The 72,089-nt window shown below is 36.1% G+C and overlaps 3 protein-coding genes across 5 annotated transcripts; 1 reads left to right on the top strand and 2 right to left on the bottom strand.

Moving 5' to 3' along the window:
- Window positions 1–27,764: 27,764 nt before the first annotated feature.
- Window positions 27,765–30,941, bottom strand: LOC130715014 (NAC domain-containing protein 73-like). Of its 3 annotated transcripts, none has more exons than XM_057565002.1 (4): window positions 30,720–30,941; window positions 30,411–30,597; window positions 30,122–30,311; window positions 27,765–28,703 (listed from the first exon to the last, which is right to left on the bottom strand). In XM_057565002.1, exons 2-4 carry the CDS (start codon window positions 30,567–30,569, stop codon window positions 28,105–28,107), a joined length of 948 nt encoding a protein of 315 aa, XP_057420985.1. In that variant the 5' UTR covers window positions 30,570–30,597; window positions 30,720–30,941; the 3' UTR covers window positions 27,765–28,104. The 3 variants fall into 3 exon arrangements, with proteins under 3 accessions (XP_057420985.1, XP_057420984.1, XP_057420986.1); XM_057565001.1 differs by having other exon boundaries at window positions 30,730–30,941; XM_057565003.1 differs by having other exon boundaries at window positions 30,411–30,581; window positions 30,730–30,941.
- A 14,372-nt stretch (window positions 30,942–45,313) lies between these two features.
- On the top strand, window positions 45,314–46,777 carry LOC130713010 (putative receptor protein kinase CRINKLY4). The gene has a single exon (XM_057562819.1). The coding sequence runs from the start codon at window positions 45,445–45,447 to the stop codon at window positions 46,447–46,449; it is 1,005 nt and encodes a 334-aa protein (XP_057418802.1). The 5' UTR covers window positions 45,314–45,444; the 3' UTR covers window positions 46,450–46,777.
- Window positions 46,778–56,057: 9,280 nt separating this feature from the next.
- On the bottom strand, window positions 56,058–60,207 carry LOC130710584 (receptor-like protein kinase HSL1). Its single transcript, XM_057559904.1, has 2 exons — window positions 57,395–60,207; window positions 56,058–56,848 (listed from the first exon to the last, which is right to left on the bottom strand). The coding sequence occupies exons 1-2, from the start codon at window positions 60,039–60,041 to the stop codon at window positions 56,457–56,459; spliced, it is 3,039 nt and encodes a 1,012-aa protein (XP_057415887.1). The 5' UTR covers window positions 60,042–60,207; the 3' UTR covers window positions 56,058–56,456.
- Between the last annotated feature and the right edge of the window lie 11,882 nt (window positions 60,208–72,089).

Genomic DNA, 72,089 nt, shown 5'->3' with positions numbered 1-72,089 from the left:
ATCCGAAATCCGATCCGAACTTGGTTGGGTTGTTGTAAAATCCATCCGACTAACCCGATTGCCCGATCCAACCCGCATTTTTTCTATTGGATCGGATTGGGTTGGGCGGGTTCATTGGATTTACCCGGCCCATGTTCACCCCTAGAAAAATATATTGACCACTATTGGTTGAAACTCGGAATGAAAATTTATTACAATCCCATATCACAATTATTACAATCAAAAGTAATTCACTCACAACCTCATTCTAAATGGGTAAATAGCCAAGTTGGTCCCTAAATGTGTCAACCGTCTTCAAATTAGTTCATAAACTTCTAAAATGCATCATGCGGTCCCTAAATGTGGCAAAAGACATTCAAGTTAGTCCCTTGCGTTAAATAATGTGACGGACGTTAACGGAATACTGACATGGATTTTTTTGTGTGAAAGCTGAAGCTTATGTGGCATTTGAACTAAAAAATTAATAAAATAAAATAGTTAAACAAATAAGAAAATAACTCAGTAAATAAAAAAACTCTAACCCTAAATTAATCTTCATCATCTCACCATCTTCATCACCACCCCATAACCTCCTCCCATTCTGCTTCCAAATCCAAATGAGTTGCTGCTTCAGCAAAGTCACAACCCAAAACCCACAAAACCGAAAAGAACCAGCAGCAACCCCATGTGAAATCATCACTCCCCAAATCAAATCCAACCCATGAAGAACCCCCACCACCGCTAGAAGAGGAATCAGTGAAGAAGGAGTCGCTCATCCAGATCGCTCCACCACCGTATTCAACGTCAACATCAGATCTAAAACCCCCACAAACCATTGCTTGCAGATCTGGATGAAGTTGTTGGTGGGGAAATGGGTTATGGGTTCAATTTTGCTAGGTTCTGGCCTTATGGGTTCAATTTAAATTGTATGCGTTATGAGTCAGAAATCGGAGGGGAACATGAGTTTTGGATTAAATTTTTATGGTTATGGGTTCAATTCTTTCTGGAATAGGAAGATAAAATTTTTTCTTTCAGTTACTTTTTACAGATTCAACCGATAATTTCTCCATCAAGGGCAGTGCTGGAGCTTAAGGATGTTGAATATCAATGGCATGAGTTTATTAAAAATGGAAACACGGTTTATGTTGGGTTACTATGGATTCCTGTTGTTTGGATTTATCTAATGGATATCCATATTTGATTTGCAATATATTCATCTTTGAAAATGAAATTGTGGATTTTTTGGGAATCAAACCTTTCTCTAACACAAGAGGGAATAAAGGTTTGTTTTTTATCAACAAAGAAGACAAGAAGAGGAAGGAGGAATATGAAGGTTTTGAGTTTTGTAGGTTCGGAAGTTTGAAGGTTTTGAATTTTAAGATGAAGTAACTTGAATGCCTTTTACCACATCTAGGGACCACGAGATGCATTTTAGAAGTTTAGGGACTAACTTGAAGGCAGCTGACACATTTAGAGACCAACTTGGCTATTTATCCCATTCTAAATATATATCATGCACCCTATGAAGCACCAAAGACCACAATCTATTACAGTCAAAAGTAATCCACTCAGAACCTTGGCTTGCTACCCATTTTTTGTATAAGGAAGACAGGCAGTTCTTGTTGTGATATGTTACAGGAATTTTGAAAATTTAATTTTCTTCAACACTCCTATCACTACAAAAACCAGCGGTTCAGAAACATGGATCCAAAAAAAGCTAGAAGATGCTTATAATAGGTAGCATTTCCATCCATTTTACATGTATGTAATTATTGGGGAAACAAAGCATTTGATTAAGCAAGAATGATCTTGGTCTTAATTGGAAGAATATTGTCCAAGCTTAAAACTGTTTTTGGTTCGTGATGAGGTAAAAAAGGTAATCACTTTGTGTACAAAACACAAGATGGTAGTTAGCGTCTTGCCTTGCTATCATTATCATGTAACGTAAGTTGAAAGTATCGGTCTTAAAGCTGAAATCAAGTATATATGTTAAAGGCAAAGGTATATCCTATAGGAAAAGCTTTTATTTAGATGTTCAGAAAAATAATATGAAAAAAATTCATTAATTCTTCATAATTTAAAACCCTGTGAACAGGGGCATATCTAGGAGGGGCTGACAGGGGTCATCGCCCCCCCAATTTGAAATGTTTACAGACAATAAGTCTTTTTTTGTAGTTTTAGTCTCTCCCCCTCCCCTAAAAATATTGTTGTCATTGTAGAATTTTAGTCGAATTCCTCAGTTATCACAAAGTTTCATTATTTAAAACAAAATCAATTCAAAATCTGAAGTAATTAATGATCTTCTCAAAAATTTATTAGTTGTATATATCAAGAGAGAAATTGCTGAAAAAATCTATGTTGATACCATAATTGATAAATTCAGTACTATAAAAGAACGAAGAGTTGTATTTAAATAAATTTTTATTATTTAAAGTTTATATAATATTCAATGAAGATTTTTTTAGTCTTATATCTCGCCCCCAACAAGAAAATCCTGGATACGCCCTGCATGTGTATCTAGTTCTTAAGAATTTCAATTCATGGGTGAAATAAAATGCAAATGGCCAAATGTTTCACCAACACCTAACTTTGTATGGGTTTCTCAACAGCTAAACATGTCACCCAATACAGGGGAATTGATAGGAACAGATTGGAATTATTGAATACTTATACAAGCACCGGTGTTCGAGAGCCGGTTCTCTCCAACAAATTCAATAGCACTTCTGCCAAATGTTACTTTTCGGATTTTTAATTAATGCAGGATTTTATGAGTTTTTATTGTGATTTGCTAGATTTTGATAGTTTTTATCTATCCTTATTTATTGTTTATTTTTAATTTTAATTTCATGAAATATTTTATTTTATTTTTGAGTTACTTTTAGAGTATAAATGAATTTTTATGGTATTTTTATTGAATTTTCATATTTTTATTTAATTCAGGATTTTATGAGTTTTTTTTATTGTGATTTGCTAGATTTTGGTTAAACCAGATTTTAGTATAGTTTGTAGAAATTCATGCGTGTGAAACCATTCTAAACCAGATTTTGGTATAATTTATAGAAATTTACGAAACTTAGGATAGCCTGAATTTATATTCATTTCTCAAATTTTGCCCGTTTTTATTCTTCATGTTTGAGCTGTGTGTATAAGCATACTATTCGCACTGTATGTGAATGATGCACAACTTACGATTTTTTTTTTAATGATGCACATGTCAGTCAAGTTGATGAACAACTTAATGAGTATGTTTAGCCCATTCTTAAGGTTGGTTCATGTTTTCCTCAAACTCATTAGTTTTGCATATACTCATGTTTTAGTATGCCAATTGGGTGACTTATCTTACTTTGCTCTATATATTTCCTTAAGTTCAATTTAAATTGATTGTTAGTATAAGTTTATTGGTGAAGTAACCACAATTATTTTGGGTGGGAGAATTATTTTGGTTTTTTCTCACATATATAGATAATTTGTTGGGGTGCGCACATATGGGGCAATACACCATTTTTTGTTTCTCTTGACTGAAATGTGCCTTTGATTTTTTGTTTCACAAGGGTTCCACCCCAAGATTCACAAATACACTAAATACAATTCTTTCACCACAGTCCTTTCAAATTGGTGAAGGAGGGTATTTTATTCTTCAAGACTTCATTTTGGGTTTCTGTTTCAATCTTCTTCATGAATTGATTTTGTTCTTCAACTAATTGTAAGATGCCATATGCTTCAAGGATTCCTGCTTTTCTCTTCTTAATCAAAAGCAAAAGGATTGATGAAAAGAAAATCTTCTAGGGTGCAGAATATTCACTAATTGGAAAAAAAAATAACACGTGTCATTCTCAGATTAATTCTCATAAAAAAATACATTTTAAAATTTTAGATTTGATTAGGATTTATATTGTATATTTCTTGATTTTATCTTAATTTATTTTTGATTTATTTTTAAAGAAAAAAAATACATTTTTAAATTTTAGATTTGATTAGGATTTAGGTGGTTTATTTCTTGATTTTATCTTAATTTATTTATTATTTATTTTTAGAGTATTAATTAATATATCCCAAACTTTTTTTAAAAAAGAGTGAGTTTGAAAGCTATAGCTTAAGTTAATTTTTAATATATTCCCAAATAATAATAATAATAATAATAATAATGATAACATATGTGTGCGGATATGGGTCGGTTGGGTACTATAGTGCCCATACCCACTATTTTATGCGGGTAATTATTTATACTCAACCTCATACCCATTTAGCGGTTTTTTACTATACCCATAGTGAGTATTTTTTGCGGGTACCCTATGATTTTGAGACCCATTGTCATCCATAGATTTAGATTTTGGCAAAGATGGATAGCTTCCTGTAATGATATTGAATTGTCTAAAGGTGGGGAGCTTCGAGTTGCTACCCACGTGAGTATGGAGACGAGTATATGTAATTTTTAAAAACGCGGGTATGGAGATGGTACTATAGTACCTACCCATTGTCATCCCTACTTAGTTGGAATAAACACAATAATGTTATACTTTATGATATATCTTACACAATCCTGATTTGTGCTACTATCACATTAATTTTTTTTAAGATTAATATGTTGATAATTCCTTATATCTATGATTTGTGTTATCGTCTTCATATTTACGAAGAATGTGAAACGAGTTCCTCTTGGTCTCAATCGGGCTTAGAAGAGAAGTCTTTATCTCCACTTTACTCATCAATTCTGACTTTTCTATTTCATTCGTTGTTTAATATATTTTTAATAATCAAAGTATTAATTAATGTATCAAATACAATAGACATATTTCCCGTGCAACGCGCGGGTAAAAAACACTAGTATCTTTTTCATTAAGTTTTCAATTCAAATAATGAGAAGTAGACTTTATTTCTAAATTTTAAAATAACTATTGTTAAATTTCATTAAGAACTATTGTTAAATTTTAAAATAATACACACACATTATATAATTGGTGAACTTGATTAAATAAATATAAGGAACTTTTTCATCCATCTCCAGATAAAAAAAACACATATCTACATGGAGAGATTATGGGGGTGGGGAACACTTCGTAAGGTTGACTCCGCCACGCGATTGCTTAGGTGCAGTGATTCGAACCAGCGTCTGCTTCAACAGTGATGACTCTGGGTTCGTAGGGGCTTATGGTTTCATGGTCCCGCGCAACCCTACACGATGATGGTGTGACGCCCGGGGCCGACGAGGGCGGGGAGTGATCGCCGGTGCAGTGAGGCACGGACAAGGAGCGGCTCCTGGCAGGCTTCTAGGCGGAGGGGCACATGAATGAACCGATTTCACACCCGAACAAGAGGTATTCCGAAACTGTATAGGGATGGACTATACAGTTGAGGAGGGCATAAAAGATTTGATGAGTACTACTCATAACAACAAGTTGCAACTTCTTTTCGGGAGCCCAACTCATAAGAACTCCATGGTTAAGTGTGCTAGCCTTGGAGTAATATTGGATGGGTGACCTCTTGGGAAGTTTTCTCGGGAAGTGCGCAAGTGAGGACAAAGCGCGCTGAAAAGACTCGTGTTGTTACCGTGAGGCCAGTCGTCAGATCGGGATGTTACAGTGAGGGCACTTCGCTTCGGCTATTTATATTACTGAATATATTCTATGTGATTGTTATGAGCTATTCGCTTAGGCTATTTATACTATTGAATATATGCTATATGATTGTTGTGAGAGCACTTTGATGCTAGCTATTTGATATAATGGCTTGTTGTGATGATGTCTATACTTCTATTGTGAATTTGATTATCTGTTGACGACATATTGTTTTTGTAACCGAAGGGTTTTTCCGAGTGTCGGTTAGAGGAGATTCTAACGATGTTTTTGATCTACTGAGGTTTTTGATTGATATGTTTTCTCAAAAAGGGCCGACGAGGGCGGGGAGTGATCGCCGGTGCAGTGAGGCACATACAAGGAGCGGCTCCTAGCAGGCTTCTAGGCAGAGGGACACATGAATGAACCGCACCCGAACAAGAGGTATTCCGAGACTGTATAGGGATGTACAATACAGTTGAGGAGGGCATAAAAGATTTTGTAATTCAGGTTCCCTCTGATACGATTGTCCTACACGATGCTGGGACAAGAGGTTCGACAATCGCTTAACAATAAACAAAACTTAACAACAAAACAATAACACTCAGAAGTTGTTAACCCAGTTCAGTGAAAACTTTCACCTACGTCTGGAGGGTTTGCACCCAAAGAAAGGAAATCCACTATCTCAAGATTCAGGAATTACAGACACTCATGAACACCTCAGTTCATAGTTCACTTCCTAATCTACCCAGTGTATTTCTACTTAGAATCTCAACCTAAGTATGAGAGCCCCTCTCACTTTCTCTCAATCACTGCCACAGTGATTGGTAAACACAATGAACAATCAGAGTTTTAATGTAATCAAACAACACAGAACCCTTCTTTGCTTTATAGAATCAGTGAGCAAAGAGGATTCACAAATAACAAGAACGAAGCACAATAACAAATCCTAAAACACTCGATCTCTCTCTATCAGCTTCGATCGTCTTCACGTTTTAGGTCTTCATCCTTTTATAGACTTCAGCAGCGGTAGCATGGGCTTTAGGGTTGGCACGGGCTGAAGAACCAGATTCCAATAACAGCAATTTGAAAACGCAATCTTGATAGATTCGGTTTCTTACTGCACAAGTAAAGATAGAAATCAATCTTTTAACAAAGATTGTTTCAACAAATAACAACCCAACAACTAAAACCCTTCTGAGATAGTTACTTGCTCCTCAAGTAACTCAAAACATATCTTCAACAAATCTTCAGAAGGCCCATAACAGAAACACAAGCTGAGGACTGATGTCCTAGCCTCACGAGGTCAGATGCCACGGCATCTGCTTCGACAATTAGTTGTTTTGACAAAATGCAAGGCAACATGTTCCAACAATCTCCCCCTTTGTCAAATTTTGTCTAAAACAACTCACAATCAGAGAGGATAAGAACTAGAGAAATAACTCTCCCCCTTAGTCAGAGCTCCCCCTCAAACAAACGCATCTACACAACCAACTATCATACTTCCGAAGGCATAGTTGGAACAAATCACTTAGTAGCATAAACACATAATCAGAAGCACAATCAGCCTTAGCACATGAGGACACCAAAATAGATTAGCTTGAACATCATCGTATCAGAAATACTACCATCTGAAGCTGGCAGCACATACCCAGAAGTACAGCTAACAGAAATACTGCTCATCAGAAGCACCGTCAGAAATACTGCTCATCAGAAGTAACATTTCAGAAAACAAACATAGCCATCGTCTTGAACTTGTCTTTAGACCAGAGCTAACACTATCAGAACACACATAGCACAGTAGAAACAGAAGCAACTTAACCTAACTTCTGAGAACATGAACATCTGAACCAAAACAAACTTCTGGAGGGTTGTAATCTGCGAACATCTGAACAGAACCAACTTCCACTAACTTCTGAACATAAACAACTTCTGAACCACAAACTTCTGAACATAAACAACTTCTGAACCACAAACTTCTGAAAATAAACAACTTCTGAACCACAAACTTCTGAAAATAAACAACTTCTGAACCACAAACTTCTGAAAACTCAAACATCTGAAAACACTGTTCACACACTTCTGAAACTTCAAAAACAGCTGAAAACATCTGTCACTTAAACATCTGAACATAAAACAAAACACATGCATACTAGCAACTACTCCCCCTTTTTAGCACAAATTTGCAAAGGGTGCACGAATACAGCAGAAACAAAACAAACTAGTCTTCAGAACTGGAGTCCTTTCCTGCACTACACTCTTCAGATCCTTCCTCCTCTTCATTACTCACATTCGGAGCAGCAGGAACATTCTGAGGAATACGCTTACCAGAAAATTTCTTTTTATCAGAAGATCGAATGTCCTGAACACCGACTTCAACATCTGACTCAGAGTCTTCAACTTCAACTGGAAGTTTCCTCTTCTTCTTCTCAGTGGGAGCCTTTGCTTCCTTTTGCTTTCCCTTACTCTTCAGACTGGCCTGTCTGGATTTCTTTGATGGAGTAGGAGTGACTTCAGGAGAAGTAATCCTTCTTTTCTTCTTCATCCTCGCAGCAACACTATCAGCAAAAGTCTCAGTCAGAGGAACATCATCAGAAGCATCATCAGAGATGTTCTGAACAGAGGCTGGATTAGAATCCTTCAAAGAGGATGAAACAGAGATATTAGGCGTGGTAGCATCGCCTGAATTTTCATGAGAAGTGGAATCCTTTCCAGGAGTTTCTTGAGCAGAACTTTCCTTAGACCCAGTTGCCTCAACATCAGCCACAACATCAGGCACAACATCAGGAGGCGATTTCACTGAAGAATCTTCATAATAGATTTCTTCTTCGTCAGGAACATCCTCAAGGATAGAAACATTTTGGGCTTTGCTATTCTTGACCTGTGATTTGTAGACCTTACACGTTGGGTTTCTTGATCGCATCTTCTTGGGAGCTTTCTTGGACACAGAAGATGGTTGAGAAGAATCACTCATCAAACCCATACACTTGACTCCTTTAGCAGTTCTTTCAATCTTGGCCTTGACAGATTCCTTCTTTCCTGAACTTTGAGACATGATGAATCGAGAGCAAATACAAACAGAGTACAGACTGATGAAATAAAACTGCAAATAAGAGATGATATGGCCGGAAGAAGATAGATGCACAAGTGGTTGAGAGAACACAATTTGCCCGTTGGAGGTAGTTATAGGATAAGTGAACCATGAAGAAACTTTCTCCCTGCTGATGTCACAACGGCAGTTAATGATGAACAAAAATAAACTAGCCGTTAACACACATGGACACGCTAATTGCTATGCATCAAATAGGCAAATCCCTAGACTTCCTCTTAATTTTTCAAAGGTGATAGCATCAAGGGGTTTTGTGAAAATATCAGCCAACTGCTTGTCAGTTGTCACATGCTCCAAGTTGACAATTTTATCCTCCACCAAGTCTCTAATGAAATGATGTCTAATATCGATATGCTTGGTCCTGCTATGCTGTATGGGATTCTTGGAAATATTGATTGCACTGAGATTGTCGCAGTACAATGTCATGACATCCTGTTCAACATCATACTCTTTCAACATTTGCTTCATCCACATGAGTTGAGTACAACTACTTCCGGCTGCAATATACTCTGCTTCAGCTGTAGACAATGAGACACAATTCTGCTTCTTGCTAAACCATGAAATCAAATTATTCCCTAGGAAGAAACATCCACCAGATGTGCTCTTTCTATCATCCGCACTACCGGCCCAATCTGCATCACAGAAACCAACTAAAGAAGAATTTGTATCATGAGTATAGAGAATACCATAGTCACTCGTGCCATTGATGTACTTGATAATTCTCTTGACTTGTAGCAGATGACTAACCTTAGGAGCTGCTTGAAATCTTGCACATACACCAACTGCAAAGGTGATATCTGGTCTGCTAGCAGTGAGATACAACAAGCTTCCAATCATGCTTCTATAGAGACTTTGATCAACATCTTCTCCTTGCTCATCTTTGGACATCTTGATGTGTGTAGCAGCAGGAGTTCTCTTGTGACCAGCCTTTTCAAGACCAAATTTCTTGACTAGGCCTTTAGCATACTTACTCTGAGATATGAACATAGAATCCTCCATTTGTTTGACTTGTAGTCCTAGAAAATAGTTCAATTCACCAACTAGGCTCATCTCAAATTCAGATTTCATTTGTCGGACGAAATGCTCCACCATTGAGTTTGACATTCCTCCAAAGACAATGTCATCCACATAAATCTGTGCTATCATGAGCTTACCTCTGTCATTCTTCACAAACAGAGTTTTATCAATTCCACCCTTGCTGTACCCATTGCTTACAAGAAATTCAGTTAACCTTTCATACCAAGCCCTAGGTGCTTGCTTCAAACCATACAAGGCCTTCCTCAACTTGTACACATGATCTGGATGATGCGGATCTGTAAATCCTTTAGGTTGTTCAACATAGACTTCTTCATTCAAATAACCATTCAGAAAAGCACTCTTCACATCCATCTGATAAAGTCTGAACTTCAAAAGACAAGCAACACCTAACAAGAGTCTTATAGATTCCAGTCTAGCTACTGGAGCAAAGGTCTCATCAAAATCAACTCCTTCTATCTGAGTATATCCTTGAGCAACAAGCCTTGCTTTATTCCTTGTGACTGTTCCAACTTCATCTGATTTGTTCTTGAAGATCCACTTAGTGCCAATGATGTTTACTTCTTCAGGTCTAGGCACTAACTCCCACACTTCATTTCTTCTGAACTGCTCTAGCTCTTCTTGCATAGCATTTATCCAGTATTCATCGGTGAGAGCTTCATTAACATTCTTGGGTTCTATCTTAGAGATGAAACAACTGTGAGCAATTATACTTCTGGATCTGGTAGTCACCCCTTCTTGAAGATTACCAATAATGTTTTCTTGAGGATGATTCTTCTGAACCCTGATTGATGGAGCTTTGTTTGTTGTGATATCTTTGTCTTCCTTTTCATCAGCACTTGTTTCTGACTCATTGTCGAGGGCGGTTGCTGGAGCATTAGCTGGAACATCAGCACCATCATCATCTTCATTCAGAACTGCTTCTTCCTTCTTGCTTGGTTCATCATCCACAGTCACATTCACAGATTCCATCATGGTCCTTGTGCGAGAGTTAAAAACTCTATAAGCTTTGCTGTTCATAGAATACCCCATGAAAATTCCTTCATCACTTCTAGGATCAAGCTTCCTCTTAGGATCACGATCTGCAAGAATATAACATTTACTTCCAAATATGTGAAAGTATTTTACAGACGGCTTTCTACCTTTCCATAGCTCATATTGTGTAGAGGATGTCCCTGCCCTGATGGTGACTCTATTATGTATGTAACAAGTAGTACTCATGGCTTCAGCCCAGAATTGGTGTGGAATCTTCTTAGCATGTAACATTACTCTAGCTGATTCCTGGAGAGTTCTATTTTTCCTTTCAACAATTCCATTCTGCTGTGGAGTGATGGGGGCAGAAAATTCATGGCTAATACCTTCAGTTCCACAGAACTCCAAGAATTTTGAATTCTCAAACTCTCTTCCATGATCACTTCTGATTCTTACAATCACGCAGTCCTTCTCATTCTGAAGTCTCAAACATAAATTCTTGAATATTTCAAAAGTCTCTGATTTTTCTCTCATAAATTCAACCCATGTATACCTTGAAAAATCATCTACACAGACAAACACATACCTTTTTCCTCCCAAGCTTTCAACCTGCATGGGACCCATGAGATCCATGTGAAGCAATTCCAGAACCTTCGTCGTGGTCTGATGCTGGAGCATCTTGTGTGGCACCTTGGTTTGCTTACCAATCTGACATTCTCCACATAGCTTTCCTTCTCCCAAGCTCAAATTGGGCAATCCCCTTATTGCTTCATCAGCAATGATCTTTTGCATGCTCCTGTAGTTGAGATGTCCTAGTCTTTGATGCCATACATTCACCTCATCTTCTTTAGTTAACAAACATCTGGAAACATGAGCTTTTTCTTCTGATGTCCACATGTAACAGTTGTCCTTTGATCTGACTCCTCTCATCACAACTCTCTCATCGTCAGTGGTCACAACACATTCTATCTTATTGAACTTCACATCATACCCTTGATCACACAGTTGACTTATGCTGATTAGGTTGGCAGTTAAGCCATTTACAAGTAACACATTGTTCAAGTTAGGAGATTCTGTGCTAACAAGCTTTCCTACTCCCTTGATCTTTCCTTTAGCTCCATCTCCAAAAGTGACATAGTTGGTGGAGTGACTTCTGATATCTTGCAAGAAGCTCTTGTTTCCTGTCATGTGCTTTGAGCAGCCACTATCAAAATACCAATCTTCCTTTGATGATGCTCTGAAGGACGTGTAAGCTACCTGACATCTGACTTCACCCTTGGGCTTCCATTCCTTCCTCATCTGAACAGGTTTTTTATCGTGCATCTGAGGATAACCATATAACCTGTAACAGTAGGGCTTTATGTGACCATTCTTACCACAGTAGTGACACTTCCAAGGTACAATCTTCTCAAGCTTGAGCTAGGATTTCACATGTTGAGGTACATGTCTGGGCAATGAATCTAACAACTGATAATTTCTAGGCTTCTTGAATTCAGTTTGTTTCGCAGCAGACACAAATTTCTTTGAACCTTTCTGATTTTCTTTGTTTGCAGTTCTATAGTCAAAGCCAATTCCCTTCAAACTCCCTCCTTGCTTGCTAGTTTCCTTCAGAATTTCATCAAGCATATCAGAACCACTGTTCAACATTCTAACAGATTTGTGAGTAGCTTCAAGCTTTCTTGTCAGAGTTGCCACTTCCTCTTGAAGTCCTGCATTAATTAACACTAGATTAGCCTTTTCCATAACATCAGCATTATTAAACTTACTTTGCCATTCCTCCAGATCTTCCTTCAGCTTTGTGCTGAGCTCTTTCAGCCTTTCATTCTGAGAGACAAGTTGTTCTATCTCACTTTGCTTTTCTCTCACAAGTTTACATGCTTCTTCCCACTTGATGTGTAGCAGCTTGTAAGTCTCAGCCAGTTCCTCATCTGTAATGTCCTCATCACTTGTATCAGACTCATAGACAGTTCCAGAGAAAGCATTGACTTTGTTTGCAGATATCTCCTCCTCATCTTCAGTGTCTTCATCTGACCAAGTTACCATCATACCTTCCTTCTGCTTCTTTAGATAAGTGGCGCATTCAGATCTGATGTGACCATATCCTTCACATTCATGACACTGCACTCCTTTATTCTGACCAGATTTTTCGTCTTCTTTGGTCTTCCTCTGTGAATTAGTAAATTTGGGTTTGTTATCGAACTTCATGTCCTGGACATTAGGCCTGGTTCTTTTATCAATCTTTCTCAATGCTCTGTTGAATTTTCTTGCTAGCATGGCCAGAGCCTCAGTCAGATTTTCACCCTCACAATCTTCATCATCACCTTCATCAGTGTTTGACACAAAAGCAATACTCTTATTCTTCTTCTCAGATTTTCCACTCAGTTTCAACTCAAATGTCTGCAAAGAGCCAATAAGTTCATCAACCTTCATGTTCTCAATGTCTTGAGCCTCCTCAATTGCAGTGACTTTCATAGAAAACTTCTGAGGAAGAGATCTCAGGATCTTCCTTACAAGCTTCTCATCTGACATAGGTTCTCCCAAAGCAAATGAAGCATTAGACAAGTCACGGACACGCATGTGGAATTCTGAAATAGTCTCTTCTTCAGTCATCATCAGATTTTCAAATTGAGTAGTAAGCATCTGAAGCCTTGACATCCTCACTCGAGTAGTTCCTTCATGTGCAGTTTTCAGAATTTCCCAAGCATCCTTTGCCACAGTACACGTATTGATCAGCCTAAACATATTCTTGTCAACTCCATTAAAAATAGCATTTAGAGCCTTTGAATTTCCAAGTGTGTAACACCCCGATTTCGGTGGCGTCACTTTAGTAACCAAAGAAATAACTTAAGCGGAAAAACGTGAATTATTTTTTTTCGAAGATGTAAGTAAAGACAGAAAGAGATGAAACTCTAAAACGAAGATAACAGAACTAATATACAATATGATTACAGCCCCCACTGTAAGTTGTAAACCACGTCACGAGTAAACCTCCAGTGACGGAAAGTAAAAGAGAGTAACGCCCGTAGGCAAAAGTACAAACCAAGGTAAAAATACTGTGTCCGTAACACTAAACCTCAAAATCTGAGAACAAGTTGGCCCAGCGGCCTAAAACAAGACCTCTTAGCCCAACCAACTCTCTGTGATCCCCGTAGAGGAACCACACAAAAAGCTATAGGCGGGAAACTACCCTGTCCCCAAAGAAACAATGACGGTCAGAGCTAAGACTCTACTCCTACACTAATCCCATCTCGAGTAAGTCGCTCGGTGGCCAGCGGGGTCGACCACCCCTGAACCGTAGTCCTCCTGATCAAGCTTCTTCAACCTAGTTTCCCCTGAAGGGTGAACCATCGTGAACCGGTCCGCCATACTCAACTGACAATGGCGTAGTCCGCCCAAACACACACAGAAGACGCGAGGGTCAACTCCAAAGAATTATATAAATATTAAAGCCAGATATATATATGGGATAATAATTATTAGCCTCTCAGGCTTAGAGTTTAGGGATAACATCCTAGGGTTGCATATATCACAATGAATATAAAGATAATAATAAGAATTAGCATGCCTCAAGTAGGATAAACAGGTACCAATCACACTCAGCAACTAAGTCAGCATGTATGTTGCATGAAATGCAATGCTGGGTAACAAAATGCATTCCGGAAGAAGGATGGACACCATCGAGTCAGCCCTAACACCGGCCAAAGTGGGACCATTCCGCTCGGGCGCCTCTTACACCACACAAAAGTAGTCAGATCAGCAGTGAACCCGTAGGTCTGCCATTCCGTCTGCTACTAAGGACCACCGTAGTGTCCTAAATATGGAAATCCGGGTCTTATGACCATTTTGGAATCCACCGAGGTCCGGTAATCCGCCGTGTATTAACCTCAAAATGAGTGCATGAATGCAAGTGATTAGCCAAACAACGTCTCCGACCTCACTCGACACGTCGTCACGTGTTCTAGCTAACTTATTGTCTCTAAAAAGCCTACCCTAAGGCAAACGTCGATTCTGCGACAAAATGAATTAATCAAAAGAAGAAGAATGTACTTTGGAACTCATGGTTCCCGGCTAAACTTTAGATAGCCAATCAACAAACTGCTCATCGAGCGAAAAGGTACCGAGTACTTGGAAACTTATAGTTCCCGGCTAAACTTTAGATAGCCAACCATTAAACTGCTCATCGAGCGAAAAAGTATAAGCATACTCGGAAACTTGTAAGTTTCCTCAAGACTTGGACTCGACGACACTTCTCATATTTCCCAAACTAATATTCAGGCTCTAAGCTCTTATCTAAGGGTATCATTATTGTTCAAAGGATTTAGAAATTGATTAATGTCTTATGGGTTTTCCGTGATAAAATAGTTTTCATTTTAATCTTATAATACTTCCTAAGAGTTTTTAGAGATCCCATAATCTCAAATAATTCCCTGAGAAGGTCTCGATCCATTAAAACATAACAAGGTCCGAACTTCGTTCGTCCTTTAAAACTCTCTCAAAATCTCATAAAAATTTGGCATGACCTGCCCGTAATCCTCACTCCTCAGAATCTCATGTATAAGTGGAATAGCATAAATAAAACAGCTCAGTCAAAAGCATAAACAGCATATTCCAACACATCCTAAGTTAACCATGTAGCACATAGCATGTGAATCATTTAGCACACAATATCATGGCATCAAATACTCAACAAGTTCGGCCGAAGCCTCAGAAATCATTTCAGACATTTAGCAATTAGGTGCATAACACATAAATCAAGTCGAATTTCATCGACACCTAAAGCATTATCTAGTAATTCAGAGAGTAGCCCTCACTTGTAACTCCTCCAGCGTTTTCCTCACAACCTCCTTCACGTTCCTCGCCTTGATCTCCAGGAAACTCCTCAAAAGAACCTTAAGCCAAAATCACAGAAATCAACACATTGAGTCAGAAACTCAGCAAGCAATAAGTCCTAGGGTTACACGGTACATTACAAACTCTGTGGTACGACAATCTAACGCGTTAAGACAAGTTTTCGAAAAAGTCGGATTTCCTCCCCCCTTGGTATAGCTCTCGGCCACTTTCCTTAATTGGGAGGGTCGATTTTTCTTCGATCAAACTTGGTTCCTAGGTTAACATAAGCCGTAACTAAGACGGTTCTAAGCTCGGAAAAATTTTCGGATCGAAAACTGATATAGGGGCAGTTTGGTCATTATTTTTAGCTCAGAATTTCAAAATTGGATTTTTGAAAAACAAATTGGATGGGGACGTCCACAACGACGTTTATGACGACAAATCCTACTAGCACTAAGCCAAGTCGATAGATTAGAGCGTAAAGGTTGCGACTTTGCCGAAAAATGGGTATTTAGGGTAGAAATTGATCCCGGCGGCATTTCGTCGACATTTGACAAAATCTAATCCGCAGAACACGCTCAGGAGCATGCAGGGAAGAAGTTTAGACGCTGAAATCAGCTGATTTGAACAGTTTTTCAAAAACCTCAAAATTTTGAACTCAGAAAGTCGCAGGAGAAATGGACAGAAACGACGATTCGAAGGAGAGTATAGATTACCTACCTCGAGGTCTTCGATTAGTGACGATCGGTGAAGCAAACGGGCAAGAAACGACGAAGATCTGGATCTCTCTCTCTCTCTAGGAACTCGCGGTTTTGGGGGTGGGGAAAATGGGTTTTTTTGCAAAAATCTAATTTTTCAAGCTATTTATAGGTTTTGGAAAAAACGGAAAAATGATTTTTTTGCGATTCCGATTTTTCCTGCGCGTTCCTCTGCGCATTCTAAGATAGGTTCTGGCGACAGAATTCCATAACTCAAAACAGGATTCTTGGAATTAAACCAAAAGATCCAAAATCGGCATAAGTCGGTGTAAGTCGGTTTATCCCGAAAAACTACTTTTTGCAGTGATCGTCGGATGAGAAAACTTCCTTCTGAAGAAAGATTAGGAATGATGAGAGAAGTAGGTGAACGCGGGTGGAATCTTCATTTGAGTTTCCGGATAGAAAAAGTCTTCATCGTCTGTCGATCTTAGGTTTTTCGAACTATCAGGGATTCCGTTTCGGCAAACTTCCGAGAATTGGAATTTGACGTTCGTACTTTCCAGGATTTCGCATCGAAATGATTGTTTAAGGACGGAAAAGAGAAGTTCTAACATTTCTCTGAGGATTTTTGGAATTAGTTTCCATCGTGTCCTAAAGCGTAAATTAACTATTCACTAATACCTTCGACCTAGGATTAAGCGTATGTTAGTCGTGCTATAACTCTTTCGGTTTTTCGATACATTCTTGGACTTTTCCTGAACCTCTTTCCTTCCCAAATTTATCTTAATCAAATAACTCTTTTATTTTATTCACTTATCCAAAGCGTTAAAACTTGGGCCTTACATTACTACCCTCCAAAAAGAAAGTTTCGACCTCGAAACTTAAGGGTCAGTAAAAAGTTCTGGATACTGTTCCTTGATCTTTTCCTTCAGCTCCCACGTTGCATCGCCGGTGTCCTTGTTCTAAATAACCTTCACTAACTCGATCTCTTTTCCCCTCAACTGCTTTATCCTTGTGTCACCAATGCTGATTGGCGGTGTCTCGAAAGACAAGTTATCCTTCAACTCAATGTCATCCAGCTCGATAACATGTGTCGGATCAGCAATATACTTCCTCAGTTGTGTCGCATGGAATACATCGTGAATGTTTGATAGAAAAGGCGGTAGTGCGATCTGATAAACTACCGGTCCTACACGACGAGTAATCTGATAAGGTCCAATGAACTTTGGCGTAAGCTCTCTTGATTTGATTGCTCGACCAACTCCTGTAGTCTGATTAACTCGCAGAAACACATGATCTCCCTCTTCAAATTCCAGGGTTCTGCGCCTTTGATCTGCATAGCTCTTTTGTCTACCCTGAGAAGCCTTCATCTTCTCTCTGATCTGTTTAATCTTCTCAGTTGTCTGTTGCAGAAGTTCCGGTCCTACTAACAAATTCTCTCCATCTTGATACCAACATAAAGGTGTTCTACACTTGCGGCCATACAAAGCCTCATACGGTGCCATGCCTATGGTCGTATGAAAACTGTTGTTGTATGTGAACTCAATCAGTGGCAATAGGGTATCCCAACTGCCCTTGTTGTTTAACACGCAAGCTCGTAGCAAATCCTCCAATGATTGGATAGTTCTCTCAGTTTGCCCATCAGTCTGTGGATGATAAGCAGAACTTAATCTCAGCCTCGTTCCCAAAGCATTATGAAGAGCTCCCCACAAATGTGAAGTAAACTTCGGGTCTCTATCGGAAACGATACTTGTTGGCACTCCATGAAGTCGCACAATCTCAGTTATATAAATCTCTGATAGCTTATCCACGTTGTACGTAGTTCTCACAGGTATGAAATGAGCTGACTTAGTCAATCGGTCCACGATTACCCAAATCGAATCATATCCCTTTTGAGTTCTTGGCAACGCCACGACAAAATCCATCGATATGCTATCCCATTTCCATTGAGGTACATCCAAACTTTGTAGCATACCCGAAGATTTCTGATGTCCCACCTTCGCCTTTTGACAGATTAAACATGCAGCTACATATTCTGCCACTTGTCTCTTCATCCCTGGCCACCAAAATTCACCTTCAAGTCCTGATACATCTTTTTCATTCCAGGGTGAATGCTCAACTTGCTTTTGTGACCTTCGTCCATAATCAACCTCCTTAAGTCAGGGTTGTTAGGTACGCACACTCTATCCTTGCATCGCAGGATATTGTCACTCCCTACCTTGAATTCCGGGTCCTTACCCTGAATTACTAAATTCTTATTTTCCGAGTAAAAATTCATCTTGTAACTGTTGGTCTCGGATTTCTTCCATCAATCCATTGGTGATCTTGATCATCCCAAACTTCAGTTCTCCCTCAGATGCTCTCACATCTAAGCTCAAATCTCAAAATTGTTCCAGCAGTTGCAGCTCCTTAACCATCATTGATGAGATATGCATCTTCCTGCTCAATGCATCAGCAACGACATTAGCCTTTCCAGGATGGTATTGTAAGGTAATATCGTAATCCTTGAGAAATTCCATCCAGCGTCGTTGTCTCATGTTCAACTCCTTCTGGTCAAACAAGTACTTTAAGCTCTATGTCGTCCTGCTCGACCACTCGTGTCGGTTCTATGTTGGAAATAACATTGGTTGACGCTACGTGCAATTGCACAACCTTAACCACTTGATCCTTTACTTTTGTTCGTCCAAAAATTCTGCTTAAACTCAGTACACCTCTGGCATTCCAGAGTGAATGTTCAACCTGTCCTCGTGATCTCCACTCATGATTCAAAACTTAACTCAATCGCTCTATAACTCATAGACGAACTATTCCCTTGGAATCTACTAGTCCATTAACGTCGATTCCAACTTCGTAACTATCCTCATTCGCACCATGAAATCAATCTTCTACTTAGTCATCACTCAAAGTAAAACTCGACGTGAGTCTTAATACCTTGTGCATCGCTAGACCCAGTCCCTTTTAACCTCCATTCATCAGCAACTTATAAGCTAATCATCATCTTAATATCTTACAATCCATCGTTGTCATCTCCCCTCTTTCGAGACTTCCCTTACTCGAACCATAAAACCAACCTTCACTTATTCACAACCCACTTTACAATTACCTAAAATCCTTAACACTTCCCCCAAATCCGAACTTATTCCCTAGAAGATCAAACCATAGTTGTACCTCAGGAAACTTAACTAGTCATTTTATCATCCGAATCCTCAACATTCGGAGGTTTAACTACAATCATTAATGCCAACACCACTAAATCTCTGATTCGAACATGATTTTCACCTCCCAAGGTCAATCTTAACCCTTAAATCCTCACTTAACTTAGTGAAATTCACTTGCTAACCCCAGCATGCAATATCGGACTCCATAACAAAGTTCCATTCACTCTTAGACTCTAAGAAATTTGTCCACATATAACAACCTCAAGTATTAATCTTAATACTAACTCTTTATTTCCGTAACTAGATCGTCCTCCCATCAATCCGATACTTAGTCTCTCGATCAAAACCTGACAAACCTTGAGTCCTACGCACTTAAGACAAGAATTCATAGACTTAAAACCTAAACTTTCACCACGTTTGGACCTCAAATGTCCTTTAATTCTTCAATACTTCTTAAATGAATATCCATTTCTTAAACTATAACTCCTCCCCAAAGGAAATCAATTACTTAACAAAAACTTTACTTCCCAACTCAACTAATCCTCGATCCAATCAAATTAATCTTACCAATCCATCTATCAAAGTCCATTGCCAGTTCTGATTCCGAATATCACCCCCTCAATATTAAGTTGATCAGGCCTAATACATCGAAGGTGAAGATTTAGAAAAACCCACTGGAACAGTCAATGAGTTCCTAACATCCAGCAGTCACAAAGATCTTGATATTAAATCCTCAATGATGCCGCTACGGAACTACACACTCTCGACACCATACATATACTATCCATACGGAATCTCTCTGAGATTCATCCTTCAGCTTCTAGCTTCTTGTTAAACGCACCGGTGCAAAACTACTTTCTAGGCTTAACGTGTTATTCTAAACCTCGTGTAACTTCTATAGTTTAAACACGAGCAACGGTCAAATAAAGTATTATTAGGCGTAATAACTATAAAGTCAAAGCTCGACAGTAAGGGCAAGTTAGGTGTGTTGCACGTTCTACGAGAGTAATGAAGCGTATTATACTAGAATGAGAAAGAATAGTTAGAAGGTTACCATCGTTTGTGCGCTCTCCTCTGACTAGTCGACCAGCTCCCTCGCCGCACGAGATATAGACTCCTCCCCGTGCAGCAGGATGTCTTCCTCTTACCGTAGGCACAGATGGCTCAACCCTGGTTACATTGCAATCCTTGGCTTGATGCCCCGGGCGATTGCAGTTGAAACATAGAGGTCTCCCGTCTGGACACTTGTTAGAGTGGTGCCCCACCTTCTTGCACCTGTAACACGTTACTTGCTTCCTCGCCCCTTTAGATATGGCAGGAAGTTTACCCTTCATCTTGTTGTCAGACGGTCCCGCTTGGAACGTCCTACAGTTCACGGCCAAATGTCCACGTTGTTTGCACTTGAAGCATTGTGGTCCAGTCACTGAGCACTGAAAGGCGTAGTGTCCAAGCTTTCCACAACGGTAGCATGTCACAGCCTCCTGGAAATTAGTTGCGGTCGTTAACTTGCGTGATCCTTGGGTAGGGTCTCTTCCCTCGGGATGCTGGTATGGCTTCCACTGCCGGTACTCCTGTGGATCTGACCTCACTGGTCCTCCAGCTCCAGCTCGATCCAATCCACTATGCTGGTACTTGGACGCCTCGATTAGCGGTTGAGGTCGTTCACGTGCAGCCTCCTCAGCGCGTCTGTAAGCGTCCTCAGCAGCCTGATTCATCATTGCCTCAATCATGGTAGCTATTGCCTTTGCCATCCTGTCAGGGCTTACCATCCTATGCTTAGTCAAACAAACAGTTAGTACTCATCATCGAATAGCATCTAACATACTATACAATATGATCAAGCAATAACTTCAATCAATTCTAAGCGACAAATCGCTTGGCAGACAATCAATTTTTACTCTTTGCAGAGTCACACAACCTAGCACAGAAGACCTATTCCCCAAAGACTCCCGAAAGACTCGACTAAGCTCTGATACCACAATGTAACACCCCGATTTCGGTGGCGTCACTTTAGTAACCAAAGAAATAACTTAAGCGGAAAAACGTGAATTATTTTTTTTCGAAGATGTAAGTAAAGACAGAAAGAGATGAAACTCTAAAACGAAGATAACAGAACTAATATACAATATGATTACAGCCCCCACTGTAAGTTGTAAACCACGTCACGAGTAAACCTCCAGTGACGGAAAGTAAAAGAGAGTAACGCCCGTAGGCAAAAGTACAAACCAAGGTAAAAATACTGTGTCCGTAACACTAAACCTCAAAATCTGAGAACAAGTTGGCCCAGCGGCCTAAAACAAGACCTCTTAGCCCAACCAACTCTCTGTGATCCCCGTAGAGGAACCACACAAAAAGCTATAGGCGGGAAACTACCCTGTCCCCAAAGAAACAATGACGGTCAGAGCTAAGACTCTACTCCTACACTAATCCCATCTCGAGTAAGTCGCTCGGTGGCCAGCGGGGTCGACCACCCCTGAACCGTAGTCCTCCTGATCAAGCTTCTTCAACCTAGTTTCCCCTGAAGGGTGAACCATCGTGAACCGGTCCGCCATACTCAACTGACAATGGCGTAGTCCGCCCAAACACACACAGAAGACGCGAGGGTCAACTCCAAAGAATTATATAAATATTAAAGCCAGATATATATATGGGATAATAATTATTAGCCTCTCAGGCTTAGAGTTTAGGGATAACATCCTAGGGTTGCATATATCACAATGAATATAAAGATAATAATAAGAATTAGCATGCCTCAAGTAGGATAAACAGGTACCAATCACACTCAGCAACTAAGTCAGCATGTATGTTGCATGAAATGCAATGCTGGGTAACAAAATGCATTCCGGAAGAAGGATGGACACCATCGAGTCAGCCCTAACACCGGCCAAAGTGGGACCATTCCGCTCGGGCGCCTCTTACACCACACAAAAGTAGTCAGATCAGCAGTGAACCCGTAGGTCTGCCATTCCGTCTGCTACTAAGGACCACCGTAGTGTCCTAAATATGGAAATCCGGGTCTTATGACCATTTTGGAATCCACCGAGGTCCGGTAATCCGCCGTGTATTAACCTCAAAATGAGTGCATGAATGCAAGTGATTAGCCAAACAACGTCTCCGACCTCACTCGACACGTCGTCACGTGTTCTAGCTAACTTATTGTCTCTAAAAAGCCTACCCTAAGGCAAACGTCGATTCTGCGACAAAATGAATTAATCAAAAGAAGAAGAATGTACTTTGGAACTCATGGTTCCCGGCTAAACTTTAGATAGCCAATCAACAAACTGCTCATCGAGCGAAAAGGTACCGAGTACTTGGAAACTTATAGTTCCCGGCTAAACTTTAGATAGCCAACCATTAAACTGCTCATCGAGCGAAAAAGTATAAGCATACTCGGAAACTTGTAAGTTTCCTCAAGACTTGGACTCGACGACACTTCTCATATTTCCCAAACTAATATTCAGGCTCTAAGCTCTTATCTAAGGGTATCATTATTGTTCAAAGGATTTAGAAATTGATTAATGTCTTATGGGTTTTCCGTGATAAAATAGTTTTCATTTTAATCTTATAATACTTCCTAAGAGTTTTTAGAGATCCCATAATCTCAAATAATTCCCTGAGAAGGTCTCGATCCATTAAAACATAACAAGGTCCGAACTTCGTTCGTCCTTTAAAACTCTCTCAAAATCTCATAAAAATTTGGCATGACCTGCCCGTAATCCTCACTCCTCAGAATCTCATGTATAAGTGGAATAGCATAAATAAAACAGCTCAGTCAAAAGCATAAACAGCATATTCCAACACATCCTAAGTTAACCATGTAGCACATAGCATGTGAATCATTTAGCACACAATATCATGGCATCAAATACTCAACAAGTTCGGCCGAAGCCTCAGAAATCATTTCAGACATTTAGCAATTAGGTGCATAACACATAAATCAAGTCGAATTTCATCGACACCTAAAGCATTATCTAGTAATTCAGAGAGTAGCCCTCACTTGTAACTCCTCCAGCGTTTTCCTCACAACCTCCTTCACGTTCCTCGCCTTGATCTCCAGGAAACTCCTCAAAAGAACCTTAAGCCAAAATCACAGAAATCAACACATTGAGTCAGAAACTCAGCAAGCAATAAGTCCTAGGGTTACACGGTACATTACAAACTCTGTGGTACGACAATCTAACGCGTTAAGACAAGTTTTCGAAAAAGTCGGATTTCCTCCCCCCTTGGTATAGCTCTCGGCCACTTTCCTTAATTGGGAGGGTCGATTTTTCTTCGATCAAACTTGGTTCCTAGGTTAACATAAGCCGTAACTAAGACGGTTCTAAGCTCGGAAAAATTTTCGGATCGAAAACTGATATAGGGGCAGTTTGGTCATTATTTTTAGCTCAGAATTTCAAAATTGGATTTTTGAAAAACAAATTGGATGGGGACGTCCACAACGACGTTTATGACGACAAATCCTACTAGCACTAAGCCAAGTCGATAGATTAGAGCGTAAAGGTTGCGACTTTGCCGAAAAATGGGTATTTAGGGTAGAAATTGATCCCGGCGGCATTTCGTCGACATTTGACAAAATCTAATCCGCAGAACACGCTCAGGAGCATGCAGGGAAGAAGTTTAGACGCTGAAATCAGCTGATTTGAACAGTTTTTCAAAAACCTCAAAATTTTGAACTCAGAAAGTCGCAGGAGAAATGGACAGAAACGACGATTCGAAGGAGAGTATAGATTACCTACCTCGAGGTCTTCGATTAGTGACGATCGGTGAAGCAAACGGGCAAGAAACGACGAAGATCTGGATCTCTCTCTCTCTCTAGGAACTCGCGGTTTTGGGGGTGGGGAAAATGGGTTTTTTTGCAAAAATCTAATTTTTCAAGCTATTTATAGGTTTTGGAAAAAACGGAAAAATGATTTTTTTGCGATTCCGATTTTTCCTGCGCGTTCCTCTGCGCATTCTAAGATAGGTTCTGGCGACAGAATTCCATAACTCAAAACAGGATTCTTGGAATTAAACCAAAAGATCCAAAATCGGCATAAGTCGGTGTAAGTCGGTTTATCCCGAAAAACTACTTTTTGCAGTGATCGTCGGATGAGAAAACTTCCTTCTGAAGAAAGATTAGGAATGATGAGAGAAGTAGGTGAACGCGGGTGGAATCTTCATTTGAGTTTCCGGATAGAAAAAGTCTTCATCGTCTGTCGATCTTAGGTTTTTCGAACTATCAGGGATTCCGTTTCGGCAAACTTCCGAGAATTGGAATTTGACGTTCGTACTTTCCAGGATTTCGCATCGAAATGATTGTTTAAGGACGGAAAAGAGAAGTTCTAACATTTCTCTGAGGATTTTTGGAATTAGTTTCCATCGTGTCCTAAAGCGTAAATTAACTATTCACTAATACCTTCGACCTAGGATTAAGCGTATGTTAGTCGTGCTATAACTCTTTCGGTTTTTCGATACATTCTTGGACTTTTCCTGAACCTCTTTCCTTCCCAAATTTATCTTAATCAAATAACTCTTTTATTTTATTCACTTATCCAAAGCGTTAAAACTTGGGCCTTACAAAGTGCAGCTTCATCTTCAACACTGGTCCATTCTTCTTCAGGTTTTTCAACAACAGTAGTAGAGGTGCCTTCAACCTCAGCCTTAGTGGGGTGCTTCCAACCCTTGACAATAGCTTTCCAAGTCTTGTTGTCAATCGATTTGAGAAAGGCTGTCATGCGAACCTTCCAGTAGTCATAGTTAGTACCATCCAGAATGGGTGGCCTATTGACTGATCCTCCCTCCTTGTTATCCATGAGAACTTGAATAAACTCCCTGGAGCTCACCCAACCAGAACAGGGTGCCTGCTCTGATGCCAATTGTAATTCAGGTTCCCTCTGATACGATTGTCCTACACGATGCTGGGACAAGAGGTTCGACAATCGCTTAACAATAAACAAAACTTAACAACAAAACAATAACACTCAGAAGTTGTTAACCCAGTTCAGTGAAAACTTTCACCTACGTCTGGAGGGTTTGCACCCAAAGAAAGGAAATCCACTATCTCAAGATTCAGGAATTACAGACACTCATGAACACCTCAGTTCATAGTTCACTTCCTAATCTACCCAGTGTATTTCTACTTAGAATCTCAACCTAAGTATGAGAGCCCCTCTCACTTTCTCTCAATCACTGCCACAGTGATTGGTAAACACAATGAACAATCAGAGTTTTAATGTAATCAAACAACACAGAACCCTTATTTGCTTTATAGAATCAGTGAGCAAAGAGGATTCACAAATAACAAGAACGAAGCACAATAACAAATCCTAAAACACTCGATCTCTCTCTATCAGCTTCGATCGTCTTCACGTTTTAGGTCTTCATCCTTTTATAGACTTCAGCAGCGGTAGCATGGGCTTTAGGGTTGGCACGGGCTGAAGAACCAGATTCCAATAACAGCAATTTGAAAACGCAATCTTGATAGATTCGGTTTCTTACTGCACAAGTAAAGATAGAAATCAATCTTTTAACAAAGATTGTTTCAACAAATAACAACCCAACAACTAAAACCCTTCTGAGATAGTTACTTGCTCCTCAAGTAACTCAAAACATATCTTCAACAAATATTCAGAAGGCCCATAACAGAAACACAAGCTGAGGACTGATGTCCTAGCCTCACGAGGTCAGATGCCACGGCATCTGCTTCGACAATTAGTTGTTTTGACAAAATGCAAGGCAACATGTTCCAACAGATTTGATTGTACTACCCATAACAACAAGATGCATCTTCTTTTCGGGAGCCCAACTCATAAAAACTTCATGGTTAAGTGTGCTTGCCTTGTAGCAATATTGGGATGGGTGACCTCCTGGGAAGTTTTCTCGGGAAGCGCGTAAGTGAGGAAAAAGCGCGCTGAAGAGACTCGTGTTGTTTCCGTGAGGCCAGTCGTCAGATTGGGATGTTACAAATGGTATCAGAGCCGACCTCTCCCAGTACGGTGTGGTTCGAGGACGAACCAAGCAGAAGCTGGTGGGCTTGTGACGCCGGGGCTGACGAGGGCGGGAAGTGATCGCCGGTGCAGTGAGGCACAGACAAGGAGCGGCTCCTGGCAGGCTTCTAGGCAGAGGGACACATGAATGAACCGCACCCGAACAAGAGTTATTCCGAGACTGTATAGGGATGGACTATACAGTTGAGGAGGGCATAAAAGATTTGATTGTACTACCCATAACAACAAGATGCATCTTCTTTTCGGGAGCCCAACTCATAAAAACTTCATGGTTAAGTGTGCTTGCCTTGGAGCAATATTGGGATGGGTGACCTCCTGGGAAGTTTTCTTGGGAAGCGCGTAAGTGAGGACAAAGCGCGCTGAAGAGACTCGTGTTGTTTCCGTGAGGCCAGTCGTCAGATTGGGATGTTACAGATGGCAGGGGAGAGGGTCCTCTACGCTGGCGGTGACATCGTGGAAGAAGGAGTGGATTTGGGGTTTTGGGTTTGTGAAATTTGGGAATGGAATTGGGTTTCTGGCATGTGTTGCCCAAACTAGCCCAAGAAGAAATTGAGGATTGAAGAAGTGGGGAATAGATAACAAAGAGCTACATTATACATGTAGGTGTTCAAATAATGCTTATGCTGCACTCTAACCAGGGTATACGAGGTTGAACGTCTACTTTCATTTCTGTCGAGAGAATCAATATATAGAAAATATCAAAGTTATTATAAACTTATTGAGTCTAAAGAGGTTTGATAAAGAATACTTGTTGCAAGAAGTCTAGAAGAATACTTGCTGGAGGAGTCTCTGGAATACTTGTTGAGCATGAAAAGGCTTGGTGAAGAATATTTGTTAAGGATGAAGAGACTTGTAAAGGATATTTGTTGAGCTTAAAGATGTTTGGAAATGAATATAATACTTGTTGAAGCTGAAGAGACTTGGAAAAGAATACTTGTTTAATTAAGGAGAAGTCCTGATAGTACTTAGTTTAGTGGAAATCTTGGTAGATGACCAATAACGATATGTTAGCCCACGTTGGATGAACCAAGATAAATATTATGTGTATTCTCTATTGCCTGCCATCTTGTTATTCACCTCACCAATTATCCGTTGTCGTTGACATCTAGATTAGTCAAGATTGAGTTTTTAAAAATTTTAAGTTGTCAAAACAATCGAAATTACCACAAAACAATTCAAGCCCATGTAATATTTCTCACTAGAATCTTGACCTGATGAACTCATCAATCAATATCATCTGTGAAAATGGATAAAGAGAAACAAAAATACGTTTTTTCTTGATAGGCAATTAGAAATATATTGAATAGAAGTACGAGGAGATAATCCTTAAAAGAAAGTTTCCAACAAAAGGACCGAAAATCTCAGTGGTAAATAATTACATTCGTATTGAAGTTACAGATAAATGTAATCACAAACATCTCTGTCGACATTTATTCTGTTAGAAATTTAAAAGAAAAGGAAAGGAAAATTAAACATTTCCATGTCCAAATATCATATATAACAATATATTTTAACATATAGTGAAGCAGATGTGAAAGATTTCACTAGTGTATATATATATACCTGTACATTAAATTTAAAATTAGACCACGACCAAAACATATCTCCCTTGGCTCTTAATTTCAACTATGGGTCAAGTCCTCCCCATGTATATGACCTTCACTTCCTTCATTCTAACCCCATATATAGAATAAATATTGTCATGTATTTATAAAAAAGACATCAACATCTATGTAGTCATTGTCACTATGCATGGTCTTCCAAGAAATTTTCCACAAATTAAAGCTATTTCCTCTCAAACCTGGCTTTGTTTGCATCCATTGCTAACCGAATGAAAGAAGAGCTATCACCTTGCACAACGAAGTTTGGAATAAGCTGAGACGAGCTATCCATATTATGACCCACATGATCATAATTCATGAAAGGATGATGGTAGTAATCCACAAGAGCTGCATTTTTCAGAGCTAAATTATCATCATCATGGACACTTTGGTTTTGGCTAGTCAGTATAACTTTCTCATAAGGATCCTTGGTAATGGAATTAGTCCCACATTGCCGAGGTTGTGTTTGGTAGAAGACCTTTGAAACCACTAACTCTCCATCTTTCTCTTCTTCATTGCTGCCGAGATGGTATTGATGCATCACCCAATTGGTCTTCTCGGGCTTCTTTTGCCTTCCGTAGTTGGTGTACAAGACCAGTATCTTTTTGAAGCCCTTCACTATGCCGCCGCCGGCGAAAACCGGTCTTGTTTTGCCTGTTTTGTGCCATCTTGTCTCGCTTCCTTCTTCGTCAGTATGGACCTTTCTTCTTTTCCTTGTGCCGGTTGTGTACGCTTTCGAAGGTGTGTGGAAGAAGTGGCGGATCTGTCCATCTTTGCTTACACCTGCAACTTGAAAGAATAATGTTTCATGTATCCTTGATGAGAATAATGGCGGATCAGTGTAAAACTTTTATATACTCGTGTTTAATGATTGTTTGCTTCGTCAAAAACTAAATTTTAAATTTAATTCATAATCAAAATGAAAAATTATGTAACTATTTCTAAGCATGTGTGTTCTGGATTGAATCTTCAGTGTACAACTCCATCAAAATTAAACTCACCTTTGATTAGATTGAGGAACTCTTTTGATTTGGTTTAGATTTAGATGGACTTAAATGGCTTGCTGGTGAAGATTGAAAAGTTGAAAAGAACAATTGCTTCTCCAAGACTTTGGCTTGTTCTTTATTTCTTTTTTCCTTTTGATTATTAAGAGTTAATTACCTTGTAGTTAATATGTGATCCATGTTTGTTTAAGAGTTAGGATTGAAATTGGCTGTTCCTATTTTGTGTAGTTTTTCATGCGGCTCTCATAAAAAAATGGCAATGATATATAGAATGCAAAATAGACAAAAAAAAAAGATAATTATAGGAAAAAAATATTTTCAATAAAGATGGCGAAAGAGATGCACAAAGAGGGCAAGTGATTTGGTTCCTAAATTAGAAGTTAAAATGGATAATCTTACTATTTATCCCTCATCACGTATTAAAAGTAGGAAATGATCCAATTAAGATGATGGTAATTTGCCAAACAATAGACTTCTACTTGATACCTTGTTAAATTGAGGTAGAATGGAAATATATTTTTTCAAGAATAAGGAATAGCATTTACATATCACAATCATGAAATAGCTACAATGCTAATGTAAGATAAGATGCCACCATTGAGTTTGGTTGTTATTGACAACTCTCACAAACCTTTTCCTTTTTAACACATACTTGAACGAGTTGGCTAAAGGATCATGTGATACTTCTCTCATAAATAGCATCTTCTAAGAATGACACTTAATCTCTTTTGGACCCAAAGTAGATGAAGCAAAAGAGAAGTTATTTTTTTGAGTGGTAAAATATCTTATTCAATTCCAGGATCTTCATTTATCTAATCTCTAAATCTTCACAAATCAATCTCCCCACTCCTTTGTGTTATTTAATATTTAATTAGAATCTCTATCAAAAGAAATGCATTTAGCGAGAGCCAAGATTTTCATCTCCCCTTATCTTAATATAAATTACTTATCTTAATAAGTACACGAGACTTGGCAATCATTCTCAAATGCCTTAATTTCTTTTGCAAAATCATTTTCAACACTAAAACCTTATTTCATGCAATGGTACCGGGCACACTCTTCTCCAATAAATTAGAATTTGAATGAGGAGTATAACCTATATGCGTGCATCATCAAAATGGGGTGTTTCCAAATAAACGATCAAACATTAAGAAAAATTATTGAAGTAATTAAAATAAATTACATGAAACACAGCACCTGGTAGCTTCTCTGGGTGCGTGTAACAGATCCCATTCTCTCCTTCAAGCGTTGGTATGAACTCATCAATAAGCGGATGAAGCTTGCGCACATCGGATAGCACCTTCGCTTCCAAATGTTGAAGTATCTCCTGATCATTCGGATCAAACCTCACCCCAGCTGGTAACCCCGGCAAGTCATTGATTCCAGCCTATTAATTGATTCACACAAAACAAAACAAAACAAAACAAAATGAGCTTAAACAAAAGCTAGCAGGGTTTTATAAAAAATAAAATAAAAATTAGAATACCTGATCTTGTAATTCAATGTTAGTACCACATGAGGGGCAGGTTATGGTTCGAATTTGGCTTGGTTTTGTGTCATTAACAACTATGGTGGGTGTGATGAGTTCAATGCCCCTCTCCTCAGGATCTGAGTCACTATGCCATGTCATGATCTCTTTGGACATATGCTTCTATGCCTACAGTATCAGCACCCTTAATAATAAAACAAAAAGAAAAGAAGAAGAAGAAGAAGAATAAGTAACATAGAACAAAAAAAAAAGAAAAAAAAGAAGGTAAAACTAGAAGGCGCGCTGTCTCTTCGGCAACACGTTTACCCTGAATCACCTCTTGTTTCTGGTTGGAACTTGGAAGAGCTATTTCATTCAATCATATGACTTTCCACTTTTGCTTCTTCTATATGTGTTTGATCACTGATTGAACTAACTGTGTTTGGTTCTCTAACCAACTTGTTCTTCTTCGTTTTCAGAGAGAGAGAGAGAGAGAGAGAGAGAGAGGATAGGGCAGGCAAAGGGCGTAACTGATGATAAAAAGAAAGGTGTGGACTCAAAAGTGGGTTCTACATATAATAGGATAAGGATGCTTGGACGCCAAGTTTGCTTCTCTATATACGGTATGTACTATCTAATTATTATACATGAAAGACTAATTAATTAGATGGACTTAGTAAAAATATAATGAATGAGTTAAAAGTTGTAATTATTATACATGAAAAACTAACTTTAGTATATTACATGAAATGAATAATGAAAATCCTAAGTTAAATAGTAACAAGGGGAAAAAGAGAGTAGAAAAGGGTGTGGTGGGTATGAGTGGAGATGGGGCAACCTGATTCTGGTTCATAGGACGTTTCACCTTGTTAGAGAGACTACGTGGGTGTGTGTGTTAGGACTCGTAGGAGTTCAGCTGCAGTGTCAAATTAGAGTGTCTTTAAAGCTATGTAAAAATTCTGAGACAGACATGTACATACGAACCGACAAAGAATGTAACATAATTAGGAATACGATTGTGATTAATTAATTAATGTATACACATTTATTCGTCAACGAACAAAGTTCACTGTATATTCCCTTTTCTTAATCCCTTTATCTTCACGAAGACTACTTGTTTTGGAAGTACAACGAAAATGTATTCAAATTTCGTATATTACAAGGAACTATATATATATATGTATATAACATTCAAATACTACTGAATTTTCATGATTTTATTGGTGCTAATGGTTTAATTATAGTAACGGGTGTGCGGAGAAAAGACATGAATATCAGAATATATATTTCCCTTATATTATTTTATTATACCATTGTTGATAGTTGTGTGATTAATATCTCGTCCCACAGTCAACATATTAAGCGGTTTAAAACTGATTAAACGTATTTTTTTTTCTATTTATAAGAGTTGAGATACAAACACCTTATCACTATTTAAGAGATAAAATATTGAATCACTACTCGAATAAATATAGATTATTTTAGTATTAAGACTATTTATTGATGAATTTTCTATATACCAACCGACACGTCTTTGTAGGCTTCTCAAAGAAGCCACGCAACAAGAAACTTAGGCATGAAGCTCCAGCTGGTGGTTTTGTTCATATTTGTTCTGTTAATAACTTTAACGTTTGGGCTAGAGATTTAGGGCTTTAGGACGATGTCGTTTTTCCATATATTTTTACACGTCAATGCCATGATTAACAAGTTTTCCAAAATACGTACTTTTCTTGCAATTGCCGTAGATTGAGATTGTTTTTTTGCTGAAAGAGAGGGAGTGAAAGAAGGAAAAGAAGAAACTTTACTCTAAAACGTGATATGTGCCATCAACCCAAACACGAGATATGGCAATGGATGTGAGTTGGGGATGATCAATATTCGAATTCCCAAATTAAACTTTTAACATTATGGTTTTTGCTTATGTAGTAAACAATTATTATATACATATACACTAGCGGGATTACCCGTGCCCTGCACGGGTGACTTTTGTTATTTACAATTTAAATTTCATGTAATATTATGTTTTGTATCTTTTTAGTAAATATATTTTAACAATTGTTTCAACTATATGTTCTTAATAGTGATAATTATGTATTAATCTACCACAACATTTTACTTATAAATTTTTAATTATTTAAATATGAAAATAATTAAATATTTTAAATTATAAGACTTAAATTCACTCAAATTTTTATATATGCATTAAATCAGTATTTTAATTTTTTTATACATGTTTAATTATTAATATTTGATTGATTATTTTTCATATCAATGTTTCTATTTATAATAGCAATAACACTAATAATAATATATATATTTTGATTCAAAATGTTTGGTGAATGTGCATTTCCTTAAGGGATTTCGCCTAGGCTTCTGGTCCGGGTTCGATCCCCTCTAAGGGAAAATATAATACATTTGTGGTCAGGGACATTACTACCGTATCCCGAGCCAGATTAGTCACGTGGGGTTCTTTTCCCCCGTGATGACTGGTGGCCAAAGGACAAAAAAAAAACATGTAACAATAAAATGAAACCCCACTTCTAATAAAACTCAAATCAAATCATAGGAGAAAATCGCCAGATTAAATAAACCAAAATAATAGATAATTTACGAAAATTATTTAGATCCAGAGGCTTCTCTTATTTTTGAATAAACTCTCATGTGACTATTACTTTTAAGTTTGAACTCGTTCCTCTTTTTTGTCCTTGGCTCTTCGATCATACCTTTGGTAACCACCGCCTACCAGGGACGATGGAGGAAAAATTCATTTTATCAATCCAAGCAGATAAATTGAAGGATGTTCGTCTTTACCCTTCATGATTTAAAAAAGGGGTGAAACAATATATGATGGTGAATAAAAAATGGATGAATAAGTAAATAATAGGATCATGAAATAGGGGTGTTCATAACCGAACCAAACCAATTAAAACCGCTCAAATCGATCCAAAAAAACCAAAAACTGAAAAACCGAAAATAGCAAAAACCAATATTTACGCTAATGGATCGGATTGGTTTTCAGTTCCCATGTTCTAAATCGTACCGATCCAAACCAAACCGAAAGTATTTATTTATTTAAATTTTGACATACATAATTACCCATTTAACCATACTTATAATATTTTATTCCATGTATACCCAAACCTTTACAGTAATGTGTTTAACATTTTCCAAGTTAGGAGACATATGTCTTCTTTTCATTCAGCGAAAGTGAAACATATCAGTGCGTACATAATTCATTTCTTACAGTATTGATGTTAGTGTTAAGCATGATATCTTGTCTCTGTAACTTTTACAGTGCTTCTTGTTTTATGATTTTATTTTCTATTTTGTTATGTATTTCAAGATTTTTACTTTCTTTGAAAAACTGAAATCCAATCCAATCCAAACCGATAAAAATTGGATCGGATTTGAAAAAAAAAATTGGGTAATTAAATTATAAAACCGAAACGATTGATAAATTATTTTTCTCTATAGTTGTTTCAAATGAAAGAAAAATTGAAGGTGAAAGTTCCTTATCATGAAATTGAATAAAGAATTGAGAAACAGAAAAATGAAAGGGAGGAAATAGAGGAGTATGAAAAATATGGAAGAAAGTTGAAAATACTTACCATGGAGTAGACGAACGGAGAAAAAAACAGGATGGGTTTTTTTCATAAGAAATTTCAAAGATGGGAGGAAGAAGTATAAGATGAATAGGAAATGGAGGAAAATGAAAGTCCTTGCCTTGTTTTCGAGGAGGTATGCACAAAAGGATGCTGAAATATTTTGATTTATTAATGTTTAATTTTTTCCTAAAATAAAATACTCATTATTGGTCAATGAAAAATTAATCAGAAATTAAACATATCAACAAAATTATTTGTATTAAATGTTCTAAGGATTCATTAATTAAATTATATCAAAATGTTATAGATTAAATAAATAATGTCAGAAATGTCTCAAAAGAGCAAATGAATTCTCTAACCAATGCACATGTATAGCAAAATTAATTATTTTTGCATTAAGATAAAATTAAAGCATTATCTAGCACATGATTGATAAATTATTTTTCTCTATAATTGTTTCAAATGAAAGAAAAATTGAAGGTGAAAGTTGCTTAACATGAAATTGAATAAAGAATTGAGAAACAGAAAAATGAAAGGGAGGAAAGAGAGGAGTATGAAAAATATGGAAGAAAGTTGAAAATACTTACCATGGAGCGGAGAGAAAAACATGATGAGTTTTTTTCATAAGAAATTCCAAAGATGGGAGGAAGAAGTATAAGTTGAATAGGAAATTGAGGAAAATGAAAGTCATTACCTTGTTTTCGAGGAGGTATGCACAAAATGATGCTGAAATATTTTGATTTATTTATGCTTAATTTTTTGCTAAAATAAAATATTCATTATTGGTCAGTGAAAAATTAATCAGAAATTAAACATATCAACAAAATTATTTGTATTAAATGTTCTAAGGATTCATTAATTAAATTATATCAATTTAATTTCGAAAATGTGGAATATTTCATTTTTTAAATTTCAATTCTTTAATTATCTTGTCTAATTTAATTAAATTTTTTCGTTATTTCTTACAAATTATTTCATTGTTCCAATAAATTATCAATTCTTGAGCATCAAGGTTTTTAAAAATTGAATTTCAAAAGACAATTAATTATACTCATTAATTGTAGGAATTAATTAGAGCCATTAATTTCAATTATAAGAAATCAAAATTGTAGTATCTAAAATAGGAATATTTATTCAATTGCCAAATTTTCGAAAAATTAAAAACAAAAATGATGCTAAAATTTTTTTAAAAATATATTTATTTTATTTTCAAAAAATTATTTGCTCATCACACTCATTTTACAACTAATCTAGTAATAATTAGATTTTAAACGATTACTATAGTAAAGGAAATTCGAATTTCAAAAAAATTAATTTATATTTTAAAATCATTTTAACCATAATATTAAAGAAAAACAAATAAATGAATTTTAGAAAAATAAAATTAAAAGATCCAATACTTATTTCTATTTGAAATAATTACGAATATTTATTATAACTATTTAGAATATTGTTAATTAAAAAAAAGGGATTGCAATTATTTTTATGAATCGTATTTTCAAATTTGTAATATATTTTTAAAATATTTGATTTATCTTAAAAAATAATTTCAGGGAAAATAAAAAATTAATTTTTTTTAATCAGAATTGATTATTTTCAAAAAGTTTTAATCTAATTATGAATTTTTAACAATGGATGAAATGAAATAGGTTTAGAGATGTTCATGTATTGTATCATGTTTTCGAAAATATGGAGGGGCAGAAAATAATATTATTTGGAATTATATCCTTACTTTGATAGTTTTTATAAGTATTACTTATGTTTTATTCTTAATAAAGATTTTACCTATATTAAACTTAACAATTAATGTGACAAAAAAAAGTGGAAATATATTTTTTTGTTTTGGAAGGAAAATGAATTACTTAAGAGGAGACATGTGGCATAGGTCTTCTAGAAGAAAACCTTCTTTTCATATATATATATAGATATAGATTGAAAAATTAAAATAACATTTACGTTGAAAATTAAATTAAAAAGGATTTAAATTAATTTTATTTTCTGATTTTTTATTATTTTTGTTCTATTTTCGAATTCAATTTTTTTATATTATATTAGATATATTTTCAAATAAAATTCCTGGTAAAGGTTACATAAAAAATTGAAATTAAAATCAATATTAAATATTGAAAATCTGTACTTTCGAAACAGATGAAAAATTAAAATAATAATTACGTTGAAAATTAAATTAAGAAGTATTTTTTCCGATTTGTGATTATTATTTTTTATTTTCTAATTTAATTTTTCTTATCATATTTGTAATGTTTTCAAATATAATTCCAAGTAAAGGTTATATAAAAAATCGAAATTAAATATTAAAAAATTAAAACATTAATTGTTGTGATAATTCAATTAAAAAGGATTTAAAATATTTTTGAACTTTTAAATAAAGGTTACATAAAAATTGGAATTACATTAAATGATATTAAATAGATTGAGTCATGATTGTATGTTGTGACAAAAAAGTAGAATGAATATTTTTTTTCTTGGAGAGAAAATGGATGAATATGGAGGTGTCATGTGTCATAGATCTTCTAGAATAAACCTTATTTTCACATATATATATAGATTTTTGGAATATTCCATTTCTTGGAGAAAAAATTCCAGAATATGCTATAGCTTTTTGGATTAAATAGGATAATAAGGTCCGCTAATGGAAAAAACCTTGGAAATTTGTTTAGTAATGAAATGTTTATTAATGATGTGTGTCTCACATATAAATTATTTGTTTGATTTGTAGAAGTTTTAGCCAAAAAAAAAAGCAAAATTTTTAAAATTTTTTTTTTTTCATTTTTGAATTTAAAAAAGGTAATTAATTATATCCATTGACTTTAGTTATTAATTAGAGTCATTAATAACAATTATAAGGATAAATGTTTAATATAGATTAAAATTTCGGAAGAATAAATCAAACTTAATAAAAACATGATGCTTATTTTCCAATTTACCAAAAAATCATGATGCTGGAAAAAAAAATATTTATTTGATTTGAAAACATTCATTTTCTCATCTAAGTAAACCAACAACCAATAATATTAATTAGATTTTCAACAATTATTATAATGAAGAAAGTTAAATTTCAAATGTAAAATTAATATAATATTTCCTTCCAATATATTTTTTAAAAAATTTAAATATATTTTTTAAAACATGTTAAAGACATAAATTATAGGTTAGGAAATAATGATAGTTTAAATTAAAAGTTTCAATATTTATTATCAACATTGCTGTTGGAGTTGAACAAACAAAGGATTCCAATTTTTGTTGTGTATTATATTTTTTAATTTGTAATAAAAAAAACTAATGTTAGATTTATTTTTAAAATAATTTCAAGTAATTTTTATATTTAAAATTTAAAAAGTGAGAAAAAGATTTCGAAATAATCATTTTTTTTTTTGAAATAGATTTCGTAATATTACTTGAATTGTCACAAACTTTCAAAAATATAATATTTAAAAATATACATTCAAGTGTATCATATAGGATAAGGAATTATTAATAATAAATGAAATTAAATAGGTGAGAGATGAAATATGTTGTAACAAAAAAGTGGGATGTCTTTTTTTTTCTTGGAGGGAAATTGGAAGAATTTGGGGGTGCCATGTGGCATAGGCTTCTAGAAGGAAACATTATTTTCATATATATATAGATTTCATGTTCGAAAATAAAATATGAAGAAAATATTATTCTATTTATTAAAGAGATAATGTTTAAACCATTCATCTAGCCGGCCGGCTTAATTTTGAGAATTTCCATTTTAACGTAAACAAGTTACATCTCTTTTTCAAAATCAAAATTTGTATCACATCTCTTCCTTTTTTAATTTAATCATAGAATGGTCGGATTGAACGAAAATATAGACATGTTCTTAAGATTACTCTTACAACATTGTACCCACTCACATGTTCCTGCCAGCTATTAGGTTGATGCCTTCAGTTCCGCGGTATATGTTATTAATCATGTTCCTTCTCAGGTGTGTTCTCTTGTCAAACTTCATTCACACTTTTGTTTCAGGTTATTGTGCTACCTATGCTAATTTTCATCCCTTTGGTTGTCGTGTGTTTTCGTGCTTGCGTCCCTACATGAAATATAAATTCAGCCCTCAGAGTTCTCTTGCATATTTTCTGGGCTATAGCATTCATCACAAAGGATTCAAATGCTTGGATCGGGCTACTTCCAGGATTTATGTGTCTCACATGCTCAATTTGATGAATTTTACTTCCCTTTTGTAGGCTCTCATTCTTCTAGCGCTAATTTTGTGGTTTCTTCCTTTTATGAACCACCCACAAGGTCCATTCCCTCTCAGCTACCTGCTTCTCCAATTGTCCAGGCAAGCCCACCACAGGTTAATCCTCTAGCATGTCCGTCCTGTGTTAGTCTGGACGCTCCGATAATCCTTCATCATGATCCGCCTGCTTCGCCAGAACCTAGCTAGCTCACCAACGTCTGCAGAGTTGTCTGCTTCTCCTGTGGCTCCGATCCAACCAGTCACGAGTGCAGACTCGATCTCAGAATGACATCTTTGACTCCATCCCCGTTATGCTCATTATTTTTGTCATTAGCCTACTACTCTACTCACTGGTTTGCATACTACTACTGATCCAAAGGGTTTTAAATCCTCCATGAAGCATACTTAGTGGTTAATAGCAATGGAGGATGAACCTTCAATTCTCCATAAGAATTATACTTCGACCTTGGTCTATCGTCTATCTGCTACTAATGTTCTTGGTAGTAAATGAGTTTTTCGCACCAAATATAAAAGTGACAACACTGTTGAGGACTTAAAATTAAGCGCATTTTGTGGCTCATGATTCACTCAAATTCTAGGTTTTGATTACTCACTCACTTTCAGTCCTGTTGTCAAAGCAACTATTGTCCGTCTCGTTTATATCTTTTCGTGTTTAATGACTGGTAAATTCATCAGTTGGATGTCAAAAATGCATCCCTTCACGATCATCCCATCAATTGAAACAGACACTTCATGCTTGGTTTCAGCGTTTGAGCTCCTTTCTGATACACTATGGTTTTGTTTCCAATCAAGCTGATCCATCCTTCTTCTTCTATCAAGGGTGTATAGCTCTCTATCTCCTGATTTATGTGAATGACATTATTCTTACTGGCAGTGATTCTCTCCTTCTAACTCAGTTTACTGCTTGTCTAAATGTTGAGTCTGCGATTAAATATATATGTAAGCTTGGCTACTTTCTAGGCCTTGAGATCACTTACACTACTGATGGCTTGTTCTTGAGACAGGACAAATACGCTCGTGATATGCTTTCCCGTGCGATGATGCTTGAGGTAAGCCCAGTTTCGACGCCCTTGGCAGTCGGTTCCCATCTTGTCAGCACTAGTATGACTTACTCTGATCCGACTCCCTACCGCTCATTGGTTGGGGCCTTACTGTACTTGACTATCACTCGACCTTATTGGGGTAAGTCCTTACTAGCTAGAGCATGGGAATGAGGCGGAGAGAATTAGATTGGCCCACAAATTTTGACTCAGTATTTCGTGCCAATTCTTGGGCTTCTGCCCTATGTGTTTCTAACTTTTGATGTCTTTATTTTTTTTATTATTTTTTTTGGTTGATAAATTTGATGTCTTTATTAATAACTTCCACTTGGTCGTTGGCTTAAGCAAAATACGAAGAGAATGTGATTAATTGAATGTTCCTCGATCTAGCATGCCCCACCAGAAAACGGGACACAATGACCAAAATCAATTATTCGCTATTTTAAGTAGTTGAAATCAACGAAAAATATAAAGGAGCTAAGATCAGTAATTCGCTATTTTAAAGAGACCAATAACATATTTAACCCTAATTCGTTTTATCTCCACCTTCATAAAACTCATCCTGTTTTTAACAGAAGCAGAGTGGGCGAGTGGTGAGAGCAAAACCCGACCCAGCCTCGTTATCATGCCTAGAAAAGTTTCTCCCCCTTGACGTCATTCCCCACTTACCTCCAATTTCTATTCTCTTTATCTTTTTCCACTCTTTTTACCCAAATTAACAATAATATTGTGTAGGTGAAAGTTGCAAGAACTTCAGCGTACATGTTCCCCACAAAATTCGCTTTCATTGAGGGTCATTTTCCGAGAGGGAGAAATCAATTGGACCGTGCAGTCGCTTGCAGTGGCAACGAAATTCAAAGCAAGAATGAAAAAACAATTATTGTGTGGGAATGCAAGACTTTTGCTACAAAATTTAACTGTTTTTTTTTAGATAATCACAAAATTTAACTGTTAAATGACTTTATTACTTTTGTGACATTGTCCGTTTGTGTATTAGTCTCTTGCCTAAGCTACGCGGACATCACACATAATATTCTTCAATGGGTAAGTAAAAAAACCACATTTTAAACTAAGTTACTTTGAGAAAAAATTATAAAAATACAAACTCAATATACTTCTTTTTTTCTTTAGGAAAGAAAATTTGTTGGGAATTATTTGTGTGTGAATAATAAATAAAAGGGTTAAATATTTTTTTTTCTAAAGGCTTAATTGCAGTTTTAGTCCCCCAACTATTGCCTTCTTGCGAAAATCGTCCTCAAACTATACCTGCTGTTGCACTTTTGGTCTGCCTGTTTGCCTTCCGTGAGAAAACTAACGTGAGAAGCTGATGTGGCTTCCTCACGCGTGTCCCACACGACTTTCTTCAGAGCTCTTGATGACTGGACAACTCACATGCTTCTCACGTAACTCTGAAAGGCTCCAATGGTCATCTCCCTCCTCCATCGTCTTCTTCACCATGGAACCCTTTTAGAGTCACATGAGAAGCAGGTGACTTGTCTAGTCATTAAGCTCTCTGAAGAAAGTCACGTGAGACACGCGTGAGGGAGCCACACCAGCTTCTCACGTTAGTTTTCTCACGGAAGACAAACGACAGACCAAAAGTGCAACAACATGTATAGTTGGAGGACGTTTTTTGCTAATTTTGAAGTTTGAGGACGATTTTCACAGGAAGGCAATAGTTGGGGGACCAAAACTACAATTATTCCTTTTCTAGGCTTTCTAAAATAGTAAATTATTGATTTTGATCTTTCATCCATTTTTGTGCAGCTTAACCAGACAATAGCATATTTGTGACGGTTTAAAGGAAATGGTGTGTAGATAATAAAATGGGATGTTAGCTATACCCTTGCATCGTCTTCTATACCCTTTTTTTTTTTTTGTCAAAAGCTGTACCCTTTTGTTTATGTTTGGGTTTTATTCAAAGTTTTTGTTTTGTTTTTTTTTTTGTCAAAGATCAATTCATTAGAAAGGCAAAAAGACCATAACAGTTTGGTCAAGGCAACGACCTTAAGATGTTGGGCCTCTCCAGATTGGGAAGCAGCTCTATTGTAAAATGCACAAAATTGTGACTTGCATATAACATGCATACCACTAAAATAATTTGGTCTCTGGTTCTATGTAATCAAATAATGAAAAGAAAAGTATAAAAACTTACAGAAAATTGTGACTTGGTAAAAATTAAACGATTACTCATAAATTGAGATTCAATAAACTTCAGTATCTCTCCATGGATGTAGGCCAATTCAGAGATTTAATCCGGGTAAGTTCCTGTCCCAATCTCTTTCCCAAACCCTCTCTGAAGTCTGAACATATCAAATTTCACCATTCATATTCTATAATATCGTGCATTTTAATTCATTCCATCTTGTCAGGTGGTAAATGAATTGTTTACCCACGTGGAAACAACTCATTTGTCACTAATCTATATATATATATATATGTAAAACACACTTGAACTTTTGCATTGATTAGTTTACCTTTACATTAAATACATTAAATAATTAAATACAAAACTAAAAAAAAACATCTACTTTATTATTTATTATATTAATAAAAAATTGTTAAACTTTTCAATTTCCCATATTTTAAAATAATTTTTAATATTGATTAAATTTTAATTATTAATTATAACTTGAGGAATTTTTTTTAATAATAATAATTTAAATTGACTACCTTTACATTAATAAAAATATATAGTAAAAATAACTTTTATATTTATAACTAATTGAAAAAAAATCAAATTCTTATATGTTAAAATTAAAATAATAATTTTAATTTTAATTACTAATCATAAGTTTGATAAATTTTAAAAAATAACCAATAAAACTTATTACTACATTTTACGTATAAATAACAAATTAAATACTAAAGTTAGATATCATGTTAATAAGCTATATATATATATAACATAACATAATATTTGACTTGAGTTCTACATTACTGGCAAGATAAATTAATTTTTATTTCCATTTTCATTTCAATTAATTATCAACCTAAGGTTGAAAAAAGAAGAAGATAAAATAACACTAAGTAATATCTTTTAAATAAAATAAACATGTTAGATATTGAAATTAGTTAATGGTTGAATGCTTTTTGTAAATATATATTTCGAAATTTACTTTTAAATATGAAATGATTTTGTATGTTGTTTAAATTAACTATAATGTAGTTGCGTGTTATTTTAAAAATAATTTTAAATTTATTTGTGATTTGTCTTAATAATAATAATAATAATAAATTATTGATGAATATTTTATGTTATTAACTTTATTAACTATTAATTGTCAACTTTTCAGTTTCTTATAAAAATAATATTTTATTAAGTAGTTTTTAAACATAGTTAGAATATTAACTATCAAGCATAAATTGAGGGAAAAATAAATAAATATATTTATATGTAGAAAATATTAATAATTTAAATTAAATAATAGTCTAGATCAAAATTTATTAATGAACACTCTAGAAAAATATTTTAAAAATTAAATAAATGTCTCTATAAAATATTTACTATTAAATGAATCGCATGCGTGTATTATTTGAAGAAAATACTTTCAAATGTGTTTTTTGACCTATTATATAGTAGTAAAAATATTTTCTCAAGTTTTCTTATGTTATTAATAATGTTTTCCTGGCTACTTCTTTTTGATCCCTGTGAGGAGGGTGTATATCTTGCAAATTTCCTCATCCTTTATTAATATATATTTCTCTTTTTTCGAAAAAATTAATAATGTTTTCCTTTTCAAATGTTTTTAGGGTTAATGGTCAAATTAATCCTTTAGTTTGTAAGCGAGTTTGATTTTAGTTACTATGAGGATAAATGAAGTTTAGTGGCAGTCAAAAACTGTCAGTGATTGTAAAAATGACTGCCACTAAACGTAATTTTTTTCAGATGGACTAAAATAAACTCGCTTACAAACTCAAGGACTAATTTGATCATTAACCCAAAAATTTATTAAATTAAGTAATATCATTTATTTACATAAATAAAGAGAACTCTAATACAAGAAATTTAATGCATAGAAAAACTCTAATAACCTCTATTTAGATGTCTAGACACAATAATTTTTTCTATTATATTTATATTGAAGAAATATTTTAATATTTATTTTTAGATAATTACTCTATAGTAAATTTCATATAATATTAAAAAATATTATAAATAAACCCGTGCAACGCACGGGTATAATATCTAGTATATTTGATTAGGGATGGCAATGGGGCAAAAAAAAACCCGAACCCGCGGATAAAAATCCGTCACGGGTATAATAACCCGCGGGTTTGAAAAACGGATATTTTAAATATCCGTCCGAAAACGGGGCGGAGCGGATATCCGCGTACCCTACCTGTGGGTACTCGTTAGAGTAAAATTACATAAATGCCCTTACTATTTACTTAAGCCTAAATTAAAATTTTAGGGTTTCATTCTTCTCCATTCACTCTTTCCCTCTCCTTCAGCCACCGTGAGCGCCGCACACCACCATCTCCTCCCGCCACCGTCAGCCCATCTCCGGCGACTGGTACTCCGCTACCGTCAGCGGGACAACATCTTGGATGTGAATATAAATAAGAAAAAAGCATAAATAGAGATTTGGTAAGATATGATTCGATATCTGTGTAAAACTCGTTTATAAGTTAAATGCTTAGTATAAGACTTCAATAATTATATGCTAACAGTGTAAAAAAGTTTTATTCAGACGTCCAATATAATCATGATTCACTATTTTACCACATTATAAGTAAATTAAAATATGAAAATAGTAAAAAAGAAAAATGGCAAAATATGATTGGTAAAACTCTCTACACTATATTTTTACATAAATTAAATATTTAATATTAGAGTTTGATAGTTATACACTAGCTGCGTAACAAAAATTACACTAACATCCAATCATGATTCAAAATTTTGCCATACTATATTTTGTTTACATTTCTTTGAAGTTTTTATCTCTTTTTTTTTTGAAAATGATTTTTTAAAGGGTCGAAACTGAATTCATTGAAAATAACTGGGCCCAAAATGGCCGAATCGAGCGTAAGGGACAAAAGCCCAATTGTCCAAGATCTACTAGCTATTCCAGAAACATGATGCAGACTTTGACCAAATGAGAATAGAGATCTGTCAATTACTTTGAAAAGAAATATACTTTTGAATCCAGTTGGATAGAACTAGAACAAATGAGCAAAACAGAGCCCAAGTCTCAATGCTAAACATCACTATGATAATCAGCGACTTTGGACAGATTCCTTTAATATAAAACTATCACAGAATCTAGTACATTGAAGGGTGCCCCAAAGATGGCAGATACAAACATTGACGATTGGCTATATAAAATTGTTATGCTCCCATCTCACTCTAGTACAAACAAGATATGGATATATTAGTAGATGCACCGATCAGTAACAACAGCAGAGAATGAATCATTCCCCATTTAATAAACCTTAAACTTTATTGAACTACTTTATATTATCACATCCTTTTGCAGAATATAAGGAACCATAATGTAGCAGAAACTCCAAATTTTGCAGCCAGATACATGAAAATATTATTTATGTGTGAACAAAGGGCAAACTTAAAGTATTGAGTACCTATGTTTAATTGAGTACATGTTTGATTCTCTTTTAAGTTAGTTTTCTGATTCATATCTTGTGATTTGTGAATTAAAAAGAAAAATCGGAGAAAGAGCTAACTCTTCATGATGTGAATGTTCATCACTCAAACAGATTGTCTCTTATAAATGATACACGTGGTGCACAAGAAGTATTGGTTATGGGCTAATCAACAAATTAATCTCTAATATGTCATGTCATATTAACATATCCTTTGTTTAATTAAAAGTTGAAAAAGAGAGGGGCTTGGCAACTAACCATGAACTGCCACATCTAAATCTACTTAGAAATTTCAAACTTTCTCACACCAATTCACCTATTTTGTCAAGCATATGAACTCTTTATTTTCATTTTTCAACGTTCACTTCAACTGCTTTGATTTCTCACCTACTTTTAATCACACATATAAACTAGTTTCCACACATCTCATTGACATACCACCCAATATATCCCTTTTTCCTCCTTTTCCTCTGTTCCCTTCTTGACTACTCAATTAAACCATAACAATCAATGTACAATTAGCCAGGTCCAACAAATTGAAGAACAGCTGAAAAAAAATGAAACATGGCTATATTGCTTATGATTTGGTCATGGTTGCTCTATCCATATCTCTCATCGTTCTTGGTGTTATCCTCTTTCTTGTTTGCAAGAAGAAACCAGTTGATGAATCTGAAGAAACTCTTCCTATTAAGAGTAGCGCCCAGGCATACTCATTGATGGACATTGATGCTGCCACAGATGGCTTCAACCATAGGAGAATCATTGGCAAGGGTCGCTTAGGAACAGTGTATGCTGGTCTTCATGAAAAAGGAGAACTTGTAGCTGTGAAAAGAATTCATCCAGTGCTTGTCCTGAGCAATGCGGGATTCGGGTTCTCATCGGTGCTAAAATGGCTATCTTCAGCTCAACACCCCAACATAGTTCCTATAATAGGATTCTCAGAAGCACCGGGTGAGAGAATTATAGTGAGGGAGCTTGTGAGAATGGCAAGCTTGGAATTCTACTTGCATCAGAATTTTAATGGAGCTTCACTTTTGGATTGGAACAAGAGGATTAAAATTGGTGCTGGAGCAGCTAGAGGGCTTCATTATTTACATGAAGTGGCAACACCAAACATTGTGCATGGGTGTGTCAAGTCTTCAAATGTTCTAATTGATGCTAATTTTTGTCCTAGAGTTTCTGGTTTTGGTCTCAACTTTTTGGCACCAATGGAAAAGAGAGGGCTAGTGGGTTATGTGGATGGTGAGTATTGGAATGGAAGAGGGGGTGGTGGTGCTAGCAAGGAAAGTGATGTTTATGGGTTAGGGGTGGTTTTGTTGGAGTTGTTAAGTGGTAGAGGGTGTGATGAAGGATTGTTGGTAAAATGGGCATTGCCTTTGATAAAGGAAATGAAGTTATGTGAAGTTTTGGATCCTAGGTTGGTGATTCCTTCTGACATGAAAGCTCTGCTTAGATTAGCCAAAGTGGCTTCAGCTTGTGTTGGTAACTCAAGGAAGTGCAGGCCTTCCATGGCTCAAGTTGCAAACATTTTAAGCAATTTGGAGATGGAAGTGTGCCTTTGAGGAAGTGAGTCATGTCAATCTTGGAGTCACCTCATGATCAATACTCTAATTAAGTGCATGTTTGGAAACCAAAAGCACATTGAAGCTAAAATCATGGTGTAGAGAAACAATTTTCCTTTGCTTTTGTTTATGTTGACCATGATTTTAACTTCACGCGCGCGGTGATTTTCAAACAAGTTTTCAAACATATGCCTTCAATCTTTTTACTCATATTTTGATGATTAATGATCACTCTCATACACTCACTTTTGAGGGGTAAAAATTGTCATAAACTGCATGTATAAGAGTGTATGCATGTATAAGAGTGTATGTATTAATTGTATTTGTATTTTGATTGTGTAGTGTGTACTAATTTTTATATGAACTTTATTCCCAGGCACCCACAGGTTCGGAAATTTAAAACTCATTTTTAGGGAGTGTTGAAATAGAGAACGGTGGCTTTATCATTAAAGCAGTTTTTTATCATTTATTATTCCCTTTGGGGTGTGGATTTTTTTTAGTGTAAACCAAGATATAATTCTTTTCATTGATAGTTGAAAGATGAATCTCTCATTTAATTATTATTTAATTATCAGTGCACTAAGCAGTTAGGAATTGAAGTCTCAACCTAAAAGCGGAATGAGTATGAATCCTTTTTTTATTGATGAAAGGGAAAATGAGTGTTTTTTTTTTCTCGGTTTCAACCAGCTTTGTATTTTAATTTGATATATAGGTCTTTTCTCATTATGTTTATGATTACGTGAAAATCGTATCATCCCTAAGTATTTTATACATTACTAGTGAGTAATTATCAAACTCTTAGTAAATCTCCGCCGAAAAAAAAAACTTCATTGCCAACAACTTTTTTTGCCAGTAGTACTAAACTTGTAACAGTTTCCTAGCCAAAGCTTAGCCTTCGGGGCGGCCTCTGCAACTTCCTTCATGGGTCTCAGCCAACATGTTCATAGCCTCTTGCGGACTTATGAGTTTGAGTAGAGGAAATGAAAAGCCCTTCTTATAAAGGTTTTTGTTTAACATAGTGTAACACGAAGTCTTTTTGAGGAGCTTTTTTGCTATTTTCTCATCTTTTGGTAGTCTTTTTGAGGAGAATATGTAAGATATTCTCTGATGTGTATTTCCCAAGAGGCACACAAGATTGAGATCATAACCAACTTTTCTTTGTTGATGCTCGGGTGCTCTAGAACCTCTGCACTATCGATGGTTATTTCCAACTTGTGTTGTGCTAACCTATCGTGAGAGGATGTCAGCTCTAACATTTTGTTTGTTGGTTTCATGTTGGAATTCTACTTTTAAAAATTTGATAATGTTTCTTAATGAGATCAAGATATTGTTGGAGTAAGGATTCATTGACTTGGTGGTGCTCATTGACTTGTGAGACGAGAAATGGAAGATCGACTTAATTGTGACACTGGCAGCCTACATTTCTATGGCGGCGTGAAGGGAGGAAATACAAGCCTCATACTCGGGTTAATTGTTCAAGGTTTAGAAATTTAACTTTAGCGATTCCTCAACTACAAGGCCCTTGTCATTTTCTAGAACAATCTTGACTCTACTACCTTTGGTGTTGGACGACCTATCTACATGTAACATGAACAATTCAAGAAGTAAATGCTACCATACCACAATTGTATCATACCTGAGTGATGTGGACCAATAGGAGTTGCTTTGACCGTAAACTTCGACTTCTTTATTTTTCTTTTTAAAAAATAACGAAAAACAAAAAAAAAGATTTGTATTAATTATGTTATGGTCCTAACATTTTTTTAATTTCGTTAAGTGGTAACCCAATTTCATGAAACTTTTTTTTTATGTGTTTTAGAGTTTTCACAATCAGGAAAAGAGATTAAGCTTCATCTTAACCCAGAAATTCATCCTTCATCATCATCTTCTTCATCAACATCTCCCTTACCAAAGGCAAAACCTCATTTCATCTTCTAAAATTCAGATCTAGAAAAGAGAGAAACAAAAAGCATCAACACCAGAACCCACCACAAAAAAACTCTTAAACCCCAATCATCTTCATCCCTTCTTCATCTTAACCCAAAAAAACCATCTTCATTCTTCATCTTAATTCATATCCCTCCAATCATCTCCCTCGCTTCAATTTTTTTCTTCTAATTGATGGAACAAGAATGTCTAACTTATGTAGAAATCACCCAAATTATATTCTTCTAACTAAGATACTAAACTATGAACACACAAAAATTGAATGAGAAAAACGAAAACTAGTAAGCTTCTCGATCTGTATCCTTGTGGTAATTTTATAAGCACCAGTAACGTGTTAAGCTCAATTGGTGTGGGACACGAGCGAGATGAAGTGAGACGATTGTTGAAGGAAGAATCTTCCCTCTTATGTTACAATAGCATCTGCAGAATCACAATCACACACTCACATCTTGTTGAATTCCACTCCAATTAAGAAAGGAAACGAAACGATTTGAAAGGGACACACTTAGCAGAAGCAACGGTAGTTGCTGCAAGAGGGATAATTGAAATCCTAATTGAACCAATTTGTGGAGCTAAAACCAAAATTAAGAAAGAAAGAAGATCAAAACCCATAAACAAATCGAATTCATTATAGCTAATTTGTAATGAAAGGATCAAAACCCATAAACAAATCGAATTCATCTTCCACAATCCAGATCTGAAAAAAGAAAAACAGAAAGCATGAACACCACAGAACCCAGCCACAACACAGATCTGGAGAAGAGAAAAAAAATCATCAACTCCATCATCCCCCTCCCTTCTTCATCTTCATCAACTTCTCACCCACCAAATCCAGAAACCCAAACCATCAAGGGAAGAAGGCAACGCAGAAGGAGAAGGGGCTCTATTGAAATTCCGATATGGAGGACGTGGTTCACGAATCGGGGGTGGGTGTAGACGCAGAAGACTACGTCGTGGTGTTTGGATATGTACCAGGTGCAAGATCGATATGGGATTATTGAAATTATGTGTTCGTTCTGGGTGTAGGAGGAGGGGGAGGAAGGAAAGAAGAGGGTCATTCTCAATTAATACCTTAATTGAGGACTAAAAAGTAAATAATGAAATTAATAATAACATTTATTTAAAAGAAAAATAGAAAATAAAAAATGTTTAATTAATTAAATACTGGATTTATTTGATTGGTACACATCAGCTAAGGTATCATACCCCAACTAAGTGTTGTGGTATGGCAGCAAGCACCATCCAAGAATATGGGTGTTTGGATGGATCAACAACTAGCGCTTTCTCTTTGATAGATTTTTTGGGGTTTGTAACCCACCTCGTACTCCAAGAGCTCCATTTCCCATGTAACCATTCACCGTATTAAATGTGGCTTATAAAGGACTGCTTGAATGAGGATATATATCCTCACAGTGATCAAATGAAATTGAAAGTAATGCCTCAATCTCTGGGCTGTAGTAACAATTCAAAGGAAAGCCTTTTCAATCCTTGGATATCAAGACTCGAGGCTTGTAAGATATTGCAATGAAGTGCATTGGTCTTTAGTCGTATTTTGTTTTCCATACTAGGACACAACTTATTAGTTCATTCGTTTTTAGTCTTCGTAAGGATTGTGAAGTGGTAGGACGGTTCGAAGGCCTTGAAAGGAGGTTTATCACTCTTCCGTCTACTAAAACTTCCCCTTTCTTAAAAGATGGTTTTGTGGGAGTTATTTTTGTTGTAATAATTACTCAAGGAGTAATAATTACATAGTGTTCCAAAATGATAAGTGTGTTGATTTTTCATGAATTTGAAAAATGCGAAATATGTGTTAAATCTAAAATGATCAAAAAACCTTTTAAAAGTGTTGAAAGAAAGTCTAATTTACTTGATCTTGTACATTCTGACTTATGTGAATTTAATGGCATGCTAACCCGTGGGGGAAATAGATATTTCATAACATTCATAGACGATTGTTCTAGGTACACTCATGTTTACCTATTGAAGCATAAAGATGATGCTTTCAATGCCTTTAAATCATACAAAGCAGAAGTAGAAAATCAATTAAATAAAACTATCAAAGTTTTGAGAAGTGATAGGGGTGGAGAATATTTCTCTACAGAATTCGATTCTTTTTGTGAAGAACATGGCATTATACATGAATGTTCTGCACCGCGTACACCACAACAAAATGGTCTTGCTGAAAGAAAGAATCGAACCTATCAAGAAATGATAAACTGCATGCTAATGCACTTTGAATTATCATTTAATTTATGGGGCGAGACACTTTTATCCGCATGTCATATAATGAACCGGATACCCCTAAAAATGACCGGAATATCTCCATATGAAATATGGAAGGGTAGATCACCCAATATTGGTTATTTTAGAGTGTGGGGGTGCGTAGCATATTACAAAAATATGGATCCAAAGAGAACAAAATTGAGTCCCTGTGGAATTAGATGTGCGTTCATCGGATATGCCACAAACAGTAAGGCATATAGACTTCTAAATCTTGAGTCTAATGTCATAGTCGAATCCAGAGATGTGGAATTCTTTGAAAATCTTATAACAAAGAATAAAGACTATGAAACGCACACTAATGAGGAATCTCGAGATATAGATTCTCAAGAAGTTGTAGAAATACAACCTGAACCTAGAAAAAGTAAGAGAATTCGAAAGACTAAGAACTTAGGTTCAGATGAAATTGATTCTCAACTCATTTCCTTTTACCTTGTTGAAGGTAATTGTAAGAATTATGTGCATAAAATTCCTATTATTCTACAATTAGAGGATGATCCTAAAACATATAAGGAAGCCATGGCTTCAAGGGATTCCTCTTTTTGGAAAGATGCAATCCGAGATGAAATGGGTTCAATCTTGTCTAATCAAACTTGGGAACTAGTTGATCTTCCAAAAGGTTCAAGACCTATTGGATGTAAATGGGTGTTTAGGAAAAAGTTTCATACTGATGGAACATTAAACACCTATAAGGCTAGATTAGTAGCCAAAGGATTTAGACAAAAAGAAGGTATTGATTACTTTGACACATATGCACCAGTTGCAAGAACAACCACAATTAGAGTATTGTTTGCATTAGCCTCAATAAATGATCTTGCAGTACATCAAATGGATGTTAAAACTGCATTTTTAAATGGAGATCTAGATGAGAAAATTTACATGGAACAACCAGAGGGTTACATACTTCCTGGAAATGAACATAAAGTGTGCAAACTAGTAAAATCTCTATATGGCCTAAAACAGGCGCCAAAACAGTGGCATCAGAAATTTGACTCGGTCATAATTTCAAATGGATTCATTCCGAATTCTTGCGACAAATGTCTATACACAAAGGTGCAGAACGATACTGCAATATTTCTTTGTCTTTATGTGGATGATATGTTGATCATGAGCAATACCATGGATGGAATTCTAGAAACTAAGAATTTTCTAAAGTCCTCTTTCAAGATGAAAGATTTTGGACAAGTTGATACCATTTTAGGGATTAAAGTTAAAAGAAATAGTGGGGGTTATGAACTTAGTCAAACACATTATATTGAGAAAATGTTAGATAAGTTCAAACACCTACGATTTAAGGAAGTAAATACTCCCTTTGATCCTAGCGTCAAACTTGAAAAGAATAAAGGAAGGGCAGTGGCCCAGTTGGAATATGCAAGCGCTATTGGATATCTAATGTATCTAATGCAATGCACCAGACCCGACATTGCATTCTCTGTTGGTAAGATGAGTAAATACACTAGCAGTCCAAATGGTGAGCATTGGAAGGCAGTTACAAGGATATTTGGTTATCTTTCAAAAACCAAAGATCTTGGACTTCATTATGATAGGTTTCCAGCAATACTAGAAGGATATACCAATGCTAGTTGGATATCGAGTGCTGGAGATCATAAATCCACCACTGGGTGGATATTCACATTGGCTGGAGGAGCAATTTCTTGGAAGAGCAAGAAACAGACGTGTATTACCCTCTCCACCATGGAATCAGAATTCGTGGCTCTAGCTTCTGCAGGACAAGAAGCTGAATGGCTAAGAGATCTCCTATTGGAAATTCCATTGGCAAAGAAAATGTTTCAAAGTGTTGATACATTGTGATAGCCAAGCCACCCTAGCCAGAGCATACAATGAAGTATATAATGGGAAATCTAGACACATAGGTCTGAGAAATTCTCTTGTGAGAAAGATGATTAAAGATGGAATTATCTCACTGACTTATATACGAACAAGCTATAATCTAGCAGATCCTTTTACAAAGCCACTGGCCAGAGACTTAGTAAAGAATACCTCGAGAGGTATGAGATTAAAACTCCTTGAGTAAGAGTTCCAACAACGGTAGCAACCCAATCTAAAGTTAAGAAAACCTTAACCTAAGATTCAATGGGTAACAACAAATCGTTGATTTGGATGACAATGCAACATTAAGCAACAATGTTGACTATTAGATATTGAGGGTTGAGTTTCAATATACTCCTAATGAACTTCATGATCGAAATATGTGGTTTTGCGAAAATCACATACGATATGAACTTCACTTATATGAATTTCGAGATGGTACCGTCTCAAATGAGAGTTGGAGTTTCTCTCATAAAAATTCACGAAAACAGGAAAGCACATGGCCATAAAAAGTGCTAGGCGAGGAAAATGTAGGCGAAGGACCACAAACGAGTGTGTGTAATTTTATGCCGGTATGATCATTAGGAATATGGGTTCAAAGCACAGCTACCTAATATTTCGATTATACTTTGCACAATATTTACTAAGGTTTAGTTCAAATGGAAAGATACTAAACTGTATTAACACTCAGGTGTTTCTATTTCTGGAATTGGCATTGTCATTTATGTAACAAGTGGGGGATTGTTGTAATAATTACTCAAGGAGTAATAATTACATAGTGTTCTAAAATGACAAGTGTGTTGATTTTGCATTGAATGGATTGGAATGAAGTCCCACATAGAAAGTGGAGCAACTTTTCAAAGCATTTATATATCATTAAATGCCAACAATTCAACAAAGAGACAAAGTGAGGATATAATGCCACATGTGCATGGTCTGGTGGTCCCAAGCTTTTATGTCACATGTTCCATTCACACCACCCCTCGCCGGCGACACCGGCGTGGGCGTAGAGGCGCTAGTGGCGGCTTGTAGACGGCACGACACTTGAGGCACTTGAGGCACAACACGAAGCATCGACGGCGACGGCAACGCGGTTGCCGTAACGTCCGTTTGTTTTTTGCTCGTTTTGAATTTGAACTTTGCGACTGTTGGGAACAGATATATCTGTTGGTAACAGACACAATATATGAAGGGTCGCAACCTTATATATTGTTCTATTTTTTGCTTATAAATACAGTGCATGTTCAGAATTCCATACACAATCATATCCTCTGTTTTTTCCAGAAAACACTTCGCTGCATTTCGAATTTTCATTAGTCTTGTGCAAACTCGAAGCAAGGCTGATTATCCTGGATATTCTTGCATCCAAATTCTAAGACGAATTCAGAGAGTGCTTGAAATACTTTAAGGAAAGTGATTTCATCACGATCAAGCCTATTCATTTTCTAACAATTTTTGCCCTTATTTGGTATGAGATTTCTTTTCTTTTTGATTACCAGTTTGCTATTCGAATTAACCGAAAGTGGGTTGCGGCAGAAGTCGGGTTGTGTGTTGAACAGATAAGAGATTGGGGTGAAAATAAAAGAATTAAGCCCTTTAATCTTGAGATTCATGAATGCAATATGGGCTGTGTGTTGGACCCAACAGGCCGGTCCATAACACAAATGAAAAGATAATTTAAGTACTTAACAGAAAGTTGAATTTGGCAAACAAAAAAAGCAGAAAGTTGAATTCTTGAGAATAGTAAATATATTTATAAAGAAAATCATGGGAACAAAATTGCAGTGGTGCACTTGCGATTTGCTAATAATAGATGCAACTGAGCCCACCCCACCATGAATGGTCCTACAACCTCAGTATTTATGACCCATGCATTGGCTCGGCATTTGGCACTAACTCATACACCGCATTCACCAATTTTCTAAGCCCACATGCAGCATGTCATGTTTGTGATGGTCTGATGGAGCCATTAAATCAAGATCCATAAAAAGAATAGAAAATCCATGTACCACATTTTGTAACAAATATCGTAAAAGTGTGGTACATGAATTAGAACTCAAAAATGAAGGATGAATAGTGATGATGCATTGGCAGGAACTACATAGCATTTAACACCAAGTCACCTGACAAAAGCAATGCATAACCAAGTAACGCAGTACCTAGCGAAACACAATCGATACTCAATAGTAACACTAACAGTGTCACATTCCATTGTTGGTGCGCAATCACACTGTGCAGGGAGAACATGAATTAAAGTAGGGTGGTTAAAAGGCTCAATCTTTCATCAATCTTCCAATAATTCCGTTTATCTTTCTTCAGACCATAAAGTGATTGACATGTAACTAACCACTAGACAAAACAAGAACTGGCAAATTTCCACTGCTATGCAGCAAAAATATCACTACCTCTTTTCCAAAAACAAATGTATATGATTCCAACAAAAGTTGAATGCAGTCCAAATGGACAGAACTTGCAGTTTAAAGAGAGGGGGGCGGGGAGGACTAACCCTGCCTACCAACCTCATTGACTCTGTTCTTATAGTTTTATTTATTTATTAAATTGCTCTCATAATTTCACTTCGAGTGTAGTGAAATTTAAATGTTTTTATAAAAGTGCATCTTTTAAAGATCAAACACTTCTAAACCTAAGAATTCAAATAGCCCCGTTTTACGGCAGCTATTAGTCTTTGTTATTATAGTTGTACCCAATTAACATATAATTGAGTACTGTGAGATGTATTTTACTATTTTTCCTGCTGTAACCAAAAAAGAGTACTGTGAGATGTTAATTCTCAAGTTGAGAACATTCAAAAGCATTAACCGGAACATTCAGAAATTAATTAGCATTTAACCATCAGAGCGAGCTATAGATTCCACCATTAAGGCGATCATCTTCTATGAATTGATAACTTACTGATACTACTCAGAAATATAGTGAACAGATATTTCTTGTGTGTTTGCTTCTAGAAGACTAATTATTAAAGGTGGAGCATGGCTTAACCTGAATCTCCTTTTGGCTTTATCAAAGAACAAGAACAGTAGGTATGTGTAATTTCTCTTACCACCATTTTAATAAAAAGATTGGCAAATGCTAAAATTAAGAAATCAATGGTGAGAAAAAGTTTATTACTTAATGTTAGTTTTTATGGGTGAACTCAAATTATCCACAGGTTGGTTGGCCGAGGTAAACAAAACACTGTAAAATGTGTAATGATATGTACACACTAACACACTTCATTTTTTAAACACTTCATTTTCAACTATTTTTATTTCTATCTCTATCCTCTTATCATCTATCACATCTCATAGTTTTTCTCTCTTACTTTTTCTTTTCTTCATATCTCTCTCATCATTCTACCTCTTTCCACCTCTTTTAGAGGTGTGAAAGTAACATTATTCGTTTCTTAAGTTAGTAATGCATTGAATACTGCAATATTGAATAAAAACTATATTTAATTATTAATTGGTATTTTTTCCACAAATGTATGACAATTTTCTCCCAATTTTTTCTCTCTCCCTATTTAACATAGCATAGTAAAAGGGAACACGGAATTTGAAAGCCATTGACATTACAATTTTAAACCAAACCTGACCCATGAGACAGGTAAAAATAATTTTAACAAATTAAATATACCTAAAAGAGATCCTATTAAGCATGGAGATATAATTTTTAATATAGTTTGTTATGCTAATACCAACTTATATTTAGCAGGGAAGCATCTTCATATATGGTCCTACCAACCTACTTCATAGGGCAAACATCAACTCTTCAAGCCTCTATTTTCCCCCCAAAATTGAAAACAGAATCCTCTCTGTTTTCTTCAGTCAACTTTGTATTGTTAACCAGCATAGCATTCTTGGAAAAATATGGAGGGAAGTTGGCCTATAGTAAAAGAAAAGCTTCAAACTCCCCTTTCAGATCAAATAATCCAACCCTAGCAAGGATTTAAATTAAGCAACACTTCCATGATCTGAGGCATCCTCATAGTAATAAGGGGTTAATTTGCCGTCTTTCTTCGCAGGCTTCGTGTGGCTCTCTGCTCCTACCTCTTGCAACATCTTCACCACTCTTCTCATTGAAGGCCTATTGATTGGAAGAGGACTAGTGCACATGAGGCCAATGTTGAAGACTTTGCTAATTTCATCTTTGAAACAAGAATCAAGCCTGGAATCAAGTACATGATCAATCCCTTTCTGATCCAAGGTAGTGCAAGCCCACTTAACCAAGTCTTTCTCCCCAAATTCCGGATCGACAGGGCGTCTTCCGGATACCAACTCAAGTATCACAACACCGAAACTGTATATGTCACTCTTCTCATTTACTCTAAGCGTGTATGCATACTCTGCATGAGAAATGGATCATGTCAGTTTCTCTCCAAAAAGAAACAGAAATACTAAACATCATAAAACTTTGAATATGAAATGTGACAAGAATTTACATGGATGAATGTTAAACTGCAAAAGACAATCAAAAGATGCTAAGTGACCTGTACTTATAGCATGTAGTATCCATCTTATACATATTACATATTACATATGCATATACCAATACAATAAGAGTGATAAGTGCCAACTAACACAAACCACTTGTCACTAAGCAACAAAAAACAATAAAAGTATTGCCCATGCCCTAGACACTAATTGCGATTTGTAGGGTCTAAGAAGGATAAGATGCATAGACATGTCCACATGTGAACGTAGCATAACAAGAATCAAATTACTCTAAAAACCCACCAAGGTATTTACTCTGAATTAAGCACAACAGCACAAGTTTTACCACTAACACAACAACACAAGTTCTACCGCTAAATGCATCTAAGGTTGATCAACAGAAGATTGAGCATGATGAAAATAAAATAAAATTGAATAACATGAAATTTTGGGCTAACCTGGTGCAATATACCCACAAGAGCCAGCTATGACAGACATGGATTTAGTTCCTTTTGCCGTGGTTTCGACCGCCTTAGCTACTCCAAAATCTGCTACCCTTGCACCAAAGTCCCCGTCCAGCAAGATATTGTTAGACTTTATATCTCTATGAACAATTGCCGGAACACAATCATGATGCAGATAAGAGAGGCCTTCAGCAGCATCAACAGCTATATTGTATCTTGTTGGCCAATCCAACAACCCCCCTTTACTGCTATGAAGCAAGTCACCAAGACTGCCATTGGGCATATACTCATACACCAAGAGCTTGCAGTCCCTAGTGGTACAGCAACACCAAAGCTTGACAATGTTCTTGTGCCTGATTTTCCCCAAAGTTTCAACTTCTGCATCGAAAGCATTGTCATGAACCCTACCCTTCTCGAGATCCCCACTGTCCGCTTCCTTCTTGACCCCTCCCCATATCTTCTTCACCGCAACAGCCTCCCCGCTGCTAAGCACAACCTTATAGACCTTCCCCGATGAACCACTTCCAATCACATTATCTTCATCGAGGCAATTCAAGATCTCATCCTCACCAAAACCCAGTTTATGAAACGACATCAACGTCCATTTGGACTTATCAATAGCCCTCTTCGCATCCTTGAAATTCTTATACTTGAAGTAGAACCAGACCACACCGACGAGGAACACCAATATGGCAACCATGAAGATCGCTCGAAGAAGCCAAACATAACCTGCACTTTTCACTTGGCTCCTGCCATCACACAAACCTTTCAAATCCCCACACAACCCAGGATTACCCAGGAAACTAGTCCTGTACATTTCCTTAGCCAACTGAGGTGGAAGCTCCCCAGAAAGATGATTATAAGACAAATTGAACTGATTCAACTTCAGATTCTGCAACCCATGAGGGACTTTCCCTGAAAAATGATTCCTAGAAAGATCAAGAAAATTCAACACAGACAAGCTCCCAATCTCATCAGGAATCTTCCCACCAATCTCATTGTTTGCCAAATTCAAATCATTGAGCTTCTTCAAAGACCCAATCCCCTTTGGAAGCTCCCCAGAGAGCCTATTGTTGTGAAAATCAAGAATCCCAAGCTGCCCAAGATTCGCAATGCTATCGGGTAGCGCGCCACTGAACATGTTATCACCGCCAGAAAACTCCACCAGATTTTCCAGCCACCCAATCTCATAAGGAACCGTTCCCGAGAAATTGTTCTTCGTTAGAATCAACAACGACAGGTTCCCCGCTCCGGCAATGGTCCTCGCAATGGGACCGGAAAACGAGTTGTGAGCTAGCTCGAGAAGGTACACATGCGGCAAACCCCAGATCCCCGCCGGAACCTCGCCGGAGAATCGGTTGAAACCGAGCCGGACCCGCGTTAAACTCTGACACGTGCCGAGGCTCGCCGGAACCTCACCGGAGAACAAATTATATATCATCAGAAGCTCCTCCAGCTCCCCGAGATCACACAAACTCGCCGGAATTGGCCCCCAGAACTGGTTGCTCGAAACGTCAAGCCACCTCAGAGGACCCCGCTTCCCGAGATTCGCCGGCAACTTCCCGGTTAACCGATTCCCAAACAACCTCAACTCGTAGAGATTCGGCGAGTCAGCTATACTCGCCGGCAACTCGCCCTCGAACCGATTCTCATACAGATTCAAGCTCTCCAGCGGCAACGAACAAAGCTCCTCCGGTATCCTCCCTGTCAAATGGTTCATCGACGCGTCGAGCAGCCTCAGCTCAGTGAGGTTCCCCATCCCCCTCGGCAACTCGCCGGAGAGCGAGTTGTTATAGAGCTCAATCTGCCGCAAGCTGGTTAACCCAGTGAGCGAACTCGGTATAGAACCGTACAAATCGTTCAGCGCAAGGTCCAAGTCCTTGAGCTTCTTCAAGTTCCCGATTGAATCAGGAATAACGCCGACAAGGTTGCACTGGGTTAGCCAGAGCACCTCGAGGTTGGTGAGGTTGCCAATCTCCGGCGGGATCCGACCCGGGTAAAACGGGTTGTAAGAGAGGTTCAGCATTTTCAAGGTGGTTAACGTGCCGAGTGAAGGAGGAATGGTACCTTCTAGAAGGTTGGAAACCAAGGAGAGAATCTCGAGGCTCTGGAATGTTCCGAAGGAGGGAGGGATGACGCCGGAGAAGTTGTTACCGGTGAGGTCGAGGTAGCGGAGGTTGGGGAGGAGGGGGAGAGTCTCCGGGAGAGTTCCGGTGAGGAGATTCTGAGAGAGGTCGAGGTGGGTGAGGCTTTTGCAGAGGGTGATTTGGTGAGGGGGGAGTGTTTGGTTGATGGAGTTGTTGAAGAGGTTGATGGAGGTGAGGTTGGGGAGGCGGCAGAGGATGGAGGCGGTGAATGGGCCGGCGATGTTGGTGTCGGAGAGGTCGAGGGCGGTGACGGTGGAGTTGGTGGCGGAGTCGCAAATGACGCCGTACCAAGGGGTGAGGGTGTTGCAAGGGGTGGTGTCACGTGGGTTCCATGAGGTGAGTTTGGAGTCTGGGTCGTCGAGGGTGAGTTTGAATTGGTAGAGGTAGAGGCCTTCTTGGTTGAGTGAAACGACGACGTTGGTGAGGAGTGTGATGTAGAGGAGGAATTGGAATTGGAATTGGAATTGGAATTGGAATTGGAGTTGGTTGTTCATTGTTGTGGGAGTGAGAGTTGAGAGAATGGTGTGGTGGGTTTATTTAACTTGAAGAGAAGGGAATGAGAGAGGATTTGAGTGCAGTGAGGCACGCATTGTGTGATACTGTACTAGTACTACTGAGTACTGACTTGGTTTTGAGGAACAAAATTGTGCTGAGATGGCACTCAATAGAAGCTTGCTTGCTTGCTATCAATGACAATGAGTGAGTGTTCTAATTTCTAAAGCAAATTAACTCACATTGGGAGCATTTTTAGATTAAAATAAAAAGTTAGGGAAAAAATTCTACACTGATTGGAATAGAAGAAGTATCAAAAGTGGAAAGATACTTTGCTTTCAAACAAAAGTAAAAACGATTTTGATTCATTTAGTCTTATTTTCTATTTCATCTCATTTTGTATTATTTCAATTTTATTTGAATATTTGGTGAATGTCTTTTTTTTTTCTTTATCTTAATTAGGGATCATAATGGGTAGGGTTTGGGTCCCCATACCCGCGTTTTCAACAATTATTTGTACCCGTCCTCTTACCCGTGTGGGTAACAACTTGAATGCCCGTCCTCATACCCTCTGGGCACCTATATGTCAGTTCCCGAGCCCATTACTCGTAATTTAGCTAACCAAAATATAATTTTTCACTATTTATGTTAATAGAAAACAACAATACAACTAACTTTTTTAAATAAAAATACTAATAAAAAATACAAAAGATTATTCAAATACTTAACAAGTAAAATCATTCAACTAAGCATATTTTTTTAGAAGAAATAAGCGAGAAAAATATAACTTCAAATTTATAATTTTAGATTTATAATATAGTCCTAAAGTTGTAGGTTGTTAACTTACTAATTTTAGAAATAAGTAGGAGTATATTAGAAATAATTATGAATACGTTAAATACTCATCTATTTTTTAAAATAGAGTAAGTTTGAAAGTTATAGATTAAGTTAATAACTTAATATATTATCAAATAATAATAATATATGTATGGGTGCGGGTATAGTACCCAACCCGCCCCATACCCAATACTTTTTGCGGGTAATTACTCATATATATCTAACGGGTTTTACCCTACTTATAGCGGATATTTTTTACGGGTACCCTTTGGGTCGGAGATTTATTGCCATCCCTAATCTCAATGTGGGGCAAGTCGTAATATTGAATGTCTTTGACACTTACACTAAATAAATGTTATTGATGTTACGGTTTTTAATAACAAGGCATAGTAAATATGTTTGTTTAATATTATGATTGGTAAGACTTTTTACTTAAATTCATAACATTTATAGATACATAGCAAATATTATATTATGATGATTCTAACTTCTACAATGTCAACCTACAAACATACAAAAAGTGAAAGTTTGCTTAAAATTGTTTTTCGCACAACTTTTTTCTTATTTCACTACATTCTTTAAGTGGGTCAGTCTGTCAACCCCCTAGCTCGCTAAAATATGGGTTGATGTTGAGACTTTAAACACAAATACTAAAAGTAAGCTAGCTCAACCCAACCAATAAGCATTTTGGCGGGTTAATGACGGGTTAAGTTCGACCTTCATTTCATTTTTAATTTTTCTTCTTCCTATCTCTTTATGCAATTCATGTCACGTCACCTATCATATAACTCATTTTTTCTCATTTTTTTCATATATTACAAAGGTGTAATGGTAAAACAAGGGTGAAAGAACATTATTGGTTTTAGATGCCCTCTTACTTAGTAGAAATTTTCTTAGGTACACTCCTTAGCCGTTCTTCAGTCCTTGTGTATTTTGGTAGTTTAATTTTCTGGTGCATATATAGAAAAGAAAAATCTAAAAAATAAAGACCTCCTGGATTTTCCTTTTCATTAATCCATGTAAAGCATTATGATGTATTGAGATTCGACGGTTGACGACAATGTCTATTTCTTTCGCTGTTAACAGAGGACACCGTCTTTATCTCAGTGGGTTGAAGTTCCAACGACAATGCCATGCCACTGAACTGCAACGCTCTCAAGTCATTTCTTAATTAATACTAGTAACAATTTCGTAAATGATGACTAACTCATAAAAAAAACACCATAAATACATGCCTGTTAGGCTACTACAAACGTTTCAAAATGTCAAATTGCCTTCACAAAGGGGCGTGAAACAGTGAATTTAAATTCAATGACTAATAGGGGAAAAAAGAAAGTCTATTGGACAAACTTAGTAACAATAACTAATGAACCAACCAACAATGCAAGGTTGTTTTTGACTGGTAAGAAAAAGATACATCATTTGATGTTAGTTGTGACATACATGTTGTGATGGTACTAACTAGAGGCTGAAATTAATTTCTTCATGTCATTGTTATCAATAAGCTATTTAGGCATCAACTTTTCGTGTGGAGTTGTTCATATATACGAGTCAGACGGCAGATTCATATATTCTTGATGTCTTTCTATGTATGTGAAGAGTTGTTACTTGTTTCAGTAATTTGTGTATGCATACCATGTGTTCATATCTTGCCGTTGAATTCATACGTTTTTTATTAACTCATTTATAGCTATATTCCGCGTTCATTTCAAATATGAAAAATAAAGTTTCATAAATAGCACGCAATAAAATACTTCTATTTTTCTATAAAGAACTAGAGGTACTCATAAATAAAGCAGGCAATAACTGACTATATCTTTTCCACCAAAATGAAATCTCATAAATGTTAGTATTATGCTAAAGTCATAAATATAGAGTTATAGTTTTCATAACTTATTCAATTTAATAAAAATTAAAAAACCGATAGAAATGAGCTAAAATCCAGTCAAACCGAAAGCTGAGAAAAGTAATTTTTTTATTACATTGAATCAAAATCGAATCAATTTAATTCAAATAGGATATTTTTAAATACATGTAATTTGATTTATACATATATCATTTCTTTTCCAAAGTGTCCATACAAACGGTAGCCAAGAGACTAATATTTCGAGGCTCTGAGATCACATTGAATGAGTATCTCTTTTCAAATATATGCTTCTATCCCAAGGATTGGATCGGGTACTAAATGCTTAAGTAGTCAAGTTATCTACCAGTTGTGCTATATCTTATGGCTTAGGGTATATATCACATTATTCATACTTACATATTTACATTTTTTTACGGAAAAATGTAAATCCATTAGAATATTAACGGAAGTATATCTGATCGAATATAAAAGTAAAGACTTAAAAGGAACATCATCATCTACCATCTTTTGTTACAAAAATAATGTTACGCTAAAATGAAAAATTCAATTCAATCCAAAAAAGCGTTATAGATTGAATCGGAGTTTGGATTTGAATTTAAAGACATTTTATTGGATGATAAAATAATAAAACCAATAAAATTGGATTGAATTATTTCCCCTTCAAACCTGATCCAAAATAAAAATCAAAGTACAATCTACTTAAGATGTTTATGAGTTACTTATTTCTTATTTGACATTTTTAACCACAAGAAAAATGCTAGTTAAGCAACCCAAATAATTCACTCTCCATTGATTTATACAACTTTGAAAGATCAAATCCCAATCCCCTTGTCATTATTTTATATACGGATTTAATACTCGAATAGAATTAGGTAGATCAAGAATTGACACAACTCCAAACACCAAGTTTTGCAGTTGATGAGTGTTTAATGATACTAGCGAGGCCAGCAACAAGGCGTTCAAATTAAGGTCTCGTGTCTCGTTCATTTCTCCCGCAAATGAAGACCACATTGAATACTGAGTTTACTTAATTAAATGATTACTATTTGTAATAAACTTGGACCTATTAATTAATACTCCATCTTTCCTAAATAACTGACACTTTAAGGTTGTTGCATAAGTATTAGTAAGAAATACTCCCTCCGTCCCTAATTATAAGCTAACATTGAGACTTTTTTTGTGTCACTAAATATAAGCTAACATTGCAAAAGTTAATATTTCTTTCCATATTCACCCTTGCATTTATTGGTAGTGGAGCACCACCATTAGTAGTACAATGATGAAAAAGTGTTATCATAAATAGGGGTAAACATAGAAAGTTGTACATTTTTTTTGAAAACCAATGCATCAATTAAGGCTTTCTTAATAAGTGTGATTTTTACAACTTTAGCTTATAATTAGGGACGGAGGGAGTAACAATTAATGTTCTTGTTTTATTAAAATTACAATCTAACTTCCTACTATACTCTTTATCTCTCATATTAATTCTAATTTTTTCAACTTTTCTACCACCAATAAATGAAGGGTACAATTGATAAAGTATAATTAATGCTCTCTTGAACTTTGTAAAGTGGCAAATAATTAGGAACATAATTTAGGTAGAAATAATGTCAGTTATTTATGAACGGAGGGAGTAATGATCGTATATCCTGTTGAAAGATCACATCTGTATCCTCTTGTCATTAATTTTTGCCATTAGATAAGGATATGGCACTTAAAAAATCTCACTATGTGCGTGTCTTAATTTATACGTAGGTGTACCCCTTTTAATCTTTTGCCTATAAAAAAAACATGTACACGTACCCTCCGTTTGGGCACATGTGTATGTATATACTCCCTTCGTTTCAAAATAACTGTCCATTTAGAGATTAAATATTTGTTTCATAATAACTGTCAACTTAGAATTTTAATTAAGTATTAATTGATGTTTTTTCCTATAATGCCCTTATAAGAACAATAAATTAACAAAGATAATAATACACTTTAAAGGGTAAAAAAGGGAAAATAAATATTATGTTTTAAAAGTTAACAAATTAATTGCATTCCTTAATATGTGTGCATCTTTTCTAAGTGAATACTTATATTGAAACGGAGGGAGTAAGTAGGAATTGGTGTATATTATCTCCGTTCCACAAAAATAATATTGTTGTTTAAAGTTGTGACACAAAAAGTAAGATAATAATTATGGATAGTATAATCTAACTAAAACACCTTATTCAATTTTCCATGCAACATGGGGAAATGTTAGAGGTACGAGGAAATCAACCAAAAGAACAGTAGTTAAATAGTCTCTGCGCAAGGCATGCTTGGAAGTGATCTTATTTCAGGAGACAAAGCTTAATGAGGTGAGGGAAAATACCTTAGTGTGCTGGGCAAAAACTCTTCTCATGGGAGAGGTGAGGAGGAGGGTGGTAAAAGGGATAGGTGACCTAGAGAAAGGGTGAGGTCGGGTGGTGAAGGAGGAAGAGGGTGAAGGTGATGTTGGCAGAGGAATGTGGGTGGGAGAGGCGTCGAAGGAGGGTGAGGGCTAAAGGGCAACCACGAAGGGTGAGGAGGAGGAGGAGTGGCGGAGCAAGGACAAGGGTGGTGGAGCATGGGAAGGGGTGAAGGTTGAAGATGGCAGAGGAAGGTGAGAGGGGTGTTTGGGCATTATAATGAATAAGGAAAGGAGAGACGTATAACGAATTTGTAGCTGAGAAATCAATGGGTATTAACGTCAACTAGGTCGACAGAAACCTATGCGCCCACAAATGGGTCGTGCCCACGTGTCAATAGCGTTAGTTATGTTTGTCAGTGATTAAGTACTGTCCGCCTAAGCTAACCCTAACTGGTTGTATGCCGACGTTAAGTGGCGTCAGTCTTTCTTACCCTAAATTTAAGTGAGTTCTTTTTACGCTTTACATCGGCTAAGTTTTGGTTTTTCTGAAACTAAAGTATTGCAAATTAGTGTCAGTGTCATGGCTTACAGTGTTACAGTATTGTCGACCTATACAACTGATGCTAATATTTACGATATAACGTCAGTCTCATGATAATTAGTTTGTTACCTTAGCTTAAAGTCAGCTTAGTCGACGCTAAATTATAGTATCGGTTAACTCACTGATGCAGAATGAGCTATAGCGTCAGTTTTTGCACCGTTGACGGTAGCTAATAAACGTATTTCTTGTAGTGATATAATCATAAGCTAATGTAAAAAGCTTTTGACTTCAATTAAATATTATTTTTTTAAAAATAATTTTCTTTTTTTTTCAATTATCAATTATAACTACAAGATTTTAAGCCATGTAATTGATATGCCTTAGAGCATCTATATCCATCATACTCACTAGAATATCTACACATCATTTTTTCAATTTTTCATAATGCCACATCATCTACCCCATTTTACTAACTTTTTACTCCAACCCAACAACTCTTAAAAGTTTCTATAGTGGATCCCACCATAAACATCACATTTGTATATTTTATTATTTATCTCCATTTTAATTAATTGTAAGTGTTTGTAATAAATACAAGCTCAACTTTCAAGTCTAGTGAGGAGTATCTATTCCCACATACTCATTTTTGCCATGTTGGAATTGAATATGTACTCCAATGGTAATAGATACTTATATGAGTATGTATTTAACATTAAATACTACCATTGGAGATGCTCTTAGTGATATCTCAACACGTACGCATGCTCCGTATGTGTGTGTTTTGAAATACATTTCTTTCATCCTGCAAAACATTCTAAATACACGGTACTATGTGTCAAGAAAAGTTAGTTCTGTGAACAAAACTGGTGAAATTGAATAGAGGGTCATTACCATTGTTACCAAATACCACACTGAGGAAGTAATAAGATTTGCAGTGTGTGATAATTCCTCTGTCATGGTCGCCACCATCTCAATGTTCTGTTTTGAATGTATATTGAACCAGTTGGTAAGATTACAAATTGGGTTCCACCAATTCCGACTTAGAATTGGAATCTACTCTATTTGATAGTTAAGAATTGGCGTACTTAATTTGATAGTTATAAAGGTTAAAATTCAAATGCAGAGACTTCAGAGGTAGGTAGGTGAATGAAATATAAATGTAACGCTAGCTGAACTCCATTCTCTCGTGACTTCCATTTAATTTGCTGAGCGTCACTTCGTTTTGTGGGACATGGAGGAGCCAAATTAAATATCATGCACAAGCACAACCTGAACATTTAAAACCAGGACCACGTTGTTCCTTGTAAATATATACTCCAAATAAGTATTCTTGTAAATATATGACTCCAAATTGTTTCTTTTAAATATATACTCCAAACCTTAGCTTATATATAAAAAAAACTACAATTAAGATTACAGAAAATATCATCCAAATTTCATCGGTATTTAATCACTCCGGTAATATAGTATTTTCCTTAAATTAACACTATTTTTTTATTTGTTGGTTTAATTTGTTAAATTGCTCTTACAATTCCAACTCATGTGTGGTGTATACCAAAAGTCTTTCTGAACGGCTCCTAGAAATCAAACTCTTAAACTAGGAGTTCAAGCAGCTATATTTTACCGCAACAACCAATACATGACGTTGGCATAAAAAGAAGATTAAAGTTTCAAAGTTCAAACCATCTTATAAATTCGCATAAAACTAGGTTTGAAAATTCAATAACAAAATAAAGAGTTTACTCATCATAACTTTTTAATATTGTAATTTGGTATGGTGAGTTCCACTTTTTACACGACTCATTGTCACATGAGAGCATGAAGAAATTAGTGTTCCAAAATTTCTCTGATCATCCTCTCAAGACTCAAGTTCATCGTTCATGCGCCCCTTTCTTCAACCAATCATCACCACCATGACCCTTTTTTCTTCAACCTGATCTCCACCATCATTGGTCATTTCTTCACAATGCACGTGTCTTGAGGTAGGGGCAGCCACAAGGTGTGGATATCGGTGTTGTTAATTTGACGACGACATCCTTCATATGTTCGCACTCATGTCTTTGGCCTCTCTAGAAGCCCTACGTCTCTTCCTTCTTCTTCGCGTATCACCTTCTCGCTTCTAGTGAGTAAAGACGAGTTCACCTTCCTCTTCCTCTGCCTCCTCTCTGTTCCATACTCTCAAAAGATTTATCTATGTAATTTATAAGAATGACAGATAAATGCTATTTAAATTTATCCTCTACTTTTATATATTTAACAATTCTTAGTTGGGTTAGCTAAGTTTTGGTGGCGATAAAATAGACTAGGAATTATCTAAATTACTCAATGTAAATATTGGTTTAAAAACACATTAGTTTTAGGTGATCAAAATAATAGTTAAACATGTGTCATAAATTAAAATTTTCTAAAACACATGTGAAAAAATTATGGAACTACCTAAACTAAAATATCTTCATGTAAGATAAATCCGGATTATTTAGACAACTCATTCTCATTCGTAAATCGGGAGTAGTATTTTTCTTGGATTAATACATGCAGAAGTTAATTAGTTGATTGTAGAACACAATTTAAAGCCCGTTAGTTATGTTCTTGGTCTTGTTTAATTAAAGCACCAACAAACATTTTCTTTTAGATAAATAACACACCACTGATATTAGTCCGGGTACATTTTCTTTTAGAAGGCAGGAATTGTGCTGTATTAGTCCCTATGATATTCTATATTGTCCTTCTTGGAGACTTCATTTTGATTATTGAATCCATGTACTCTTTTTCCTTCACCAGGTTTTCCCAAGGGGTTTTTTCCGGGTAAGGTTTTAACGAGGCATGTGTTCTCTAATCTGTCTCTAAGGAGGTGGTGGGTGGTGGGTTTTTTAGTAGTAGGAGGTCCTCGCTTTTGTTGTTAATTGTATTGCTACTACTCTTAATTTCTTTCCTCCTCTTATCTCATTTGTATTGGGTTGAAGTACCCCTTGTACTTCATTCAATATAATTCATATTACTTATAAAAAAAAACACACCACTGGACATAATAAAACCCACCTACCCCCCAAATCTATGTTTCGAAGGAGGCTTCACAGTAGATTCCAGTAAGAACATGTAACTAATACGGTAGATTCAAAATTATTATTGGATTTAAAAGGTACCATAACTCTCACTCTACTCGCAACCAAAATTTCCAATGAGTAATTAAGGCAAGGTATGCGTCTTAAAAAAAAGCAAAGAAGTACGCATCGTTAAGGGGCTCACCATAGTAATATTGTTAAGAGCATCTTCAATGCATGTTCTTAAAGAAGTTCTTATTTTTAAGGACCGTTGTTTATTAGGAGAACTATTGGAGTATATTGATATGTCGTTTTAGTTACTTAAATTTTAGCAACGTTGCTTAACGGTTGCTTATTCTCTTTGTAGTTGCTTTTTGACTAAAATTATATTTTCTCTCATTCAAGATCCAACCAAATGTGAATATATAAGATATAGTGTGGATTATCCCAACTAAAAGTAAAATAAGAAATCGTGGTTGGAGTGAAATCTGCATCGGTTACTTCCGAGTTGCTTAAATCTTATGTGATATTTTGGGTCCACTAAGCAACGATCATCTAGCAACTCATGGTTGAAGATTTTCTAACAATGATATTGGTAAATCGTCAATTTGGTCCAAGTGTCACACGCTCATTAGTTGGCCCCTGGTGATGAAAATTGCTCCCACGGTCCTTGAAAGTGACAACCATCGATCAGTTTTGATCAACTAACGGAGGTGACATGAAAAGATCAAAACAAAGGAAGATTCGAACCTAGGACTTGGAGATGGAAAAACATGTTCTTTGCCAGTTGAGCCAAGTGATTTAACTAAAGTAATGTGAGCACGCTAATATTTACTTAACTTCAAGATGTTAAATTAAAACATTAAATTCAATATTTGACAAAAGAATAAAGAAGTGGGGCAACCTATATACACAATTACCTCCTTGATCCTTCTTTTCCTTCTGCTCAAGGAAACTACAACTTTCAGTTTTCTCTCTGCATGTGAATGTCGTTCTCCTTCTCTCCCCAATATTAGGTGTTAGACTTATGTTCTTAAGTCTCAGAGGCTTATATGACTTTATATACCTCTCTTTTTTTTCTAGAGAATTTTTTTCTCAAATTTGTTTGGATTTTTTTTCTTGATCATGACCCTTAGGCAATGACTCTTAATTATGCCATGTTAGAATTTAAGTTAAATCCACATATCACAAAACATTAAGCCATTTAAGATAATGGGTGTGTGTCTTGTATGTCATATACTATTGGACACTGCATTGTGAGATTTCTTTGAGTAACCACTTATTATTCTCTAATATGTTGGACTTTCTAAGACTTGAACTTATTTAAAATTCTATTTGATTATAAGGTAGCATGTTATCAATCTTTTATATGCTTAAATAATTAATTTTTTACAAGAGAAAAAATCCTTAAAAATAATAGTTATATAGGCTGACATGTGTTTAAATTTGTAAATATTTCAATAAGTACATTTTTTCTGAAAGAAATCAACAAGGTAATCATTTTAATATATTATAATAATAATAATATATGTCGCTTTAAAAGACATTTTAAATGATATTTAAGTCTAGCTTATTAACTAAAATATACTTTTTGAAATGCTTTGACATTGTTTATTTATTGACTTGGTCCAGATCTTCAACCACCATCAAGATCTTAATTTAATTCACATAAAAATATGTTATATAATTTAATTAAAATGCAAAGTATCTTGTAAACAAAACCTTATAAAATTAAAAATCAAATCATTTCAAATAATCCAAATAAATCATGCGACAAATCAGCATCTAAATCCAAATATCTTACACTGATCTGTTTGATAAAATTCTGTCATATAATTTTTTTTTAATAAGCGATTTCTGTCATATAATAAAGAATTAGCATGCATTTGACTGCATATTAACAGGCGTGTACGTGTGTGTGAAGTTACAATATTGTGAATTAATAAAATATAAATTGGCCAAGAGTCCAAGACAGTTGAAGAATAACACCTGACTTTTTACGAAAAATTGCCTCTTGTACGGTTTTGAGCACACAATTAAGTTTTATTGTCTACATCAGTTAAATCAGTTTAAATACCTTAAAGTAGTACTAATATATAATAATAATATATAATAAAAGGTTAGACTTAATTTACGAGCGTATAAAAAATAGATTAAAGTAGCATGACACTCCTCTTTTTCTTTATGTCACGTTTCCTTTATATGCTTCCATGAACATGTATGTTTTGGTGAAGCCTGTTTTGCATATCAATCATGGGATGTCACCCACGGGAAAACATAGAAGGAAACTCAAAGTCACCAATTCTAACTACAATCAACCAGCTAGCGTGCATGCATTGCGAATACTAGCTTGCTGCAGATGATAAAATAGGCCTGCAAATATTAGACATGTGTATTTGTCACTAGCTTGATTGTATAGTTGGTGCCTAACATGCACAGCAAACTTTGTCTGCTTGTTGTTTTGTATTGTACTTGATACTACTTGTCTACCTGCTGTTATTGCGAGCAGCAGCTAGCGTGTGAAACCTCTATAGCCTCCTTTCTTTATGTGGTTTAGTAGAAGCACTGGATATGATTTTGTGTAAAGGAATGAAGATTCAATTATGACTCGTGGAAATGCCTTTTACACTTTATACAACATGCATACTTATGGTAAAGTAAAGAGTAGTTATGATACATTTACCCACACTTTATTATATTCATCTTTTTTTCACATATTTACTTTTCCTATATTTCTTTTCTTTTCATTTCACACAAATCATGTCTCACTTCTTTCTTATATTCTCATCTCTTTATGTAGTATCACCAAACTTTGTGAATAGAGAATGATAAAAGGAAGCTTGAACAAACCAAAAGCAAGTAACATTGTGGTAAGAACTTTCACCACAAGAAATGCTCGTTTTAGGGTAAAAAATTAGCGTCAATGCCAACTTTCGCGCTTTAGCTTTCACCAAACCGACACAAAACATTAATGGAAACTTAATTACACTTAGCATAATGTCAAACAAGCCAACACAACCTAGTGTTGGTTGCGGCGAACGTTAAAACCATTGGGCAACTTAGCATCAACCCAACTTCAAAAGGCGGCAATTCTCTGTTAATGCTTATTTCACCGACCAACTTACAATCAATTCTTATAGGTGCTATATTGAAATCGGCCTGGCCCATGTCGTAGACCGACGAATAGCGTTGGCCTAAACATCGATTGTATCTATGTTTAAAGAATTTATAAGCCCCCTTCCCTCTCAAACCCTATCACACTTCTCCTTAACCCTCATCCACTCGCACTGCCGCCAGTTCCCCTACCTCCTACTATGTTGCTCCGCCGCTTCGTGTTACCCCTCTCCTCCACACCCCCCATCTCCCCCTTGTTCTTAACTCTTACCC

This window comes from Lotus japonicus, chromosome 4 (assembly GCF_012489685.1).
Source record: "Lotus japonicus ecotype B-129 chromosome 4, LjGifu_v1.2".
NCBI classification, from domain to species: domain Eukaryota; kingdom Viridiplantae; phylum Streptophyta; class Magnoliopsida; order Fabales; family Fabaceae; genus Lotus; species Lotus japonicus.
This window is presented reverse-complemented; position numbering and strand designations above follow the sequence as displayed.

What these genes read in the sequence shown, in the direction of transcription:
- LOC130715014 (XM_057565002.1), bottom strand. Translation starts at nt 30,569, where the DNA reads ATGTCCAAAGAGATCATGACATGGCATAGTGACTCAGATCCTGAGGAG. An exon ending in ACATTGAATTACAAGATCAG is followed by an intron (nt 30,312 to 30,410) that starts GTATTCTAATTT and finishes ATCAATTAATAG; the next exon opens with GCTGGAATCAATGACTTGCC. An exon ending in GCACCCAGAGAAGCTACCAG is followed by an intron (nt 28,704 to 30,121) that starts GTGCTGTGTTTC and finishes TTCAAGTTGCAG; the next exon opens with GTGTAAGCAAAGATGGACAG.
- LOC130713010 (XM_057562819.1), top strand. Translation starts at nt 45,445, where the DNA reads ATGAAACATGGCTATATTGCTTATGATTTGGTCATGGTTGCTCTATCC.
- LOC130710584 (XM_057559904.1), bottom strand. Translation starts at nt 60,041, where the DNA reads ATGAACAACCAACTCCAATTCCAATTCCAATTCCAATTCCAATTCCAA. An exon ending in TTGTGGGTATATTGCACCAG is followed by an intron (nt 56,849 to 57,394) that starts GTTAGCCCAAAA and finishes TTTCTCATGCAG; the next exon opens with AGTATGCATACACGCTTAGA.